The sequence below is a fragment of the Chionomys nivalis genome, chromosome 7 (assembly GCF_950005125.1).
Source record: "Chionomys nivalis chromosome 7, mChiNiv1.1, whole genome shotgun sequence".
NCBI classification, from domain to species: Eukaryota; Metazoa; Chordata; class Mammalia; order Rodentia; family Cricetidae; genus Chionomys; species Chionomys nivalis.
Window position 1 is genome coordinate 81,701,533 of NC_080092.1, and position 69,851 is coordinate 81,771,383.

Sequence of the window (69,851 nt, forward strand, 5' to 3'; positions counted from 1 at the left end):
CCACTGTACGGGAAAAGAGTTGGGACACCTGAATTTATGACCTCAGGCTCACAGCACAGCTGACACGTAGCGGATCGGGTTCCGAGAGGACCGAGGGTAATGGCAACAGGAGTGTAGAGACCAGCTTTACCGGGACACTGTCTCAGCTTTGGGGTATTCTAGCAACTACCATTCATAATGGGCCGGCCTCTTTGCATAGCCATTTCATTTAGTCTTTACCTAAGCTATTTAGACCGTATTATCCCAGTTTACAGAAGAGAAACCAGAATTCGTCATCTGATGGTGTAAGAGTCACTTGAGATGGCTTGACAAGGACAAGAAGTCACAAACTGGGACGATCATCGGGACTACACACGTCAATTTTGCTGAATTTCGGTCTGTTCCGTAGTTCCCACGAAGATTCTAATGCGCAGGCGCAGACTGTCCTGGCGCGCGTCTGCGAGGGACACCTTGCACAGGCCGCGGTCGCCCTCTGCTGACGCAGTGCGGAAGCGCGCGGAGCGTGAACGTTAAGGAGAAAGTCCTCTCGCCCGGTAGAGGGCGCCATGCAACGTCCGGCGTAACTCAGCGTGTGTGGCCCTTCTATGAGGACTTCCGGTCTGGTCTCGCTGATTCGTGCTGTAGCGCTCAACATTCTTCAAACCACAGTAAACAAGAGACGTGCGCCGACCCGGAAGTGGAAACTCTTGCTTCACATTCTGGCCGACCGGAAGGAGACAGAAGGGAAGTTGTAGCCATGGCTGTGGCCGTGGCTACTGCCGGGGTCCTGATGGGCTCGGAGCCCGGCCCCGCGGAAGAGCTCGCTAAACTCGAGTACCTGTCTTTGGTGTCGAAAGTTTGCACGGAGCTGGACAATCACTTGGGCATCAACGACAAGGATCTGGGTGAGCTGAAGGAGCTCCCTCTGGCCTTTGAGTTTGGGGTCGAGGGAGGCAAGAGAAAAGTGGTTGACGGCTGTGTGTTTGTCATCGGGACCTTGGGCTCCGGGAACCTGCGACAGTGGCCTCTGCCTGAGAGCCCTCCAGACCGAACTGTCAGAAACCGTTTCTCAGAGCTGCCAGTGAAGGCTGGGGCGACCATGGTTTTTCAGCTCTGGGTGGTTTGGTTATACGGCTTTAACAATAGCTGCAGCAGCCCCCGTGAAGATTTTAGTGGCGATTATGGCTGATATTTTCTAGAAGCTCACGAGATATTTTGGGTAGCTCTCCATCTGCATTATCTTGTTAGGTCATCGCTACCCTGAGGCAGTAGTCAGCGTTTGTGCCGTGAGCTGTGTTCTTGACTATTCTCATATTCTTGTCTGTCAAACACCTGTTATTGCTTTGGAGCAAACTATGACTAGGGAACCCAAACAGAAATTAAGAGAGGGTGTGTTTGTGAGTCAGGAGCATGTGGGGAGCAATTCCATTTGATAGGGGCAGGGTTGCTTCATTTCTTACAGGAGAAAATGGTTGCGGATGGACGAAGATTTAGACATGGGTGGTAGAAATATGAGTAAAAGGTGTCACCTGGTTTTTATTCTTAAATATTTTTTCCTTTATGTAGTTGGGTGTTTTGTCTGCACGTGTGTCTGTGCATCAAATGGGTGCCTGGGGCCTACAGAGGCCAGAAGAGTGTTTCAGATCCCCTGGGACTGGAATTACAGACAGCTGTGGGCCAGCTTGTGGGTACTGGGAATAGAACCTGTGAGCCTTCTCTCTAGACCCAAGTATTTTATTTTATTTCATTTTGTTTTGTTTTATGTGCATGAGTGTTTTGTCTGAATGTATGTCTGTGTGTCAACTGCATGCATGGAGCCCACAGAGGCTATGGATGTCTTGAAACTGGAGTTACAAATTGGTGTGAGCTGTTATGTGGATTCTGGAAATCAAACCAAGGTCCTTTGGAAGAGCACACCTCATTTTCATAAGGGCTCCATCTAACTGCTGGGCCATCCCCACAGCCCTGGTTTTCCTGTAATTTACTGTCTTTATTTTGATGTCTATCCCTGATGCAGTCCTTTGTCTTGGGACAGAAGAACCTTGAATGGGAACTCTCTGAACTCACATTCTGGCCTGGTAGCAAGCATGTTTTTGCTGTTTCTTCTCCCTAGCTTATTTTCAGCTACTAGCAGAGATCCCTTCTCTCACTGTTTCTCTGACCCCCATGCTTGACCTAAAATGTATGGATTTCATCCCCTCTCCTAGCAGCTGCCAGGAGCTTCAGCTTGCTTGTCCTGTTGTTTGCTTCCAAACACTAATAGATTTTTTTCTTGAGCTTCAAAAACTAAATAAAAGTAGTTTCTTGGGACTGGAGAAATGGCTCAGTGGCTAAGAGCAGGGGCCACTCTTCCAAAGGGCATGAGTTAGATTCTGACACCCATACCCATGTGGTGGCTCACAGCTGTTGTAACTCCAGTCACAGAGGATCAGCACCCTCTTTGGCTTCTACAGGCACCAGGCGTGATTGTGGTATACATGCAGGCAAAACACCCATCTTAGTTAGGGTTTCCATTGCTGTGAAGAGACACCATGACCACAGCAACTCTTTAAAAAACATTGAATTGGGTGGCTTGCAGTTCAGAGATTCAGTCCATTAATGTCATGGTGGGACATGGTGGTGTGCAGGCAGACATGGTGCTGGAGAGGGAACTGAGAGTTCTATGTCTTGTCCAGGCAAGAGGAAGTGAATTGAGACACTGGGTGTTATCTTGAGCTTATATGAGACCTCAAAGCCCACCTCCACAGTGATACATCCTCCAACAAGACCGCAACTCCAACAAGGCCGCACCTCCTAATAGTGTTTCCTATTTGGGGGCCATTTTCTTTCAAATTGCAACACCCATGCACATAAATTATTTTTTAAAAAATTGATTTTTTTTTTGCACTAAGTAGATTATAGGGTTTTTTGTTGTTGTTGTTGTTGTTGTTTTTTCGAGACAGGGTTTCTCTGTGGCTTTGGAGCCTGTCCTGGAACTAGCTCTGTAGTCCAGGCTGGTCTCGAACTCACAGAGATCCACCTGCCTCTGCTTCCCAAGTGCTGGGATTAAAGGCGTGCGCCACCATCGCCCGGCTAGATTATAGTTTTTTAAGGCTATTGGGTAACCTGGTTAGTTTTTTTTCGTTTTGTTTTGTTTTGTTTTTGTTTTTTGAGACAGGGTTTCTCTGTAGCTTTGGAGCCTGTCCTGAAACTAGCTCTTGTAGACCAGGCTGGCCTCGAACTCACAGAGATCCATCTGCCTCTGCCTCCAGAGTGCTGGGATTAAAGGCGTGCACCATCATTGCCCTACTAACCTGATTAGTTTTTAACATACTTGAAACAATCTCTAGATGGAGTCCCCATTTTTAATTCCTTTAAATTTTTCTCATTTACAGCTGAGTTCGTGATAAGTCTTGCCGAGAAAAATACCACCTTCGATACTTTTAAATCTTCTCTGGTCAAAAATGGAGCAGAATTCACAGTATGTATATCTGAAGACTCTGTTGTTTTTTTTTTCCTTTTTGTTTTGGTGTTGCTATTGAATTTAAATTTTGATAGGACTAAAGGATTTCAGGTAGGAAGGGGACAGTTTGTACATACCAGTTAAACAAGCCGTCAATGTGTAATGTGCCGTGCTGGCGAGGGAGCCGGGTTTCCAGTGTGGCTTTTCTAGGATGCGGTAGGATTTCCATCATGAAGTCTCTGCGGATGTTTATGCTCTTGTTCTGTGCTCAGGAAGTCAGGAACGAGAGGTGTCGGAGGCAGTTTTAAAAGATGGGAAATTAAATGGTCTCTGGGTGTGATCTAAGCCAATGGTTCTCAGCCTTCTGGCCACTGCGACCCTTTAATACAGCTCCTCATGTTGTGAGGACCCCAGCCATAAAATGATTTCTGTTGCTGCTTCAAAACTGTAATTGTGCTTCTGCTATGAATTGCAATGCCTGTGTTTTCTGATGGTCTTAGCTGACCCCTGTGAAAGTGCTGTTTGCCCGCAAAGGGGTTGTGACCCCTAGGTTGAGAACCACTGGTCTAAGTTATTACTCTGGCTTCATGCTATCCCAGGGTGGCCTTCCGTGCTGTCTTGCTGTAGTCAGCTCAGTTCAAGTGCACAAGCACCCTTGCCTGGAGCATATCCTTTGCCTTCCCCTGTGCACTTCACCACTGATCCAGAGGATGACGTCTCTGTCTTGTGCTTCTTTTCTTCAAAGGATTCTCTTATTAGCAACCTGTTGCGTCTCATCCAAACCATGCGGCCTCCGGCAAAGCCTTCTACTAGCAAAGGTGAGCAGGGTTCTCAGCTGAGCTGAGCCTCACAGGGTCTGGAAGGCGACTACCCTGTAAATTGCACTTTGCCCTCTGTTGCTAAGCAAGGGAATGGTCTAGTTAGATTCTGAGACATTCAAATGAGGACTGACATGCCCCTCCCCTCCGTGGTGGGCACAGAGCTTGTAGAGGCTTTCAGTTCCTGGATTCAGAGAATTAAATTGTTTCTAGTAATTTTGTGATTACTATGTAGCAAAATGCTATTTGTTTTTTAATTTGATAAAATTGAATGATGAAGTTATTTTATTAACCTGTAATACTATTAAGTATGTCTCTCTTTTTTTAATCTCTCTCTCTCTCTCTTTTTTTTTTTTAACATTTTCATGCTCCTTAATGAACTAAGATCCAGTTGTTAAACCCAAAACTGAAAAGGAAAAGCTGAAGGAACTCTTCCCTGTCCTTTGCCAGCCAGACAACCCTTCAGTGCGGGTACGGATGCTATTTGGGGAATGTCTGCCCTAGTGTGCGTTCTGTTCCTTTTCATCTCCTTAGCGACTGTATGAATTTTAACTTTGTCTGCTGTATGTTTTTCCGGGTAAGACCATGAAAGGGTCCAGAGAATGATAGTTAGGGGCCGTGAGCTTGGGGACTCGGGGAAGCAGTGGTGTCGGGGAGCAGTGGTGTGGGATATGAAAAGACTTAAGATTCTCACAAAGGTGCCCAGTGTAAAAATTAGAAAATTTTTTCTCTGTTGCATATTAAAAGATGTAATTTTTGAAATGTTTTCATTTGTAATATTTTTCTTTTAGGCTAGGTGTGCTGGTGAATCCCTTTAATTTTAGCATTTGGGAGGTAGACAAGGATCTCTCTGAGTCCAAGGCCAGCCTGGTTTATATATCAAGTTCCAGGAGAGCCAGGGCTACAGAGAGAGACTGTGTCCAAAAAAATAAAAATGAATAAATAAATTTTAGAATTTCCTGAGTACCTATTAATCTCAGAGATTTGAGGAGAAAAACCACCGACCCAAAGCATCACCAAATTAATTAAAGCAAGCTTTTTTATTGGTGTACCTGGACTGCCTCTCCCTAAGTCAAGATCTAAGAGGTCAGCATTGTTCGTGGAGAAGATAGGTTTTTGTAGTTTTTGGTAGGGGTTTCCAAATGGGGAGATTTGGCAGGCAGATAGGTGTGGTTACAGAAGCAGACCATAACAGAGTAGTCATAATAGTTACAACTACCTCCTGAAACAAAGGCACAGCTGCAAGGTGATCAGAACAGCTTTTTGAAACAAAGACATGATTGCCATCCCTGGAACAGGCAGTATAGAGCCATATGTAGTTATAAGTGGGACATAGCCCAGTCCTTAAGAAACAGAGATTTAATCATAAACAGGAATGGACCTAGCTTGTCTTTAATATAAGAAGGCTTTTAAGCCCAAGATGGAGGCAGGCTGGTTCATCATACCTGCTGTGTGCCACGTACTACTCTAAGTACCGAGTAAGCAACAGTAAAGAGAACAGATAAGATTTTCTGCCTTTTTGCAGATTATATGCTGTTTTGGGAGGGAGAGTAGGAAATTAGCATGTAAGTAGTGGGAAAGAGAGATGGGCAGTAAACAAGTGGGTGTCATTATACTTTAAAGGGGGCTGGCTCCATAACCCCAGGTACCAAGATCTGATGCTCAGGTTCCTCAGACAGAATGACATATAGCATCCTTGCATCCATCCTCTTACATGCTTTACATCATTTCTAGACCACCCAGTATAATGTAAGCAGTATGTAAGTATTGCCTAGGGAGTCAAGGAAACCTGTAAATACACAATTGGCTGAGTCCAGGATATTGTCAGCACAGAGGGCTGATAATCTGTGTCACAGTGGATAGTAGTAAGAACTGTGGAAAGTAATTAAACGGGGAGTGCAGAAAGAATGTTGCTTTTGAAAAGTTTTGATGTCTGGAGCTGGAGAGATGGCTCGGCGGGTAAAGGTGCTTGCCACCACGCTTGACAACCCAAGTTTGATCCCCGGACCCACGTCGTGTTGGATGGAGAGAAGTGACTTCCACACTGCAGGCTAGTGATTGACAGTGGGCAGATTGTTTCTTCTTCTTCTCATTCCTTTGCTGATCTCTGACCTTGAAGACCATGCTGGATGAGGAAGATGTGAAAGTCGCTGTGGATGTCTTGAAAGAGCTGGAAGCTTTAATGCCCAGTGCAGCAGGCCAAGAGAAACAAAGAGACACTGAGCACAGGTTTGTCCCTTGTATCCTCATCCTGTTCATTTGCATATTTAGTAGGCTATGACAGTTGAATTTCATGGACTTGTTAAGCAAACCCTGGGGCAAGTGTGTAGATTCTCAGCTGGCTATGCACTAGAGTGGGTTTTCATTGCTCCATGCTAAAAAGGTGTTCAGAAGTTAGAAACCGGAGCCGAAGGAGGCCAACGCTGTCTGTGATCTGAGTCCTGACTGACCTGTCGGGATGTGGTGGTCGTTGAAATGTCTGTCCAGGTCAGCAGTTAGAGGGTGCCCAGCTTACACACAGTGGTGCTGTGCTGGGTGCTCGGGGATGCAGAGGTGATAAATTGGGTTGATTTATTTTTCAGACAGGTTCATGTTGATTTATTAGGGACAGGACAAAGAAGAAGAAGAGGAGTCGGAGCCGAGACCGCGACAGAGACCGGGACAGAGACCGAGACAAGGACCGAGAGCGAGACAGAGACCGAGACAGAGAGCGAGATAGAGATAGAGACCATAAGCGGAGACACCGGTCCCGCTCTCGGTCACATTCCAGGACCCGGGAGAGGACTAAGGGGAAGTCTAGATACCGGTCCAGGAGCAGAAGTCAGAGTCCCTTCAAAGATCGGAAGGATCGGGAAAAGTATGGGGAGAGGAATATGGACAGATGGCGGGACAAGCATGTGGACCGTCCTCCCCCTGAAGAGCCTGCCATTGGGGACATTTACAATGGCAAAGTGACCAGCATCATGCAGTTTGGTTGCTTTGTGCAGCTGGAGGGCCTAAGGTAATGGTTGGTACTCTTTCATATCAGTGACGGCAAAATGTCTTTTACTGCTAAGAAGCTATGCACGGTTATACTTTAGCTATTCAGGTATACCAGCATTCTTAGAAAGTTTTCCTTTTAAAAAAAAATTGTATTTTATTTTTGAGATGGAGTCTGGCTATCCTGGCTGTCCTAGAATTCTCTGTATAGACCAAGGTGACCTCAGGCTCACAGAGATCCACTTATCTCTGCCTCCCAGTTGCTGGGATTAAAGGTCTGCGCCACAGTGCCCAGCCTTTCTGTTGACTTTGGGTTTGCTTTTGTTTGTTTTGTGGTGCTGTGCTTCACGTTTAAGGCCTTGAGTATATTAGACAAGTTCCCTGCCACATTCTTAGCCTTAGATTCTTTTTTGATTTTGAAATATCCCAGAGCCATTTATCCCTTCCTCTGCCGTCAGGAGATCTGCCCTTTACTGGTTGTGACAGTTGAGAATTGATCTCTCCCTTCCCCCTCAGTCAGTATCTTTTCTTTGGGAGGGTGGTAATGGCTTTTTTATGTGGATGCTGGGGATCCAGACTCGGGTCCTCGTGCCTGTGCTGCAAGCCCTTCACCAACTGGGCCATCTCCTTTATCTTTTTGAGACAAAGTCTCGTCATCATAGACAGTGGATGCAGCCTCAGGCTTACTGTGTATCCCAGGCTGAACTGTAACTCATGGTCTCCTGCCTCGCCTGCTAGTGCAAAGGTTTCAGGCCTGTGAAGACTTGTGCCGTTCCAGTAGGAGTAGATGAAGTGCTGATCTAAGTAATCCTTATCAGTTAAAAATCGGGAGTCAGATATCAGGGTAAGAACCTGAAAGATCAGAGAGTCAGAGGACCAGCTGCTTCCTACCTCTTATTCCTCGTCCAAAAAGGCCGAGATCCTCTCTCAGCCCCACTTTTCTACATCCTGTGTCTTCTGTCCTCTCTCTATAGTCCTCCAAACCTCTATGGTTAGCTAATGACTAGCTCCGCCCTCTGACTCTAAGCAAGCTTTATTTGTCAGAACACTATCAAAATAACACACAACAAGTTGAAGTTAGGGGACAGGTTTGTTTAGACATTCTTGCTTGATAACTGTTTTGCTATATGTAATCTTACAACTGACTGACTTTCTCTCAGGAAGCGGTGGGAAGGCCTCGTGCACATCTCTGAGCTCCGACGGGAAGGCCGGGTGGCCAATGTGGCTGATGTTGTGAGCAAAGGCCAGAGGGTGAAGGTCAAAGTATTGTCCTTCACTGGGACGAAGACCAGCCTGAGCATGAAGGTAGGTGATGTGTTCAGGCTGTTTCCACAGCTGCTGGCCTGGGGTGTGTCGGAAGACAGCGCATGAACAGCACCTTTGTTACTGGCTCTAGGATGTGGATCAAGAGACAGGAGAGGATCTAAACCCAAATCGACGTCGAAATCTTGTCGGGGAGACCAATGAAGAGACGTCAATGCGGAACCCTGACAGACCCACCCACCTCTCGCTCGTCAGTGCGCCTGAAGTAGAAGATGATTCACTGGAGCGCAAGCGGCTCACCCGGATCTCTGACCCAGAGAAGTGGGAAATCAAACAGGTTGGGGCTCAGAGGCACTCAGCATGTAGTATGGGGGTTAGGAGTGTGGGCCTAGACACGGCAGCCCGTGGTGGCTTCTGTCCACTTACTAGTTACGTGAGCTGAGTCATTGCACCTAGTGTGCCTTAGTGCCCCTGATCTGTCCATCAGGGCCAGTGGTGGTGGTGTAAAGTGAGCAGAGTTCAAACTTAGTGCTTTTCTGTGGTAATTGTTATTTTCCTCTTTCTGCAGTGAGCAGTAGAGTGAGGCTATGTCAAGCCCTGTGTAGCACCAGGGCTGCAAAGACAGTATTTCATGGTTCCTGTAGGGAACTCATTGTCCAGTACGGCAGAGAGAGTGTTAAATGAGTAACTGTAGGGCTATGTGCCAGATGACCAATGTGTGCTTGTGCCAATAAGAGGAGGCCTGGCAACCCTTCCTGGGGACAATACCCCTGGGCACCATGTCTTGCTGTTCCCTGGGGATGGATGTGTGCCTCATTCTTTTTCTTTTTAATATTTATTTATTATGTATACAATATTCTGTCTGTGTGTATGCCTGAAGGCCAGAAGAGGGCGCCAGACCTCTTTACAGATGGTTGTGAGCCACCATGTGGTTGCTGGGAATTGAACTCAGGACCTTTGGAAGAGCAGGCAATGCTCTTAACCACTGAGCCATCTCTCCAGCCCCCTGTGTGCCTCATTCTTGACTCTGACATGCTGTTCCAGGAGAAGCAGTTTGTTTCCCTGTGTGAAGTCTCTGAGCTAACACTGAGAAAGAGCCTTGCTCCTAGGCTCAGATCTTAGTTACAAGTCCTGCCTTCTGTCCTTCCCCAGATGATCGCTGCCAACGTGCTTTCCAAAGAAGAGTTTCCAGACTTCGATGAGGAGACCGGCATTCTCCCTAAGGTGGACGATGAGGAAGGTAATCTGCTGCTTGAATTGGCCGGGCGAGGGCTGGGGAGGCTGGCTGGCAAGCTGTGTCACTCTGTAGAGTGGGCTCTTTATAGTTTACCCGAGGCGGTGTTTGTCTGGTCCCTGCAGCTCGCCACTCACCTGGATAGAGAGAGGCGTATGTTTAGGTTATCGGTGGACCTGTTGGGTTCTTTTACTTTTTGGGGATCCAGTACCTTTTTTCTTCTTTCTTTTTTCTTTTTTTTGACATAGGTTTTCTCTGTGTAACAGCCCCAGATATCCTGGAATTTGATCCGTAGACCAGACTGGCCTCGAACTCACTGAAATCCAGCTGCCTCTGCCTCCCAAGTGCTGGGATTAAAGCTGTGCACCACTATTGCCCAGCCCAGTACCATTTAAAAAAATATTTTTAAAAGGTTTTAAAATTTTTATTATATGTTTATATAGTTTTTGAGGCAGAGTCTCTCCATTATGTAGCTCTCTGGCTATCCTAGAACTTGCTAGGTAGACCAGGCTGACCTTGAACTCACAAAGATCCACCTGCCACCTGCTGAGAATAAAAATTCAGTGCTTGAGGAGGACAGCAGGGGGCAGCAGAGGGTGAGAACTCAGATCCACTGAAACTGGAGTTTCAGTGTTGTGAGTGCCATTTGGGTGCTGGGAATTGAACTCAGGACCTCTAGAAGTGCAGCCAGTGCTCTTAATCTCTGAGCCATCTGTCCAGTCCATGGTTTTTTTTGTTTTTTTTTTTGTTGTTGTTGTTTGTGTTTTTGTTTCACTGTGTTACCCTGACTGTCCTGGAACTTGTGTGTGTTATTATTATTTTTATGTGCATTGGTGTTGGCCAGCATGCATGTCTGTGTGAGGGTGTCAAACCCTGGACTTATAGACAGTTATGTGCTGCCATGTGGGTGCTGGGAATTGAACCCAGGTCCTCTGGAAGAGCAGTCAGTTGGGATTTTTTTGTTTTTGTTGTTGTTGTTACTGTTGCTGCTGCTGTTTTTTAATGTTCATTGGTGTTTTGCCAGCATGTGTGTCTGTGTGAGGGTGTCAGATCTTGGGAGTTACAGGAAGTTGTGAACTGCCATGTATTTGCTGGGAATTGAACCAGGTTCTCTCGAAGAGCAGCCAGTGCTCTTAACTACTGAGCCGTCTCCCCAGCCTGGAATTGTTTTAATGAAAATGATTGATTATTTCTGTCTTGTTTGTGGCTAATTCCTTTTGTTGGACTTTTAGATGAAGATCTTGAAATTGAGCTGGTTGAGGAGGAGCCTCCATTCCTGAGAGGGCACACAAAGCAGAGCATGGATATGAGCCCCATCAAAATTGTTAAGGTGAGAAGTGTTAAGTAAAAATAATGAGAGAGAGGCAGCTCCGCTGGTACAAGAAATCCAGTTAGGTCAAATCAAACCAAATCAAAATGCCCATCGTTTTATTAAGAATGACGCTCTCGGGTGGCAGAGTGCATGGCAGGGAGATAGGACAGCAGGGAGCCCATGCAGACCCGAAAACCACGTGTTTCTCCTCTAGGAGCCCACTTAATACCCTGTGGGATTGGTCCTGAATGAGGCACACCTCTATCCCCAAGGAACAGCAAGACCTGGTGCTGAAGGCATGGGCTCAGGGGTATTGTCCCCAGGGAAGGGTCAGGACCTGACAGGCTGGGATTTGGAGTCCAGACCAATACAACTCCTGGGCCTGGTGGCCGGGGTCTACGTCCCCAACTTAACCAGAAGAATGGGACTTTTTCCTGGAAATATCCACTGCCTTGTTTTCTTGAAGTAATAGTATCAGCATAATCAGGAGTCAGGCCGGCTGACTGGTAACCAGGGTCTGTGTCTTGTAAATGGAGAGGGGCTCAGCTCTGCTGCTTTGCCTGTTTTGCCTTTGTCTGCATACATTATTGCTTTTTGAGAGAAAGCAGAGATAAAGAGAAGTACTTGCTCTGCCATTATTGCTTCATTTAGGATTTAGGGCTTGCTTCTCTGGGACCCTGGAGGGCAGAACTGCAAAAATGCAAACCAGAATCCTCAAAAATTTTGGTGTGGAAAAGATTATCTTTTGAAAGTCTGCCAGCCCAGCAAGCCCATATAATGCTCATAATGGTGGTTTGTTTGCTCTCTGCGGAAAGCTCTTCGTCTGCAGCCCTGGTTGGCCTGGAGCTCGCAGATCTGTCCCTGCCTCTACCCTCAGGTGTGAGCCACCACGCGCGGCTGTGACTCCGTCGCGGCCTTCCTGTGCTGTCCTCGCACGCGCACACAGCTGCACGTTGGTGGCGGGGAACCCCCTGGCCTCTGCGGGAGCATGTCAAGAACCCGATGGTGAATTCTAGCTGGAACACGCACACCGGCCTGACTTTAGTTCTCAGGGTTATAGAGAACTTTCTATTCTTTCCCCCCGACTCCCACTCTTGTGTTTACATGTGTGTACATTGTGAGAGTACAGGCATGTGGCTCTATCACAGATCATGTGTGGAAGTTAGATGACAACTTGAGGTGACAGTTCTCGCCTTCCACCTTGTTTGAGAAGGGGTCTCTTGTTCACCATTGCGCACACCAGGCTAGCTCTCTTGTCTCTACTTCCCATTTCATTGTAGAAATGCTAGGATTACAAAGATGTACGCTGCTATGCCTGGCTTTGTGTGGGCTTGGGGTCTGAACTTGGGTCCTCACACTTGTGGGGCCTGCGCTTTACTCCCTGAGACGTCTCTCTAGTTTTCCTTTATTTATTTTGTTTTGTTTTTGAGTCAAGGTCTCACTACATAACCCTGGCTAGCGTGGTATTCCTTATGTTGCCAAGGATGGCCTCAAACTCCCAGGAATTCTCCTTCTCAGCCTCTGGAGTTCTAGGATCACAGCTATCTCTACAATACCTTGCTCCTGCCTTTTCTTTTGTCCTTTATGCATTTAAAAGTATCGTTCACTCTCTAAGGGTTCTCATTTTCAAGCTAAAATTTCTTCCACTGATTTTTAATTTTATTTGTGTGTGTTACAGATGTATCCATTACTTTCATGTGGCCTGAGACGTAGATGTGAACTTTATTCCTTCTCACGTTTTAAGTGACAGTAGCGTAGTCATCTGCCCTTTTCAGTATTTTGAGGCAGAGTCTCAATTATGTTGCCTTGGCTGGTCTGAAACTCACTGTGTAAACCAGTCTGGCCTCGAACTCAGATCTCCCCACCTCTATCTCCCAAGTGCTGGGATTAAAGGTGAACAGCACTCCATCGAGCTAAGCATCCACCTTTTCCTAGATTCTCAGTGTGTGTTTCCTTTTCCTCTTTGTTTCAGAACCCAGATGGCTCACTCTCCCAAGCTGCCATGATGCAGAGTGCCCTGGCCAAGGAAAGGCGGGAACTGAAGCAGGCCCAGAGGGAAGCTGAGATGGATTCTATACCCATGGGACTCAACAAACACTGGGTTGATCCCCTGCCTGATGGTAAGCCTCTGGAGTGTGGACCTTTTATAAAAGTAAATCTGGCGCTTTGTGTATGTATAAAACAGTTGACACTACACTTTGTGTGTATAAAACAGTTGATACTACAGATGCAAAGTGGAAGTTTAGCCCCAGTTTCTCTTTTACAGTGGAGCCTGTTCACAGGTGATTATTTTTAGCCAGGTGACCGTACACGCCTTTAATCTTTGAGGCCAGCCTGGTCTACAGAGGAAGTTTCAGGACAGTCAGGGCTAAATAGAGAAACACTGTATGGGGGGTGAGGGGTGGAGTTCAAGGCCATCTTCAACTACTTTGGGATAGTCTGGGTTATATTAGATCCAATCTCAAAAACAACAACGAAGAACAGAAAGATAATACAGTCTTTTGTATATATATGTGTGTTTGAGTGTTTGTATGAATGCCATGTGCATGTGGGTATCCTTGGAGTCCAGAAGGGGCAACGGATCTCCTTACACACAGTTGTAAGCCATCTAATATAGGTGTCAAGAACTGAACCTGGGGTGAGTTCCATCTTTCCAGCCCCTGTTTTGTTTTTGGCTTTAAAATGTGTATGGGTGTTGTGCCTGAATTGTTATCTCTGTGTACCTTGTGTGTGCCTGGTGCCCATGAAGGTCAGAGGAGGGCTTTGGATCCCCTGAGACTAGAGTTATAGATGATTGTGAACCACCATATGGGTGCTAGGAATCCAACTTGGGCCTCCTGTGTAGCAGTCAGTACCTGTAACCACTGCTAGCTCTCTATTTTAAGATAGTTTCATTATGTAGTTCTGGCTGGCTTTAAACTTACTGTGTAGCTCAGGCTAGTCCTAAATTTGCAACAGTCCTCCTGCTTTAGCCTCCTTTGTACTGGAATTGCAAGTATGAGCTGCCGTGACTGGCTAGAACCTAGTGTTTTATAGGGTCTTATAGAATATGTGGAGGCAGGGGAGTAGTAGCCCATGTTAATACTTTGCAGTAGACAAGACTTGAAGAAGTCTGTGGATGGAATATTGTGTTGTTCTGGGTGGTGAGGGATGAGGTGGGGTTGGCAGACCAGGACTTTGTAGATGGTATTAGGTATCTAGGCCAATCCTAAGTGCATCATGGAATGTAAAAGTCTTCTAAACATGAGGATGGCATGAGGAGTCGGGTTTCTATAAGATCATCAGAGGGCTCTGCAGGAGGAGTTGGGTAGGGCAAGAGTAGATGCTTCAGATAGAGTAGCAGGCTTTTATGATAGCGAGAGGAGAAATGAAGACCTGAACATGATGCTGTCAGAGAAGAGGAGTAAATTTGAGAAGGGTAGCTGTGGAATATGGGGGATGGGGAAGTAGCTTCTAGTTCTAATGTAAGTGCTGGAGTGAGTGATGGCCCCTTTGGGATAAGAGACTGATGAGAATCAGGTTTGAATCAGGTTTGTGGGGGAAAGGGTGTGATGGACTATGTCTCAGGTAGCCAAAGGACACCTTAGTTGAGTATGAGAATGCTCAGAAGAGGGGTCTGTGTTGTAGAGAGAATTTGGGCGTCTTAGCTTAACTTAGACAACCATTTAGATGGGAGAATAGATGAATCAACACGAGGAGCTAGAAATCTTCTGTTGGTTTTTGTTTGTTTGTAGTTTTTTTAATAAAATAAAAAGAAAATCTTCCAGAGCTTGGGAGATGTAAACTGCTTGCCTTGTCAGTACTTAGACCTAGTTTGAGCCCTGGAGCCCGTGTTAATGATGCTGGGCATGGTGGTGTGTGCTTGTAATCTCCGCACTGGGGAGACAGGTGACTCGGACTTGCTGGCCAACCAGCAGAGTGCACTTAGCTAGTTCCAAACTAGTAAAAGACCCCGTCTCAAGAGAAAAAAAAGTCATGGCGCCTGAAGGACCCCTGATCTTGTCCTCTAGGTTCCACAGACATGGACACATATATGTACATATACGTACATATTGGTACACATGTGTACCCTACAGCGACACGATGTCTTGTACATGCACACACACACAGAACCCTTCATTCTCTTGGAACAAGCTCCCTTCCCCTTTTACCCTTTACTGTGAGACTCCTTTGACCTCTTTCAGAGCTCACTGATTTGCTTTGTAGATTAAAGTAAGGTGTGTGAGTGTCTGTGTGTGTGTGTGTTCGTGTACGTGCACGTGGACGCATGTGTATGTTTTGAGAGGGGGTCTTACTCTGTGTCCCTATCTCAAATTTACATATATATAAACATTTAAAGATTTATTTTTTATTATTTTAAGTTATGTGTCTGTGTGTGGGTTTGTACCCACAGAGCTAGAGGTGCTGGACCCCCTGGTGCTGGTTACAGGTGGTTGTGAGCCACCCAGCTTGGGTGCTCGAGTCCTCTGGAGAGCACACAGAGCCGACTCTCCTGTCCCTGAGACTGAAGTATATAATGTTTTGGGTATTTTTGCCACCAAGTTCATAACAGTTTTGCATTTCTGAGTGAGCCACCCAAATTATTTTTATTGCTCATTCTTTTGTTCCCAATTCAAGCTACAAATTTTGGGGTAATCTTGAAAACTTTAAAGCAGGTGAAAACCCCAAGACAGCACACACCGTATGAAGCTCCCAGAGTGCAGCCCAAGAGAGCAGAGGTGTCAAGGGAAGGCAAAAAGGGAAAGAGGTCTTTGGGAGGGTTAAGAATGTTGTAGTTAGGTGGTGATGGCCGCATAGCTTTGGGGTATATTAGAAGGCCCTGAGCTAACACTTGGAAAAATGGCATGTAACAGTAGCTTGAGGCCAACACTCAGTTTGTTTTCCTTTCCAGCGGAGGGCAGGCAGATCGCTGCCAACATGCGGGGGATTGGGATGATGCCCAATGACATTCCCGAGTGGAAGAAGCATGCCTTTGGGGGCAACAAAGCCTCCTACGGGAAGAAGACCCAGATGTCAATCCTTGAACAGAGGGAGAGCCTGCCCATCTACAAACTGAAGGAACAGCTGGTGCAGGTGGGACGGGGTGTAGTGTTTACTAAGTGAGCTGTGTGTTGGGGTGTTAGAGCTCAAATCCCATCAAGCACTGCTCTGCCTAGGCTATGACCCAGATTCCTCATTATTAATGTGTGTATGATGTAGGGGCCAGGGCACATACCTCAAGGCATGTGTCCGGGGATGAGAGGACATTTTGTGGGTTGGATTTCTCCTACCTTTACATGGGTTCAAACTCAAGCTGTGTCAACCTTAAGCCACCAAACCATCTCACAGGCTCCTTATTCTGTATCCCAGGCTAGCCTCGAACTGATGATGAATCCATCCTCTTACCTCAGCCTTCCCAGTACTGTGATTACAGGTGTGAACCACCACACCTGCCTTAAAAAAAGAGTTTTTTTGTTTTGTTTTGTTTTTTTTAAGATGGGGTTTCATGTATTTTCCATCTGGTCTCAAGCTTTCTGAGGATGACCTTGAACTACTAACATTCCTGCCTTAGTTCTGGAATTATGGGCATGGCCCTCCACATAGTACTAGGGATCAAGCTGGTAAACAGTCTGCTAACTGAGCTACACACCATCCCCTCAGCCTTTCCTTTTGGTTTTTTGGACATCATCTCATACCATATCCCAGGCTGACTTAAAACCTACTGTGTATCCTAGGTTGGCCTCAAACTCAGATAGATTCCTCCTTCCTGCTTGGTGTTTTGCCTGCCTGTATGTCTGTACACTATGTGCCTGCCTGTTGTCTGCAGAAGTCAGAGAGCACTGGAACTACTGAGGGGCCACGTGGCTGCTGAGAATCAAACTCAGGTTCTTTACAAGAACAGCCAGTGCTCTTGATGACTGAGCCATCTCTCTAGCCCCTTTGGCAAATTTTAACAAGTATATTTATATTGTGCTGCTTTCAGGCTGTGCATGACAATCAGATCCTCATTGTAATTGGAGAGACAGGATCTGGGAAGACGACACAGATCACCCAGTACCTGGCGGAGGCAGGCTACACTTCAAGGGGCAAGATTGGGTGTACCCAGCCCAGAAGAGTAGCAGCCATGTCCGTGGCCAAAAGAGTATCGGAGGAGTTTGGTTGCTGTCTTGGTCAAGAGGTGAGTGATTGGAGAAGCTGCTGTGTGAATTCCAAAAGAAAAACAGAAAGGCCCAGATACCTTATCTATAAAATGAGAATGTTTTTACCTTTTTAGGTTTCTCCCAAAGGAGAGAGCTTTTCATCGTCATCAAGATATTCAGGGTCAAGTCCAGGGCAGGGCAGACTTTACTAGAGGAAACCACCGAGGTCTTGGCTAGTTCCTCTCTACTAGGAGTATGAGACCTGTCTGATGATTTCACAGAGGGACCCCATAGCTTAGGTTTCTTCTTCTGTCCTGCTGTAGGTGGGCTACACTATTCGATTTGAGGATTGCACCAGCCCAGAAACGGTCATCAAGTACATGACAGACGGCATGCTGCTGAGAGAGTGCCTGATTGACCCCGACCTCACTCAGTATGCCATCATCATGCTGGACGAGGCCCACGAGAGGACCATTCACACAGATGTCCTCTTTGGATTGTTGAAAAAGGTAGGCAGGTAAACCCCGGTTTCTGGGACTAGGATTTGAGTGCCCTCTGACGGTTCACATAGTCTTTTTTAGTAAACCACCTTACATTTTCCTTTAGACAGTTCAAAAACGACAAGACATGAAGCTGATTGTCACCTCAGCCACCTTGGATGCGGTGAAGTTTTCTCAATACTTCTATGAAGCGCCCATCTTCACCATCCCTGGCCGAACCTATCCCGTGGAAATACTGTACACAAAGGAGCCCGAGACAGACTATTTGGATGCCAGTCTGATCACTGTCATGCAGATCCATTTAACAGAGCCACCAGGTGAGGGGAGTGGAAAAGCTTTTGTCTTGGCCAAAAATCCTGCTGTGAGTGTATTTTTGACTAGTTTAAATAGTGTTCTCCTTGTAAGTCTCAGGCATGTGTATTTGGAATGGTAGTGGAAACGTTAAAGAAGTGACATTAGGTTTAAATGAGACAGGGTTTCTCCTTACAGCCCTCTTGGTTTATTTGGCGTCCATAGTGTGAATGTGTATTTCTGTCTGTATGTAGCGATGCTGTGAGTGATGCTGTAGCCTTTCACTCAAGCAGAATGTGGTGGTTTGTACCTATGGTTCCAGCTACCAAGAGGCTAAAGCTAAAGCAGGAGGATTGCTTGAGCTAGAAGTCGAGGGCCAGCCTGGACAGCTTGACTCATCTCTGTTTCTTACAGGCTTGTAATCCCAGCTAACTAGCTAGGACGTCTCAAGTTCAAGGCATGCCTGGACAGCTGAGTGAGACCTTGTCTCAAACTTTTAAAAAGTGAAAAGAGGGTTGGGGATGTGGCTCCATGGCAGACATGCACAAGAGAAACCAAAAGAAACAACAAAACACTCCCCTACCCCCCAGAGACAGAGTAAGTGATGCTTCATTCTCTTCATAGGTGATATCTTGGTTTTCTTGACTGGTCAGGAAGAAATCGATACTGCTTGTGAGATCCTGTATGAAAGAATGAAATCCCTGGGACCTGACGTTCCCGAGCTGATCATCCTCCCAGTGTACTCTGCCCTTCCCAGTGAGATGCAGACCCGGATCTTTGATCCAGCTCCTCCTGGCAGCAGAAAGGTAATGTGGGTTGAAAGTGAGGTTGTTCCACATACCCTGAAATCATGTGGGGTGTGCAGTCTCCCTGGTGATGGAATTACACGCACATGCCACCATGCCTAATCTTTTTTTTTTTAATCCTTTTTTATATTGTTTTATTGACCTGTATATTCTCTCCACTCCCCTCTCTTCCTCCCCCACTTCCTATGCCCTCTCCCATGATCCCCACGCTCCCACTTTACTCAGGAGGTCTTGTCTTTTTCTACTTCCCATGTAGATTAGAGCCTAGCCTTTTTATATGGGTTCTGGGTATTAAACTCAGGTCTTCAGACTTTTGCGACAAGTACTTTACCCACTAAGCTATCCCTCTTCTTAATTTATGATTTTTAAATTAAAACAATTGATTTCACAGCTGGACATGGTGGCATGTGCACACCATGACACGTGTTCAGGTCAGAGGGCAGTTTGCAGGAGTCGATTCTATCCTTCTACCATCATTCAGGTCATCAGACTTGGCAGCAAGTGTCTACCCACTGAGCCATCCTGCTAGAGCCTGCATCAGTTTTATTTTGTATATTGTTCATTAGTTGATAGACATTAGATTATTTCTAATTTGTAGTATACCATGAGTGCTTCTGCTGTAAACATTTGTTTATCAGTTTATTGGGATGTGTGTTTCTCTGAGTGTAGTCCTAGCGATGGAAATAGATGGGCGGACACACATGGTGTCAGGAGGTGGAGGGGTGAAGAGTGACTTGCATAGCTGGGTGGAACGTGGTTTCATTGGTGTTTTGACTTCATGTATACTGTGTGAGGGTGTCAGAAGCCCTGGAACTTGAGTTATAGACAGATGTGAGCTGTCATGTGAGTGTTGGGAATTGAACCCAGGTCCTCTGGGAGGGCAGCCAGTGCTCTTAATCACTGAGCCATCTCTCCGGCCCCAAGGCTGGATGGTTTCTAAGCAGGGCCTTTGTGGCTGTGTGGCAGGTAAATGCCTTCCAGGGCCAATAAGATACTGGTATGATTGTGAGACATTTTGGTGCCTCCTAGCAATGATTTTTCTAAGCAATTGTGTTTTATGAGCTGAACCTCTGGGTGGAAAACCAGTGGCAGAGCCAAGCTGAGAGTCGTAATCTTCTAGATCACAGATACTGCTGTACACACCCCATGAAATTCCTCTGTCGCCTCATGTTCATTTTATGATGAGAAGAAAAGATGCAATCCTCCTGTGTTCCACATATATGAACAGCCCACTCATAGTCCAGATGTCTCTGTGGGAGAAGAAGCTCATTTTGCTGTGGCACATGTGATGCCAGGAAGTCTGTGCTTTCCCAGGGAGCTGGAATATTAAAGTTATAGTAATCATCGCTCTAGACAATGAGATACACAGCTATTTATACCAAGTGAGGTTGGCTCTGAGCAGCCTTGGCTCTTTGCTGCTTTACAAACTTCTGAGGCACCACCCACTTCCAAAGGAACTGTTCACATGAAGGCCCCTTCCCCTCTGACACTGGAGGCCTGAGCCGGGATTACATGTCAGGTGATAGCAGACAGAGGTAGTGGCAGGTCCCTGGGAATCTGTGGGGCCTGTTTCAGCCTCAACTCACTCTGCCTCTGTCTTTCTCATTTGTAGGTCGTGATTGCCACCAACATCGCAGAGACGTCGCTGACCATTGACGGCATCTACTATGTAGTTGACCCTGGGTTTGTGAAGCAGAAAGTTTACAATTCTAAAACAGGAATCGACCAGCTTGTGGTGACACCTATTTCTCAGGTTGGCTGCATCTATGTTAGCTTTCTCCAAAATCCTGGTGAGGGTATTTCTGGGATTTGTTATGGTTCTGAGTGGTCTTAACCACTGAGCTATCTCTCTAGCCCCCAAACACACACACACACACACACACACACACACAATATCACATAAATTTTTTTGAGACAAGGTCTCAAAAATTATAAATAAATATAATTTAATAAATATATATTATATACTAAACATATGCTAAATATCTAATATATGTCTATATTATATATAAAATATATAATATATAAATAAAGTACGTATTTGTAGCCTTGACTGGCCTGGAACTTGTTATGTAGATCAGACTGGCCTTGAACTCATAGAGATCTGCCTGCCTCTGTTTTCCCACCCTTACCCCAGTGCTGGGATTAAAGGTTTATGCCACCACACCCCGCAAGCACATATTTTTTTCTTTTTTTCAGATTTATTTACTTATTATGTATACAGTGTTCTGTCAGCATGTATGCCCACAAGCCAGAAGAAGGTATCAGATCTTATTGTAGGTAATTGTAAGCCACCATGTGGTTACTGGGAACTAAACTCAGGACTTATGTTCTTAACCTCTGAGCCATCTCTCCATCCCTGCAAACATATTTTTAAATGCTTAGCAGCAGATAGCTGAGATAGTAGTAACTGATGAGATAATTATCCATTTCTTCAATAATTATGAGATAATCTCTTGCCTAAAGTATATTTTAAAATGAATTACCTGGTCATCTTTTTAAGGGAAATTTGGTGACAGCTTATATAAAATTTTAAAGTTTAACCTGTTCTGTTTCTAGGAACATATTAGAAAGTTAGACGTGATTGAGTACATATTCAAAGAACAAAAATGATTGTTGACGGAAGAATGGCTTCTAGATCAGCCAGAAGGGGAAGAATTTAATCTGATATAGTATAACCATGCCGTAGAGTATTATGTGGGATTAACTGCTGGTGTGTATTTATATTTAATATTGTGAATGTGTAACTGTGGCAAATTGAAGGAAGTGAGCTACAAAATATGATGAATGAAACAATCCAATTTTTGTTTAAAAAATACATGATGTACATTTCTGGGCTGAGCATACGGCTGTGCCCCAGGAAGCTGGTAGGCAGGATGTTAGCTAAGACTTTTTTGTGGGTGCCGCTAGGCTACTGATGGTTCTCTTGGTGGGTAATGGGAACTTTTTTGCTTTAGACACTTAAATATTGTGTTCATCTTTCATAGCAGCCCTGCATTAGCATTTATAGTTTGTAAAAACCACAAAGCTATTTCCATCCTGTAGTTCGGTAATAATAATAACAACTAATATTCACAGGGTGCTTACCAAGTACCAGGCACTGTCCTGGGCATTTAACATGCACTAACTCAGGGTATTGAGTGCTAGGAGACAGTATTGTCATTTCACAGTAAGGTGGTTAGGGTGCAGTGGGAGGAAAGGACTTACCTGTTCCTACATAGCTGCTAGAGGCAGGGTTAGATCTAGAAAGCTTGGGGGACAGTACATGTGCTCTGTATAGCTTCTTAGTGTGTCTCTGTCCGGATGACCAAATAATTGACTACATGTGTCTTTCCTGATTTGGAGAGGCGTCATGGGATGCTGTGCAGTCCCGGCAGTGTGAGTGTTGCCTAGATTCGGATGACTCATTGTGCTTTCGTGTTTTTTGGGTTTTTTTTTTTTTTTTTTTTCAAGATAGCATTTCTTTGTACTGGGATTAAAGGCATGTACCACCACGCTCAACCTTTTTTTTTTTAAAGGGCTTGATTTTTTTCACTGTTAACTGTTACACATTCTACATTGGATATTTACTAAAGTCTTAAAATAAAAGACATATAGTCCTGGAGAGATGGCTCAGCAGTTAAGAGTGCTTACTCTTCTTATGGAGGACTTGGGTTCTGTTCCCAGCTCCTGTGAGGTGGTTTACAATCTCCTGTAACTCCAGTTCTAGGAGATGGCAGTGCCTTCTTACAGCCTCTGAGGGCTCCCGTGTGTATGTAGTACACATAAATTCATACATGTATCTCATATCCACATAAAAATAGTAAGTAAATCTAAAGAAATATACTGGGTGGTGATGGGATGCCTTTAATCCTAACACTCAGGAGACAGAGACAGGCAAAGCTCTGTGAGGTCAAGGCTAACTTGGCCTACAGAGGGAGTTCCAGGACAGCCAGTGCTACACACAAAGAAACACTGTCTCAAAAACAAAAATAACCAGGAAGGAAAGGAGGGAGGGAGGGAGAAGGAAAGAAGGAAGAAAGGAAGGAAGGAGAAACCATGCATAAGCTACCAGTAGACTAAGCCACTGACAAGTTGTTGAGTTGTTTTTCTCCAGCCATTTCATCCTAATAATTTTTACATACGCATCAAGCCCTTCATAAGCTGGACATGGTGGTTCATGCCTATAATCCCAATACTTGGAAGGCCAAGGCAGGAGACTCTCTGAGTTCCAGGACAGCCAGGGCTAGATAGACCCCTAAGTGTGATGTCACGCACACACATTTAACACTGTTAATCCCAGTACTCTTTATTTCAGGCAGCTGTGTAATGAGACTCTGTCTCAAGAAGCCAAATAGAATATAAAGCCAACAATTAATAAAATTAGTGTCGTATTAATTGTAACTTGCACTTTTCATCTGATGGTTGTCATTTTTGTTATCAAACATTGCAAAGCCTATTTTAAAATGGCTGCAAAGTCATCGGTGTGATCTACATAATTTATTTAGTTTGCTTCCAATTTTGATCATAATTGTGGGGCTGGTGTTTTATTGTTTGTTCTGCTCTCTGTATTTCTTCTGTTCACCTGCCTTGTTTGTGCTTCCCTGGAACAAACTTCTAGAAGTACTGAGAATTGGTAAGAGCATCTCTAGTGCTGGAAATGGTCCTAAACTGGTAACTCTGAGAAACCCACCCCAGTGCAGTGGTGGTAGACCTTTCTTTCTGAGCTTTTTTCTTTCCCTAACCCTCATGCTTAAAATTTAGATGAAATTATCTTTGTTAAACCCTGACTCTGCTTCATAAAAAGCAAACAGAAAGCATTTGCCAGTCCCCTCCCTGACAGATTTTCTGGCTAGAGCTGCTCAGCAATGATTTACAGCTGGTACTCTGTATGCTCACCCTGTAGGCTCAGGCAAAGCAGAGAGCTGGCAGAGCTGGGAGAACTGGCCCAGGGAAGTGTTACAGGCTGTACACAGAACGTGCCTACCGAGATGAAATGCTGACCACCAATGTGCCAGAAATCCAGAGAACCAACCTGGCCAGCACAGTGCTGTCCCTCAAGGTAAGAACTGCCTATCGCACAGCCCCCTTACTCAGGTCACTTCACAGAACCATTCCTTTGAATGAAGTACAGTGTTGTATGGTGTCTGTGATAACAGCTTCCCTGTGCAAGTCTGGGCTGAAATTGTAGTCTCTTGTGAGTGCATGGTTTGTTTTTTACTGTAATAACCAGCAGGATATTTGGCTCTACTAAGTTTTAGTTATGTAATCAGTGCCAAACTACAGACAAACATGTTTAACCCCAACCACTTCAGCTTTCAGATTCAAATTTATTTGTTCCTTGCATTTTGCTTGCATATGTGTGTGTGTGTGTGCGTGTGTGTGTGTGTGTACATGCGCTCCCACATGTGTTTGAGACAAGGTCTGACTATATATTGGCCTGGAACTTGTTATATAAACTAGGTTTGACCTTGAAGTCAAAAAGATCCACTTACCACTACCTCCAAGTGCTTTAATTCCCCAAGGGATTAAAGGCATGTTCCACTACATTCGGTGAATTCTGCTTTTAAATTTTGTTTTTTAATGTTCATTGTCATTATTTTTAATTATGTGCATATGTATGCACTTTTGTGTGCGTGTGGATATGTGATTTCAAGTGCAGATACTCTCAGAAGGGAGGCCAGAGGCGTCAGAATCCCTCTGGAGGTGATGGCTATGAACCTGACATGGGGGTCGGGAATCAAACTCAGGTCCTCTGGAAGAACAGCAGAATTGCTGAGTCATCTCTCCAGCCTTGGATTCTGGTTAAAAAGGGGAGAAGGTGTACTGGTTCTGAAACTGTAAGGGGGAGGTTGTCCAGGTCCCAGCTGTCGTGCAGGACTTGCTTTCAGTCAGAATTCTGTTCTTCCTCTAGCACTCCCCAGCGAGCTCTTCCGTCTCTCTTGGCAGGAGGAGTCACATGAGTCATTTCCCAGCTCATGGCGTGTCCCGTGACGCCAGTGCTGCCCTGAGCCTTGGCACTTCACCAGTGCAGAGTGCTCTCTTGTCTTTTGTTATTCATTTAGTGTAAGACCAAAACAGGGTTTCAGAGGAAAGCCCGCTGTGGTCCCTCCATGGCCCAGACTTCTGATTTGGCCGTGTGACTTTGGACACGTTTATCTGCCCAGCCCCCTGTTCTGTGATTTTCTCGTAAAAAGGCATCTGTTAATAGTGTTGGTTGGAGAGCAAGGTGGAAGGATGCAGGCGAAGGCACTTGGCACAGTGATTGCTGACATAACTCTTCACAGCTATTGTTCACACAGTAAGCAGTTATTGGATGCCTGCTGTGCTTAGGATTGCAGACCCTTTATGAGGAAGAAGGGGAAGCACATCACCCTTCACAGACGAACAGAGCATCGTTCAGTCACTTCACCAAATTCGCTGTTCTGTGCCATACATTTGTTCTCATACACAGAACTCTTGAGCAGTAGCCGTGTGGCATTGTCTTTATGCCCCAGCCACTACTATGGCATGAAGCACTCCACAGATGTGCAGAAGACAGGACAGCAAAGCTATGCTCTTTTATTACTGTAAAATATGTATAATTAAAATGTACAAATTGCTTTAAGCTTTTTTTTTTTTTTTTTTGGTCTTTCTGTCTGTCTTCCTCTTTCTCCTCTTCTTCTTTGTTGTTTTCTGAGAATGGACTTCATTGTGTAATCCTGCATGTCCTGGGACTCACTTGTAGACCAGGCTAGCCTCGGACTCTCATAAAGATCTGCCTACTTCAGCCTTGAGCATTGGCGTTAAAGATGGCTTGTTCTGTTTTTTTGTATGTTTGTTTTTGTTTTTCAAGACAGGGTTTCTCTGTGGCTTTGGAGCTATCCTGGAACTAGCTCTTGTAGACCGGGCTGGCCTCAAACTTACTGAGATCCGCCTGTCTCTGCCTCCCGAGTGCTGGGATTAAAGGCCACCACCGTCTGGCTTATTCTGTGTTTTAAACCTACAGCTGTAGCATAGTAAGCTCTCACTCCCCACTGAGTCACATCACTAGCCATTGTAACTTCTGCTGTTTTTGTTTTTATTTTGAGTCAGAGTCTTTCTGTGTAGCTCAGACTGGCCCCAAACTTGCGATCCTCTTGCTACTACTTCCGGAGTGCCAGGATTATAGGTGTGCGCCGTCGTGCTTGGCCATTGCAGGCTTAGTGTTGTCTCCACGTTAGGTCCGGCCTTTAACAGCCATCACACTGATCTGCTCTCAGTGTCCACATTATCCTTTTAGCCAGCTTCCCTTTCCCCATTCCCTAGTCTTTGGTAGTAATATGCTACATTCTGAGAGAGAGGTAGAGAGAGAGAGCATGAGTGTCTGCATTTACCTAGTCTTTCTGACTTCACTTAGCATAATTCTTTTGAAGTGTGGACAGGCTGTTGTGTGTGCTGCGATTTCATGCCTGTCTTAGGATAATGTTCCATGGGTCCTCTGGAAGAAGCCAGTGCTCTTAACTGCTAGGTGGTCTCTCTGACCCCTCAATGTGTGTGTGTGTGTGTTTAAGATTTATTTATTTATTATGTATACAGTGTTGTGGCTATATATATGCCTGCATGCCAAAAGAGGGCACTAGATCTTATTATGATGGTTTTGAACCACCATGCGGGTGCTGGGAATTGAACTCAGGACCTATGGAAGAGCCTCCAGTGCTCTTAACCAATGAACCATCTCTCCAGCCCCTCAATATGTGTTTAAGTTTTATTTTTTATAATGTTTCTATATGTGTGTATGTGTACAGAAGCCAGACTGGTGGATCCCCTGGAGCTGGAGTTTATAGGTGGTTGTGAGCCTCCTGATATTGGTGCTGGGAACCGAACTCAGGTTCTGTGGAAGAGTAATGTGTGCTCTCAACCACTTGACCATCTCTCCAGCCTCCTTTTGATATTTTTAAGTATGAACCTAGGGATATACAAGTTGGGTCATATGGTAACTATGTTTAACTTTTTATTTTTAAAACATTATTGATAACTTGTTAGCCTTGGTTGGCCTGAAACTTATAAAGAATGGCCTGCCTCTGCCTCCTGAGGGCTATAATTAGAAAAAGCACCTGCCAGGCTGTGTTTTACTTTTTAAACCACCACCAAACTACTTCCATAGTGGATTTTCATATTCCTATAAGAAATATACGAGATGTCCTGTTTTGGTTTTTTTCCTATCCTGTTACACCCTAGTGTTTTGTTGTAGTTTTTACTTGCATTGCCCCGAGAGAGCTTGAGTGTCTTCTTTGGTGAAATATCTATTTAAATGAATCTTCAACTTGGCTTAGCACCCCACATTTCTGTACTCTTTCCTTTTATCGGTGACCATGAGTGGAGATGAGTGGGTGGTAAGTGCATGTGGAGGTCAGAGGGCAACTTTTGGGAGTTGGTACTCCCCTTCCACAGGAGGGGTAGGTCTAGGGATCAAACTCAGATTGTCGGGTTTGCCCAGGAAGCAGTTTTATAGTTTTATGTGATAGATCATATAACTGCACTTTTTTCTTTCTGTCTGTCTGTCTTTCTTTCTTCTTCTTTTTTTTTTTTTTTTTTTTTTTTTTTTTTTTTTTTTTTGGTTTTTCGAGACAGGGTTTCTCTGTGGTTTTGGAGCCTGTCCTGGAACTAGCTCTTGTAGACCAGGCTGGTCTCGAACTCACAGAGATCCGCCTGCCTCTGCCTCCCAAGTGCTGGGATTAAAGGCGTGCGCCTCCACCACCGCCCGGCTTTTCCTCTTCCTCCTCCTCCTCCTCCTCCTTCTTCTTCTTTTCTTTTCTTCTTCTTCTTCTTCTTCTTCCCCTTTTTGTCGGGGGGGGGGGGTGTGGACTGGGGGAGACTAGGTGTTACTATATAGTCTTTTTTTTTTTTTTTTTTTTTTTTTTTTTTTTTTTTTTTTTTGGCTTTTCGAGACAGGGTTTCTCTGTGGTTTTGGAGCCTGTCCTGGAACTAGCTCTGTAGACCAGGCTGGTCTCGAACTCACAGAGATCCGCCTGCCTCTGCCTCCCAAGTGCTGGGATTAAAGGCGTGCGCCACCACCGCCCGGCTACTATATAGTCTTGAATGACCTGGAACACTATGTAGGACTGTTCTTGAACTCACAGAGACACACCTGCCCCTGCCCCCTCCTCGTGGTGGGATTAAAGGTGTGCGCCACTGCACCCAGTTTCAGCCTCTTTTAAACACTGAGTTAAAGTTTGTCCTTTTGTTGTAACTCTGTGTGTTTGTTTATTTGGGAAAAATGTTTTTGTTTTGTTAGGTATAGCATGTGTATTTGCATGTGTGTTTGCACGTGAGCAGGTGCTTTAGAAGGCCAGGGCACCAGATTGCCTGGGGTTAGAGTTACATGGTTGTGAGCTGCCCGATGTTGGGTTGGGACCTGAACTCCAGAAGAACAGCAAAGTGCCCTTACCTCTGAGCAGTCTCTCCAGCACAGAGGAATGTTTTCTCAAGTTTCCTGAGGGGTCTAGGCATTTGACCCAGTTGGTAGAGTGTTGGTGCACCATTCACGAAGCCTTCGGTTCCTTCCCAGCACTGCATAAACCAGGTGTAGTTGTACATGCCTGTAATTCCAGCACTTGGGAAATAGAGGCAGGAAGAGAGTTTGCTGAGAACATACATGGTTGTTAATAGTCTGAACTTTGTGTGGGAAGAGTCTGGAGGTTACTGCCGCTCTGCCTGGCTTCCTAATTGCATTGGAGAAACAGTGGAGCTTTAACAGGGGACCATCTCCGTTTTAACTGGTGAGGCTCATCTTCCTGTTACTTTATTTTCTAGGCCATGGGCATTAATGACCTGCTGTCTTTTGACTTCATGGATGCCCCACCAATGGAAACTCTGATCACGGCCATGGAGCAGCTGTATACACTGGGGGCCCTGGATGATGAGGGCCTGCTCACTCGCCTGGGCCGCAGGGTAAGGGGCAGGAGAACTTCTGGTGCTTTGGGGAGGGCACCCTGGCTGATCTTCCCCCTTTGGTTTAGCAAAAGCAAATGTTGAGGACTTGAAAAGCTTTGAATAGGGTTAAATGCTCTTTAGAAGGTGGGGTGGGGGAATGGATAGCGGGAGCTAGGCTGTCCTTGAACTCCGATCCTCTCACCTTTGTCTCCACACAACAGACACCACAGCTGACCCTAAATGCCTTTTATTTCTTTCAGGAAATGAGTGGAGTTTATTTCTACTCAAGGTTGTTTATTATTATTATTATTATTATTATTATTATTATTATTATTATTATGTAGTTCCTGGAGGTGGTCATGGATGCCAAGTTTGTGGAGTTGGTTTTCTCTTTCCACCTTTGTGTGGGTTCTAGGGATTGAACTCAGGTCACAGGCTTATGTGGCAACTACCTTTACCTACTAAGCCATCTTACCACTTTGGGGTTTTGCTTTTTTATTTTATTTTAGTGTAGACAGACTTTTCTTTTGGGCCATCAGCTCACAAAAAAAATGACTTGGAGACTTCCTATTAATTATAAAAGTTTGGCCTTAACTTAGGCTAGTTTCTAACCATAACTTAAATTAACCCAGTTTTATTAATGTACTCTCTCCCTTGTGGCTTTATTGCCTCATCTCTGTACTGTCCATCCTGATTCCTCAATGTCTAGTTGACAACGCTACCTTTCTTCTTCCCAGCACCCTCTGTGCCTGGAAACCCTGCCTAGCTATTGGCCATTCAGCTTTTTAGTAAACCAGTCAGAGTCACCATCTTCACAAGTGTGCAAAAAGATTATTCCACAACATTTTGGTTTAGTTGTTTTTTTAGAGGGTGGGGGCAGGGTGCAGGGTTTCTCTGTGTAACATTCCTGACTGTCCTAGAACTCAGAGGTCCACCTACCTCTGCCTCCCAAGTGTACCACCACTGCCTGGTAGGTTTTGCTTTTTACTTGAATTTTATATTATTACTTTAAAATGTTTCTTCTTAATAGAAAAGATTGCTCGCAATTAGTCGTACTCAGGATATATTATTGAATCTAATCTTGATTATATTTATGATTACTACTATTGTTATTTTAAGACAGGTTGTTCTGTATGTAGTCCAGGCTAGGCAGGAACTAACTTCCTGTGTAGTCTCAAAAACAAATAAAGGGTATCTGCACCATTCCCATTTACATCAACAGTAGTTATGCTCTTAGGATCTGAGAGCTTATTTAGCAAAGTAAATTGGGGCATCTGTAATCTCTTTTCCACTGACTAGGGCCTTCCGTGGCTAGTCAGTCCATGTGCATTGTCTACAGGGAAGCAGTTGTAGTTTCTTCTTCTTCCTGTAGATGGCGGAGTTTCCTCTGGAGCCAATGCTCTGCAAGATGCTCATCATGTCTGTGCATCTGGGCTGTAGCGAAGAGATGCTGACTATTGTGTCCATGCTGTCTGTGCAAAATGTCTTCTACCGACCCAAGGTAAGGTGCTCAACCCCACGTCCTGACAGGTGTAGTGACATCAGCCTGTGCTGTGGTGTGGGAGATGCTGTGACAAGCTGGCACATGCGTTTCTGTGCCAGCTGCTCACTTAGTACTTGGTAGGTAAGGAATGACTTTCTTGACTTTCTGTCCCACTGCTTGGCAGGATAAACAGGCCCTTGCAGATCAGAAGAAGGCCAAATTCCATCAGACAGAAGGGGACCATCTCACCCTGCTGGCCGTATATAACTCCTGGAAGAACAACAAATTCTCCAACCCATGGTGCTATGAGAACTTTATCCAGGCTCGTTCCCTACGCCGGGCCCAGGACATTCGCAAGCAGATGTTAGGCATAATGGACAGGTCAGTCAGGAATGGGGACATTAGTTTTGGGTTGTCATGTCTCCCTGGGTCTTATGACTGCTCACCTCCAAATGTATTTGCACAGTTGCAGGTACCTGTGTGCTTGTTTCTAACAGAGCATTTTCCTGCAGTGTTCATCTTGTAGGCTGTCTCCTCAAGCAGACATATGGCTAAGAACTGCTTCAGAAACTTCCTGAGAGGAAGATAATTTAATTAGTTAAGAATGCTTTCTTTAAAGTCAGGCAGTGGTGGTGCACGCCTTTAATCCCAGCACTTGGGAAGCAGAGGCAGGTGGATCTCTGAGTTAGAGGCTAGCCTGGTCTACAGAGATAGTTCCAGGACAGCAGAGCTACACAGAGAAACCCTATCTTGAAGGGATAAAGAAGAATGCTTTACTTACAAGCCTCTGGATTATTAGTCTGGGGTTGAATTCTTGCCTGAGCCAAACTTCTGGCTTTTAGTCCCTTCATATTGCCCACCATACTCTTTCTGTATTGTTCTGTGAGGAAGCCCTAGTCCTGGTGACGACTGTGAGGACCCTCAGGTGGAGCATTGAGCAGCTCGCGCACTGAGCAGGCTCATGTCTTGTCTGCTCTTACTGTCCTGACAGGCACAAGCTGGATGTGGTCTCCTGTGGCAAGTCCACAGTCCGAGTGCAGAAGGCCATCTGCAGCGGCTTCTTCCGGAATGCTGCCAAGAAGGACCCTCAGGAGGGCTACCGGACGCTGATTGACCAGCAGGTGGTCTACATCCATCCTTCCAGTGCGCTCTTCAATAGACAGCCAGAATGGTAGGTGACTTGTCCTGGGCAGAGGACTCCTAAGTCTCTACCTCCCCCACTTCGCATTTTGACTTTGCTTGTATTTCTAGAGTAGCATTAAGCCCAAAGCAGGGACACTACCAAGTTCTCCTGTTGTCTTTAATGTGTGTATTTATGTGTGTGGAGGCAGAGGAGAGCCTCAGGAGTCATCCTGGGGAACATAGTCTTTCTCCTTTTAAGATAATCTTGTTGCCTGGAGATTACCAATGAGACAAGATTGGCTGGTGAACACAGGGACCCTTTGTCTCCGCCTCCTTAGCACTGAGTTTGCAAGTGTACATCACCATGCCCAGCACTATGTAGGTGCTGAGGATTGAACTTAGATCCTTGTTCTTGCAAGGCAAGCATTTTACATTCTAAGTTGAGTTTCTAGCCCATAAACAGCCCCTTTAAGAGAAGTAAAATTATAGGCATGAAAGCAGGGAGTGATCTTAGAAATCTGATGAGATGGTTTTAAAAAGGGTTTTGGGGGTTTTGGTTGTTTTTTTTTCAAGGCAGGGTCTCACTACATAACTCTGGTTGGTCTGGAATTCACTATGTAGACCAGGCTGGCCTCGAACTCACAATGATCCACCTGCTTCTGCCTCCAAAATCTTGGGATTGAAGACTTGTGCCACTACGCCCACCATGGTCTTTAAAAGTGTAAGCCGGGCATGGTGGCTCATGCTTGTAATCCTGCCTCTCATGAAGGAATCAGGAGGATTGCCTTGAGTTTGAGACTAGTCTTGGCTACATATGGAGACCCAGTCTCAAACAGAAACAGGGCTGGTGAGATGACTCAGCAGGTATGAGTGCTTGCTGTGCAAGCTAGATGGCCTGAGTTTGATCCCCAGAACCCACAGAAATTTAGACGGAGGAAGAAAACTGACCCCACAGAATAGCCCTCTAATCTCCACATGCAGGCTCATGCTCACGCACTTACGGGTATGTGCCACCATACCTGGCGCTACCTACTGCACTTTGTCCTCTTGGCACTCCCTGTCCCTTGGTGGTGATCTGTGGAGCCCCTCTCCAGAACCTTAGAGTTTTATGGAAATTACCTAAGAAACCAGTTTTATTTTACAGATCAAGACACTGAAACCTAGAGAAGGGACAGAGCTGTTCCATTGTCACTTGATTAGTTCGTGCTGAGACCAGACTAGAACTGTCTTCCTGTGAGCAGTCTTGTGTTGGAGGAGTTTAGGTGTGAAGTAATGGGGTGTGGCTTTCATAAACAGACCAGAGTCTTCTGAAGGGTTAGGCAGGAGAAATGATAGAACAAATGTCAGCTCAGCTGTGGTCCCCAGGGGACCAGACTGGCTGTGGGGTGAAGCCTAATCCAAGGCTTGAGTCCTGTCTCTCTCCCACAGGGTGGTATACCATGAACTGGTGCTGACCACCAAGGAATACATGCGTGAGGTCACCACTATCGACCCCCGGTGGCTTGTGGAGTTTGCTCCAGCTTTCTTCAAGGTCTCCGACCCGACCAAGCTAAGCAAGCAGAAGAAACAGCAGCGCCTGGAGCCTCTGTATAATCGCTACGAGGAGCCGAATGCCTGGAGAATCTCCCGAGCTTTCCGGCGGCGCTGAAGGGCAGCTGACCACTCACCCACCTCTCCTGCAGCATGTGGCTTCCTCTGGCTGTGTTGTGCTATTTTAAACTGAGCATTTCCCAAACCTAACTGTCTTCATAGTGTAAGACAGAAGCAGATTTAAGCAGGGCTTTGGCCAGAGCCTTTAATCCCAGCACTTGGGAGGCAGAGGCAGGCAGATCTCTGTGAGTTTGAGGCCACCCTGGTCTGCAGAGTGGGTTCTCGGACAACCAGGACTACATTTTAGAGAAACCCTGTCTTGAAAAATCACACACAAATCGGACAAGTTGTGCATCCTGGGATGGGCGGGGAGAGTGAGTGTTGGTGATGCATTACCCACAGCAAGACCCTAATACCTCAGCTGTGTTTGTTGAAGGAATGAACCGTGACACTCCTGGACCATGTTGACCCCACTCCCTACCCCTCCCCAGCCTCTGTACTTGCATTTTTACCTCCTAGAAATATTTATTTTCTTAAGGAAACAATGGGTTTTTATGACTTTTTCTTGTGGGAGGGGCAGCTGAAATGTCCGTTCAGGCCTCTCTGAGCCCAGACATGATGCACTGGAGGCCGAACACCACTGGAGCTAGCTCAGCCTTGGCAGCACATGGCCCCAGATTAACCAAGTCTGTGCCAGAGTACTTCGGTCTGGTACCTGAGGGTTAGGGATGTGGCATCTGAACACAAAGCTCTCCTCGATCTTCTGTCCCTTCCCTGTCACACTGTCATTGAGCAGTGTGTTCTGTTTCCTTTAAAACCTAGCAAGTAACGAACGACCTTATGACAGTGTTTGTGGTTTCTTTCTGTTTTTTTTCCTCCTGAAGTCTTCAGTGAACTGAGCAAAGCCCCCTTTCCATCACTGCCTGCAGAAAGCAAGCGTAGTGCTCTCAGCTGGTGTATGCTCACAAGAAGCGACACTTTCATTCCTCTGAGTGGTTTTTTCCGGTACCCCCTTCAGACTAACTAAAGGGGTTCTGTGCTGAAGGGAGACCATCATGTCCTGCTGAGCCAGGCTGGAACTTGCTGAGGAGCCCTGGGGGGATAGTGGGCTCGTCCTGGGCCATGGCATTCCTCCTGCAGCCCCGCCCATGTTAGTAACTTCCAAATGTAAGTATATTAATTGCCTTGTGGTCAGCCAGACACCAAAAGACCACAGCCTTCTTGAGTATGACAGTGTGTGGTAACTGGTGGCAGAGAAGTCACTCTGATGCTATGTTTGAGAATCCAAGGAACATAGAATTGAGGGGCAGAGTGTGTGTCCTCAGATGTCACCCTGCGAGGACCTATGTGAAACAGAAGTAGGAAGCCATCCTCCAGCTCCTGGTCTTTTTAATAGAAGACTTGACAGTTGGCAAGTGTGCATGTCATCCTTGCACGGGGCTGTGCCAACATCCATATTGTTGCTCTCTGCCCACTCTGCTTTCCCTTCTCCCCTCTTCACTGGAGATGGAATGCATGTCCTTCATGTTGAGCCCCCTCCCCAGAAAGGGTGGTTCATAGGTCAGGACCACAGGGCTGATACAGATGCATCTCTAGATACTCCTTCACTTTGTTCCCTTGAGAGCTGGGGTCACTTCTCACTGTGACGGTACCCATCAGAATAGCCTCTTCAACTACAGGCCAAGACTACTTTGAGGGGAAGAAGTCTCCTGTTGAGATCTGGAGGGTGAGCTGGCCTGTTAACACTGGGCAGTGGCTCCATACCCTCTTTCTCCCAATGTGTGTGTTTGAAACTGGGTCTTACTTTATAACCCAAGCTACCTTTGGATTCGGCATGGTCCTTCTGCCTCAGCCCAAGTGCTGGGTTTACAGGTGGACATCACCAGGTCAGTTTTGTCTCTTTAGGGGGAAAAAAAATTGCTTAAAGTATTTTATGTGTATGGGTATCTTGCCTGCATCAGGCATGTCTGTACCACTTGTATGCCATCCCTGTCCCTGCAGAAGCCAGAAAGGGCTATCAGATGCCCTGGGATTGGAGTTACAAATGGTTGTGAGCAGTCATGTGGGTACTGGGAATGAAACCCAGGTCCTCTGGAAGAACCCTCAGTACTTTCAACAGCCAAGCCATCTCTCCAGGCTCCTGCCTCTCGTTCATTCTCAAGCCAGTATTTCCTAAGATGATGTGGGTCTTGTGCACAGAACTGGAATCTTGGCCACCCTGTGCAAGCGTGCGAAGGTGAAAGGACAACCATGGGGAGTTCATTCTCTCGCTCCACCATGTGGGTGCTGGAGATAGCTCTCGGGTACTGCTAGGCTTGGCAGGAAGCACCCTACCCACTGAGTCATCCCCACCTCCCGAACTGCTTTTCTGAAAGTCTCTTGCTCTGAATTGAGTCAGTCAGTACACTTTCAGTGTTTCTAGGAAAAGGTGGTGCCTTGAATTTGTGGGTAGCAGTTGGCTTTCCATTGAACGAGTTTTTTTTAACTGAGCCAAGTTCTGGAAAGCTGGCTCTGGATACAGATTTTGTCCCTCCCTGCCTGTCACAGCTCCTCAGTCATGCCCTGTTAGGTTTCTGCCACCCCAGGACTGGTCTTAAGAGCATGCTTGCCATTGCCACCCCTAAAGAGCCTCCCCAGAAGCTGCTGTCACCTCCTCGGGTACCTTTCTCCTTTTCCACTCCCTAAATGCTTGTCCCTGACCTTGGTAAAAACAGCAACCAGCTCACAGGAAGAAAGATAAGCAGTTGGGGTAAACATGGTCTCCTGATCGTGGGAGCAACTGTGATCATAAAGCCAGAGACTAGTGCCTCCCTGAGGACGTTCCTAGGGACAGGCCAGCCATACCATCTGGGTTAGAGTACCCTCTTTTATTTTTGGAACCTCATGTGATCCTGGGCTGGGGAAGAGCAGTTTCACAAAATCCATTTTCTAGAGGAAAACCAATGGCCAGAGGGGAATTGCTTTTCTCCAGATCTACCAGGGAAGGCCTGAGCTAGAACCCAGGAACAGGTGTTATCACATGTCATCCTGTAAGGTCTTGGGACAGACTTGGAACTCTGGTCATTTGCTTCATGGCCATAGCTCTTCCAACCTTAGGTCCCCGCCTTACAGATGCAAAGAGCAGACAGAAAGAGCTAATGGGAGAAGCAGAGATGTTTATTAAGGTCTGGCAGATGAGGTGAAAGTGGAACTAACTAGGCATGGGTAGACCTAGGGCAGGGAGTCAGAGGGCCCCTTGGAGGAGAACCTCTTTCATCCCTGCCTCCACCCAACACCACCCCAGCTGCCTCCCACTTGCTCCTGCCTCCCAGGGCACAGCACCAAGAACACAGGATCCCAGCTCAGGGCAGAGCCCAGAGCCCAGGTTTCCATCTCCCACGGCGGGAGAAGTGGGGTGTTCAGGGAACCCCCTTGGCCCTGCTGCCATAATAAAGTTAGGAAGCCCCTTGTTTGTCCCCAGAACAGCACAAATGGGGGTTCTCTGTGGTCAGGGTGGGGAACCGCCTCCAAGTAAGATCTAGGCAGAGGCGAACCACAGTGAACTTCCGGAGTTGCTGCCTTTAGACTTGTCCTGCCTCCACTGTCCTTCCTGCAGACTCTGGAGTTATGACCCCAGAGACTTCTGTGAGTATCAGCATGAGGGCTTCCCCAACATCAAATCTGTTGATATGTACACTGGGCAGCCCGACTCCCGGCAAGGGGAAGCCACTGGTGCCTAGTAAGAATATCCACCTTTGTGGCTGTAGTGCTGGGCAGAGCCAGCCAGTTCTGGGAGGTAGGCAGGGCTCTCATCCAAGTGGGACAAAGGGACTGTGTCCTCCTCACTGACTGGCCGGTCAAACTCTGCCTTCAGAGCTGGACGCTGATTATCTGGGAAGGCCAGAGAGAACAGGGCCTCGGGCTCACACACAAACTTGTACACATAGCGCTCGCCAGCCACCTGTGGAGAAAGGGCTGTCAGGCCAGACACACATACCCTGCCTCGGTAGGGGATTTGGAGGATCCTGCCCTTCTCATGGGTCCCCAAACATCAGGACCCCATGGCTTCCTTCACTGGTCCTTGGAGCCCACTCCCTTCTGAAACTGTTCACACATCTCTATCTCGGCATGCTTAGGGACCGCTCAGTACTGTTTAGGGACTTTACAGGGGAACCTTGGGATTTACATTTTCTGTTCCTGCCAACCTGCTGAGAAACATGTTTGTTTTCTCTCCCTCTCTCTCCTGCTCCCCCTCTCTCCCCATGACCCTCCCTCAGCCCCTCCTCACGACCATGCTAAGACCTCAACCTGACCTTCTGCATGATGCCTTTCTCATAATAGTATCGCAGTGAGCGGCTCAGCTTGTCGTAGTTCATGGCTGGCCGGTTCTTCTGGATGCCCCAGAGCCTGGCAACCTGGGGACAAAAGACAAAGTATTTGGGTGGGGATGCCATCTCTGAGGGAAGATGGGGGGTGGGGTGGGAGCGGAAAGAGCATTTGAGATTCTTGTGCAGAGATGATCTAGACTTGTTACCATACAACTGACTCAGGCTTGGCAAGAACCAGGTCAGGCAGATGAAGCATGACAGCGACAGCAAGTGCCACCGTTTCTCCTCTCAAGGCTCCTAAGATGCTGCAGAGGAGGGGTGGGAACACCCAAGACCCACCTCTTCAGGTTCAATTAGTTTAAACTCCATCCCCCGGCCTGTCCAAGCAATGAAATGAGCATTCGTTGGGTCATCCAGCAGGGCCACCAGAAACTGCCACAGTTGCAAGGCACCCCGGCGCTGGTAGGGTGGCCCCTCCCGGAAAGCTCCAACCCCTTCCTGCTTGATGTCTCCTAGGAAAGTAGACGTAGGTGTGAGGTACACGTCTCCTAACCAACCTCCTTCCCTACCCCATGGGGCGTCTCCAAACTCTTCCCAGAGTGTCCCAACTGTTCCTGACCCAGTGTGATGGCGTGGAGAAGACCCCAGCCCCGCTATGTAGTTGCTTCTCTGACCTTCAAATTTTTCAGGGACAATGCAGACATCGTCTGGGAATGGTCGAAGAGATTTCTCATAGCCATAACCTTGTGGAGGAAATTGGGGATTGGCTCAGATCTGAGGGTTCACTGATTGGAGACCCCATAGAATTGACAGCAAGGATCCCTCTCCCCACTAGGAGGCCTTAGCCAGGAAAGGAAGAGCTGCCTTACCCATCACTCCATCACTTGGAGAGGGCCCAGAGAAGCCCTCCGGGTGGAGGTACATTGATGTGCACCCAGGGACATCTGGGGGAGGGAGGAAAGGGCGATGCGGTTAAGTGGCTGAGGAAGCCGAGGAGCAGGGAAGATGAAGCCCTGCACACATTCAAGAAGTTCACGCCGCCGCTAGCCTGCGGTCCAGCGACTGTCCTTTTCCCACCACCAAATCCCAGGGGAAGTTCACCCAGGGGGAGCTGGAAGCCGGAGGCCCTCAGTTTGAGGGCTGGGGCCGAGGGCATGGGGGCAGCAGCTGGGGCTTGGCAGCCTGTTCCACAGGGCCCAAGATTCCAGGGAGCAGCTGTTTCCTGTGAGTTCAGGGGAAGGAGGGGGTGAGAGATGCACCTCCGGGGGTTGGGAAGTGTTCGCCTAAGACTTCCTCGGAATGGGCACACGTCCGGCCAGCAGGTCAGGTTCCAAGGCCAGTACCTCCTCTTCCTCTCTCTCTCTCTCTCTCTCTCTCTCTCTCTCTCTCTCTCTCTCTCTCTCTCTCTCTCTCTCTCTCTCTCCTCTCCCTCTCCCTCTCCCTCTCCCTCTCCCTCCCTCTCCCTCTCCCTTTCTCTCTCTAAGTGTGTGTGTGTGTTCGCGCGCGCGCGCGCCCGCGGGCATGTGAACAAATGAGAAGTGGGGGGGCAGGGGTGGAGGTGGGAGATGCATACATCTCGGGAAGAGGCAGTGGGCACTGCGCTGTTTTGTTTTGCTTTGTTTTTTCGGGTCTAAGCGCATTCTACTGTGCGCCACGGCATAGAACTGAAACCTCCCAGGTCCACTTAGGGAAGGCGACTACGTGAAGCCACGCTTCAAGTTCCAACCCTTTCCCGCCCCTCCACTCCCACCTATGACTGAGCCGCTGACACCCGACACCTCCGGGGGAGGAGGCAGGAGGGAGGGTTCATTCATGCCTCCATTTTGTGAATGGAATTCCTGACTCCATTCAGGAAAGCGGAGGGAGGAGGGGCAGGAGTTCAAGGGCAAGTAACACGATCCCCCCCCCCCCCCCCTCCGGTCTCCAGCCTTTGAAGGTCGGCAACTCAGACCAGTCCCTCTTCCAGCCACTTCTCCAGACTCGGGGTTACAGCCAGGGGTTGAAGAAGGGAAGCAACTATCGCGTTCTTCCTGGAGCGGTAGGGGTTTGTGGTTCAGCCCCTGACCCAGAAATACTCTGGGCGCCAGGAAAAGAAAAATTCTACAATTCTCAGACAGCTCTGCAGCAACTGTCCTCTCTCTCTCCCTGCTCCCTCTGTCTGTCACCCCCCTTCTCTCCCCTCCTTTCCCTTCCTTTCCCATCTATTTATTTTGAGACAAGGTCTCACTCTGTTGCCCAGGCTGGTGTGAAATTCATTATGTAGCTCAGGCTAGTCTGAAACTCGTAGCCATCCACCTGCCCTCGCCTCCTGAATGCTGGCATTAATAGGAATGAACAACCACAGCTCTCTCTCTTTTTTTTTTTTAAATAGACGCTAGTCCAGGCTAGCCTTGATGTTGGTGATCTTCCTGCCTTCACTTCCCAAGGGCTTGGTTTGCATGAATGCACATGCACACACTCCCTTCATATTTTTAAACCACTGTGGAGACAAGGACTAATGATAAATCTGTTTTGTATCCTCCAACTGCATATTCGTGTTTCAGGCACAGCACTCTGGTCTTAGTGGGTTAGTTAACCCCCCCCCCCAACTGCAAACAGAAGTAAATGCCCAACTTTTCTTATTGTCAAAAGCTATATGGGCAAAGGTCTATATATCCTATCATTTTATCTGACTGTTGGCTGGCTAGAAAGGGATCATTCTTTTTTTTTTTTTTTTTTTTTTTGATTTTTCTAGACAGGGTTTCTCCGTAGCTTTTTGGTTCCTGTCCTGGAACTAGCTCTTGTAGACCAGGCTGGCCTCGAACTCCCAAAGATCGGCCTCCCTCTGCCTCCCGAGTGCTGGGATTAAAGGCGTGCGCCACCACCGCCCGGCGGGATCATTCTTTTTTTTTTTTTTTTTTGGTTTTTTGAGACAGGGTTTCTCTGTGGTTTTGGAGCCTGTCCTGGAACTAGCTCTTGTAGACCAGGCTGGTCTTGAACTCACAAAGATCCGCCTGCCTCTGCCTCCCAAGATTAAAGGCGTGCGCCACCACCGCCCGGCGGGATCATTCTTTAGAATATGTAAAAAATATGAATATGTGCACGGGTTGGATTATGAACTACTGATGTATGGACTATGAGAAGGCACAAACCTTCTAGGGACCTTTGCTTTAACTGCTCACAGGAGTACCTGCCCACCCCACCTGGCGATCCTAGAGACGCTTCCAGTCCCCCCAAGAGTCTCTTACCTGAATCATAGGCGAAGTCTGTGCGCTCCTGTTTGATCACCACCCCCGCCCCTGGGTACCTGTGCCCAGTGACCCCACCCTGGCTCGCAGCCGGCTGGCCAGCCTGTTCATACAGGGGGTCGTGATATTCCTGCTTGAAGCTCTGCTGGGGGTAGGGCGGGCAGGGCTCCGACAGCTGGTGCTGGTAGGGGGCTGGGAGAGGTTCCCGGCCTCCTCCCTGAGGAGATGTGAAGGAGTGGCACATGTCCAGAGGCTGCTGGAAGACGGAGCTGGACGTGACAGACAGAGAAGGAAGAAAAGAGAATCTTCCATTAGGTCCCCTTGAGCCTGCCACTTGCTGACATGGCTCTAGAGGGATAATGAGGTAGCGGTTCCCTGGTTCTCCTCTTCTCCTAGTCAGTCAGATCTCCACAGAGAACTAGGGAATAGAGCCCAGACTGCCTGGCGAGCCCTGGGTCCCTCGGTACTGTGTATTTCCTCCTTACCTGTGCTCTCCAAGGTACCCGTGGCCAGGGTGGGACTGCGAAGTGTTGGAGGATCTCAGGAGGCTCTGCGGCTGTTCTGCCCTGGGAAAGGGCTGCAGGGGCGACTGTCCAGGGGCACCGGGGGCGGGGGATTTGATGGCGATTTGTCTGGGGGAGTCATAGGCACTGGAGTTGAGGAGGAGATGGGGATGAAGGGACAGAGAAGCTAGGCAACCATCTTTTACCCTTCATCCCCCAGGAAGTGATCACTACAACTGTAGCAGCAGAGGGGCTGGCTGAAATTTTATTTAGATATTTATTTAGTTTTAATTTTGTTCTGCTTTTCAAGACAGGGTTTCTCTAATCTTGGCTGTTCTGGAACTCACTATGTAGGCTGGCCTGAAACTCAGAGGTCTACCTGCCTCTACCTCCTTGAGTGCTGGGATTAAAGGCATGCACCACCACCGCCCACCGATTTTATTTGCTTGCTTATTTATTTAATTATTTATTTATTTATCTTGAGGCAGGGTTTCTCTGTGTGTCTCTGACTGTCCTAGAATTTGCTCTGTAGACCAGGCCAACCTCTGCCTTCCTAGTGCTAGGAAAGGTTTTGGTTTTAGTTTGGTTTGTTTAAGATAGGGTCTCATGTAGCCCACCCAGGGTGGCGTCAAACTCTCCATGTGTAGCCAACAATGACCTCCAACTTGACTCTCCTGTTTCTCCCCAACAACTGCTGAGATTGTGCGCACATCGTCATCCGCCAGGTTTATGTGGTGCTGACATTCAAATCAGGACTTCATGCACACTAGGCGGGCATTCTACCAACTTAGCGACCCTCCCTGTCCCCATGCAAATTCTTTTTTCAGCTTGCTTTGTAGCTCAGCTTGACCTGGCCTTCTCTATGGAGCTAAGGCTGAGCTCAAACTCACAATCCTCCATCTCAAGTACATGCCATCATTCATTTTTTTTTTTTAATCCTCAAACTGAGCCTCTTGACTTGACAACAATCTCTAAAGCCGAGAGCTCCTGGTTTGGGTAGGACATGGCCTCCAGGTAGAGATTCACTGTGCTCAGGCCTCAGCATGCCTGTAGCCATCTGTCCATGTGCGGTTCCTCCTGCTAATACTCAGAGGAATCCTTACTAGGGCTACCTACAGAGTAGGAAACCCCTCTGTTGTCCAACCATCTCTCTCTACTGCTGTCTCAACTCAGGGCTGTTACTGCTCCCCCACCACCCCAGTCCTCAACTGAAGCCTTGACCTCCTGACACCTTGCCCCAGACCTCACCACCCCCTCCTGGGCCAGCGCTCACCTGGAGTAAAGGCACTGCTCTCCATGGTGGTAGGGGAGTGAGGGCTTCCTGCTGCAGGACAGGGCCGGTTCTGTGCGGGGACTCTGGGGCTCCTTCTTGATCCTGGTGGTGGGGCTGTGGAAGGCTACTGTGGGGCAGGACAGCAGGACAGAGCAAAGTCAGAGTGTCACTTCAAGGCCGACAGGGCTTCTGACACCCTGGCTTTCTGAGGCCTGGCTAGGTCCGGTGTCCTCCCTTCCTGCTCTCATTCCCTGAACACTGAAGTTGGACGCTTTCGGAACATCCTGGCTGATGTCTGGTATTAACCCAGGAGGACCATCTAAGAGTTCAGCACTCTCACACCCCCAGTCAAGGAAACACCTTCATAAAAGTGAGCATATTAAGCCGGGAGGTGGTGGTGCAGGTCTTTAATCCCAGCACTTGGGAGGCAGAGACAGGCAGATCTCTGTGAGTTCAAGTCCAGCCTGGTCTACTGAGTGAGTTCCAGGACAGGCTCCAAAGCTACAGAGAAACCCTGTCTTGAAAAACAAAACAAAAACAAACAAACAAACAACAAAATAAAGAGTGAGCATATCAGACCCAGGGCCTTAGGCTTTCCTGAGTGCCCTGGAAAATTCCAAGTGAGGGACGTGTTTTCTTGCTTGGGGCTAGAAAGATTCTTTGGTTTTCTGAGGGAGTTTGGCTGTTAGCCCACTTGCCTGTCAGCTGAGTAATATACACATGCTCCCAATTATCTATGAGGAGCAGGAGCGCTGGCCTGTTCTGGGCCCCTGCTGGGCCCTCAAAGTCCAGCCACCACTGTGGCTGAGCCCTGGTGGGAGTAATGTCGTCCTGGCTTCCTGCAGTGGCATCAGATGCCCTGGAAGCCGCAGTTCTGATGGCTGCTGTTTACCATTCTTGTGCCTGCTGTATTTCATGGGTGATGACATCCGAGAGCAGTACCTGATATCCCAACATCCTTTCTCATTCTTTTCTCCTTTTTTGGTTTTTGTTTTTTTTTTTTTTTCTCAAGACAGGGTTTCTCTGGTACCCCTGACTGTCCTCCAATTCGCACTGTAGACTAAGCTGGCCTCGAACTCATAGAGATCCACCTGCCTCTGCCTCCCAGGTGCTGGGATTAAAGGCACCACACCAGGCTTTCTTTTTCATTTGAGGTAAGGCCTCACTACATATCCAGACTGGTTTCAAACTCACTATCCTCCAGATTACAGGGGTGGGCCACGGTACCTGGCAAAGCATCATTTCTCAGCAGTGACACTAGGGTCAGGTTTGGGGGCATGTCAAGAGCACTGTAGATTATTTTTGCAGTGCCACTGACCACCCCATTTTTAACCCAACCCCAAACTCTCTAGAGACATTGACAAATCTTTCCTGAGGCGACATCACCAGGGCTAAAGAGATTAACAGAACAACAGAGCTGGGTTCTGCTGAGCTGTCTCAAGTCCTTTGCTTTGGCTGGAAAGAGAAAGCATCTGCTCCGAGTCACACGGCTGCAACTCCAGGGGGGAACCAAGGACTTCACTGCCCAGTCACTGCATTGAACTTGGAGTCCATATGCCAGGATGGGGAGCCCTGGCCTTCACCCTGTCTCTAGGTGAGAGCAAATTGCTCTCCTCTGGGTGACTCTGGGTCGGTCCCCATGACTCACTTCCTGTCCTTCCCTGGTCCCCATCCCCCACCCCTGTACCCAGCGCTCACTACTCACAGGTTTCTGAGTGGAAATCAGGAACAAACTGCTCATCGTCGTCTGGCACCTGAGCTGCAGAGAGAAGCCAGAGGTGAATCTGGGCTGCGACCCTACAAAGTGGAGCTCAAGGAAGTCACCCTTGCTGCCACCCCGAAGATGCACTCCAGCCCTGAAGCAGTCACACTTTCCTTAAACTAGGGTGACTCCACCCTAAAACCTGTACCCCCCTTCCCAGCTCCAGTTGCATGAACACTGGGGGGAGTTACAGGGGGCGGGGAGGAAACCGAAGGGACTAGGGGGATGCCTAGATGTTTTGTTCCTGGTTCCTCCATTTTTCTGAAGTGCAAATGGACCTGCCCTTCAGAGTTTACAAGACTTTGTCAGGGCTCCCAGCAGACTGCCCTCAGGGGTGGGCAGGAGTCACAAACTGTGGGATCCTGTGGACCTGGAATCAGAGGAGGAAATTCTGAATTTGGAAGGGGCCCTGGAGTCTGCGCTTCAAATAATTTCCCAGGTTCTTTGGAGACACACAAGAGTTCTAGAGCCTAGGAAAGGGAATGGAGGAGAGATAGCAGCTGCAGAGATGGGAAAAGGAGTAAAAATAGGACAGGAGGAAGTCGGAGACACCGTCTCTTCATTGATGTGTCGCCAAGGGAGAGGAGATCTGGGGAGCATTCTCCAGCGGCGAGCATCTCTGTCCCAAAGGGTACCTCGATGAACTCCATGGCTTTTGTTTATTTTTGCCTCTCTATCAAAAGGCGGGTGGGGGGGGGATTACAGCAGAAAGAAGAACGGACACAAAGAAGAACTTCCCGATTGTCTAGGATAATGGTGGGTCTGAAGCAGGACAATGGAACTCGTGACCAAGGAGACTGGACTGTCACTCCCTGGAGACTGCTCTCACACTGGACAATGTTGAAATTGCAAGATAAAAGACTGAGACTTCATAGTGGCCGGTGAGGCGTGTAAGTCGAGGAGTAGGGAGCACTCTACACCCAATCCCGTGTGAGCACACAGGTGCAGATCTTGGCCGCAGGACCCTGTGTGTCCCCCGCTCACCAACTTCAGACCCTGCAGCCCGCACAGCCAGCAGGGTGATCTTTGTACAATAGAAACCAAATCCCTTTGCTCTCTTGCTTAAAATGTGAAATTTGAACTCTTGCCCTTGGCCTCCTCTATCTCTCTGGCCGGCCTCTCCTTGCTGTTGGTATGCCCTAGCACCTGGGTCTCCTTTGGCTCTGTGTCCTGCTGAGCTGGGTTCTTTCTCCACTGATCCTCTACTCTGTTCTGGATTTCACTACGTATCCCAGGCTGACCTAAAGCTCAGCATCTTCCTGACCCTGCCTAGAATGCTGGGGTTATAGATGAGCCCCAGCCAGGATTATTAGAGACCTTCTCTGACCATCCAAAACAAAACTGTCCCTTTTGGCTTTCTGTCTCAGCTGGCATCCGCCCCCCCAACCATCTTATTAATGCATATTCATGTATTAATGTTCATCTCTTCACCAGGAAGTTAAGGGCTTTGTCGTCTTCAGATGTCTATGATGTAGCACCCAGAACAAGGTCCTACTCAGATCAGATGCTGAATGAAGGTTATATTTATGAATAAGCAGCCGATGAGACTTGTCCTCAGGCTGGGAGGAGCTAGCAGCACAGACTCGGAAAGTAGGCAGCTCTTAAGCCAGGCAGATCTCCCCTTACCCTGCAGCTCCTCCTGCCCACATACCAGCTACCACCAGCTTTGGCACACCACCGGAACAGCTCATCTTACAAGGATGCTCAAGCTGTGATCAAATACTTGCTTCAACTGTCAGACGTTCCAAGTGGTTAGAGCTATAGGTTGATTTTTATTTATTTACTTATTGCAATGGTGGGGGTTGAATCAAGGCCCTTTTGAACCTCTACCCCCACCCCCTTTTTGAGACAAGGTCTTACTAGGTAGCTCAGGCTGGCCTTAAATTTAAATTCACCATCCTCCTGCCTCAGCTTCTAGGGGTTGTGACTACAGGCCTATGCAGTACCATGTCTGGTTTAGATGATTATTTTGTTAGAGACTCGGGTGAAGGAGTTTAAGAACCAGAAGTCTCCAGTAATTAAGAACTTACTTAGATCAGCGTACTATAATTCTAAAGTGACCAAATACATCAATGGGATGCTAAATCCCTCAGCAAATACCCAGCTTTTTGGAAGCCCAACTACAATTCCACAGAAACTGTCTGCCAGTCAGCCTGAGTGAAGAATTACCCGGCTTTGTTATCCTCATTGGCTCCTGGTTCCCAGTCCTCAAACCCGGGAAGTCATTCTGTAAGACAGAGGTGGACCAGGCATCCACATTTGCAATAAATGTCCCTGGTGACCGGCTCATTTGGAAAGCACTAGTCAAAGGAAAGGACACCTTCATCTCTGCTGTTTTCTGGCCCCTTCAAGGATGACAGACACCCTGGAGCAAGCAGGCTGAGCGATATGTCCCCCCCCCCCCACACACACACTTAGGCAAGGAGGGTCCCGAGGGCAAGGAAAGGGTGCAGAACTTGGCAGGGGGTATCTGACGTACCCTGGAGTTCCTCTTGGGGCCTCATTAACTACCGGTTTCCAGTGAGGTAATGGGCTGGGGGCATCTCCTGCTGACGCCACTGGGATAGAGAGCCCTGTGGGTCATTTATCTGACCTTTCCTCCTGCCTCAAGCTTGACAGTCTATCCAGAACCCCAGAAGAGACCTCTCTTCCACAACATAGACTATACTCAAAGAGGTGATGCTATCCTCTTCCCAGAATGGGGAGTGAGCCCTACTTCCTGCTCAGCTCTCCCAATATTGGCCATCTCCCAAAGGGGTACAACAGGGCCCTCAGTCACCCAGAGACTATCAACTGGGATAGAAATAGGAATGGAAACAGAGCCTTGCGTTCCTGGAGAGCAGAAGAAATTTTAATTACCATGTTTGGTCCTGAACATGCACCATTCTATTTGTTGACTCGGCTGTGTTTTGGCTGCTGAGCTAGTGTGCCGGAGTCTGCCCCTAGCTCCCATGGCACTAGGAAGGGGACCACTAGGTGGGGAGAGAGAATATATTCAGGGACTGTTCCCCCAACAGGGAGCCAGGGAGACCCAAGGATGGGCTCTAGGAGAAATGGGAACCTCCACCAGCTATTCAGGGAAGCCTATCACAAGCTAGCTAGCTCCTGCATATCCCACAAAGGGATGCCATCCTCTGGGCGTGGGGGCAGTCCCTCATAAGAGTGAATGCTAGCTTCTCCAGAGCTTCTGTGTCACTCTTGGCCGTGTGTGTGTGTGTGTGTGTGTGTGTACACGTGTGTGTGTCACCCGTGCCCTGCCCCCACCCTAGGAGCCTCTATCTTGGAAGGAACCAGTTTTCTATCTGTGGAGGGGACATGCCACTTCAGGAGCCTGGAAGGGGAGGAAATAGAAAGATGGAGGAGGCACTGAACTAGGAAAGAAAGACTAGGGAGAGAGCTGAGGACTAACTCCCTCCAACCCCCCAGCAGACTTCCCACCCCAGACACCAGGGTGCATGCATATACTTTCACCCAAATTCCTTGCACTTCACTCTGAGAAAATATGTGGGTGAAAGCATCCTCCATGCTTTGCTTCCACGCATGGGGTCTCTTTTTGGTCTCTATAGATAAGGAGGCCAAAGAGCCAGGGGAGGATCACCCTTGGAGGAGTGTCTGGTTGCAGTAATTCTTATAGAAGGATGAGCCCAGATCCATCCCTTAAAATTCTGATTAAAGCTATAAACCATTCTCATCCTAGAAAAATCCAGATTATCGCCATATATGATGCAACCCCAGCAATTTTACACGCATAATAGCAATGTCAAGGACCCCAAATCTATCCGTAAGTCTTCTGGGAATTCACAGACTGCCCCCCCAAACTTCATACAAAGGGCATACATAGCTTAGTCAGTGTTTCTAACGACCAAAGAGACCACAGAGTCATTGTCCCTAATGGTTCTTGAAGGCTCCTGACAGTCCCACAAAGGGACCCTCCATCAGATCCACAAATCTTTTACATAACCAACCACATCTTGGCGCAGTCTGCCTAAGCCTGGGTTTCTCCGTGGCAGCCTGATCCTTTTCCCGGCATCGCAATAAATCACAGGCACCCAGAAACCAGATGACCCTCCTCGGCTCCCTTAATACTTCTACCCAGAAAAATCCTGACCCCAAAGGTGGGTATGCTGCCTCAGGAGAGTCTCATCACACTCACCCCAAAAGCCCAGCCAGCAGCCGAGATTCCGGAAGCCATGTTCACTTTTCTCTCTATCCCTGCTTGGGTCCAGCCTGGTCATCACCACCCCCAAATCTTCACCGCCCCACCCACACTATAAGAATTCTCCAAATTGAGACTTTAGGAAGAAACCAAGCTGAGACAGGGGAGGTTGGGTTCTGGGCCCCATACCTCCTGATGTCCCCCACCACTGGCAAGTTTCCAAAGACATCCCTCCCTATCACCCCTGTGGACTGTGGGGGGCACTGACCTGGTGGGAAGAGGCAGGAGAGGAGATGGGGGTGATGTTGGGATGGTGCAGGGGGACAAGACCCCGGCAGCTGCATCTGTCTCCGTAGAGAGAGTGAGGAGCAAGTGGCCTCAGCATCTCCCCCTCAAGCCTGGCCATCCATCGCCAGCTGGGAACCTGAGCTGCTCCCTCAGGAGGAAGGAGAGGGAACCAAGGAAATCCCAGCCCCCCCCCACCTTGCATTCCCCACCCCCACCTCCACACCCACTGGATTTAAATGTACAGGGACTCCCAAGGCAGCGGTATGTAACACACACATGCACGCGTGCGCACATGCAAGTGCACACCCACTTGCTGTCACACTAGCACACACAGACACCCACATAGACTGTCACTAGACCCACCACCAAGGGGAGGAGCTTCCAAGGTTGGGTGAAGAGAGCATTTTCCATCCCTTGTCATCCAAACAGACCAAGTACTGCCAAAATGCCACCCCAAGCTAACTCACAGTCTGAGCGCTGACCACTGTGGGAACCCTCAGCTGATGGGCAGGGAAGGGAACCCAGAGAGCCAGACCAAAATCAGAAATCAGGGGTAAGAAAGGAGGTCTTTAAGAGTTCATGGAAACCCTGAGTTCTTCACCTCCAGAACATGGGGTGGGGATAAGACCACCCAACGAAGCTCTTCATGTAACTAGGAGCTGGGTATTCAGGTGAGGGAGATACATTTGATACCTCAGAACCACCCACCTTCCCATTCCACAGTTTTGGAAGATGAATTCCATGCTAAACAGTCATTCTGCGATAATAATAATAATAATAATTATTATTATTAATAATAATAAAAATAAATGTTTGAGGTGGTGGCCAAGACATTCTTCTCACCTAAGCGTTCTTATAGATAATCCTGGAAGAGGTGGATATGAGTTTGTAAATTCCGAAAGAAAGGTACCCAGAGTGGAGAATGGGGAAGCCCACAGGAAGAGAAAAGACCTCAAGAAATAGCTCACTTCTGGTTTCTTGGTTTTCAGAGTATTGATATAAAGGGGGTGTTAGCTAAGATGGGTGGGCATATTAACCCTTCCTGAATCTCGGGACTGTAAGTCACCATGCCTCTTTCTCCTGGCAGCACTGCCATCGACACCCTCGGGTTAAATAACCTCACCAAAACACACCAACTAGGACCCAGCTAGGACATATTGCCCCACCCTGCCCGAGCTGGGCCACTGACACTGACCAAGCCTGGCCACGGCACAGCCAACCCACCAACATACAGGAAGGGGAGCATTTGCCTGGGGGTGGAGGTATTCAGGAGGATAGAGGGAGGGCCAGTTGCCACTGGAATTATAATCAAGGCTATTTGGGGAGGCAGCCCTGAGTCTTCTTTGCCAAAGTGCCAAGAAAAGAATTATTGAAACTTTTGTTGTTATTTTGGCTTGGGCAGTAAATTGGTCCTTGGAGTTAGGAAGAAGCGAAAGGAAGGCAGTAAAAACCAATGTTCCAGCAACTTCAGAAGATAGGTAACAAATTACCCCTTAATTCGCCTGTTCCTCTCCGCTCTCTTTCAACAACTCAACACACCAACACTACACCTAGGTATGGAGCCTCCTGCCAAACAAACTTTGCAAATGAAATTTTCAACCAGGATAAAATGGGCCTGGGGCCAAGTTCCATTCAAATAAGCAAATACCCCACACAATAGTCTGATTCATCCCCAGGCCTAGTTATACAAGCCTGGTTCAGGGTGAGAAAATAAATATCGATATAAGTGTCCATACTAGGCACTGGGAAGAGTGAAGTGGTTAGGGACTGGGGGAGGGGAGCTTAAGGACCCCCTGAGACAGAGAAGACCCCCACGACCCACTTCTGATTTTAGGGAGACAACAAAACTACTCACCTTCAGCGAGCCACGTCTCTTGGAAGTGACTGAGATCCTGGAAGAGATCTGACGGGTGAATATTGGAATTGGTGATGAGGTGGAGAGGATATGGGGAGAGATCTGGCAAGCCCGGGTTACAGCCGCCCCACTGGGGATAAGGGACGGAGAAGAATGATCAAAGTCCTCTAGGTGGTTTGACTTTTAGAGTAACGTGGGGTGGGAAGGTCCAGGAGAGGACTTTGGGATGTGTGTGGATTGAGGAGAGGGGTCGCAGTTAGTCTGGTTCTTTACCTTCGGAGTCGGAAGGCGGTAGGGAGCCCGGGTCCATGAGCTTCCCCTGCGGGACCATCAGCGCTTCGCCCAAGCTCCCATTTCCGGGAGATTTCTGCTGGAAGGAAGGGGGAGAATGCCCCCGAATCACCCTACGAAGTCTAACTTGGGGGTGGGGTCCCGGGGCGGCTCGGGGCTAGGCCGCCCTGGACCCCACTGAGACCCCCCGGGAGGGGACTGTGGGGCAGTAGGGGCGGGGTGCGGGGCGGGGGCGGGCGTGGAGGCCGGCGCGGCGCTCACGCTGCAGAAGGTGTAGGGCACTCGCTGGTCCAAGTATCCGCCTTTCATCCTCCGCTCCATCCGGCCGCTCCCTCCGGCCACACGGCCGGGCCCCCGCGCGGAGGCAGAGACCTGGGAGGGGGGAGGCAGTTCGTACACGGTCTCCGGAGCGCTGCGGGGGGAGGGGGCGATCGCGAGGCTTCGGGTCGGACAGTGAAACTTCTCCGACTCGCTGGGACCTGCGCGGCCGAGCGCCGCCACCGCCACTCCCCTCCCGCCAAAGGAGGTCCCACCTGCTCCCGCGAGCTGGGGTCGGCGTGTCTGCTTTCTGCAGCCCTGCTCAGCCCGGGCTGGGTTACATAAGACGTGTGTGTGCGCGCGTGTGAGTGTGCGTGTGTGTATGTGTGTGTGCGCGCGCGCAAGGCGCACACCATTCGCACGCCCATAACTCAGGCACCCCCTCCAGCCCCGAATCCCGACGCCTCCCACTCCCGCCCCGGAATGTGCGGAAGCGGGCGCCGAACAGAGAGTGTGGTGTGTGGGAGATGAAGCGGGGAATCGCAGACACTCTCCCTTCCTTCCCCTTCCGCAGCTTCACCTGAGGCTCGCGCGTCTGTGCAGGGGCCGCGGGGGATGCTCAGCATGCCCGGGGGATGACACAACTAAGGTGGAGGGGCTAGGCCGGAGCGAGGCGGCCTGAGCCCCGGGTCCCCAGAGCCCCGGCTTGTTTTCCGGGCGCAGCAGACAGTTGTGAGCCCAGGGGAGCAGCTGATTGGTGCATTTCCTTTGCCTGGGCCTCAGTTCTCGCTCCCCCACCCCCTCCTACCCCCAGTTTCCCTTTGTTTCATTGACTTTTGTGAATGAAACCCCAGGGCCGGGCACGCCCGCCAATCCGCAGACTCGCTTTGCCTGGCTCGAGGGCGGAGTTTCCCATCCACGGAGGCCAATCAGAATGTAGGGGCTGTCTCTCCGCTTCATTCACTTCTTGGACTTCCATTCATAAAAAAATAAACTCCTTTCGGCCTCAGTTCATTCATAAAGAACTGAGGGAAAAAAAGGGAAGCTGAGGATCGGGCAGCTTCTCGATCGGTTCCGGCGTGGGCTTTGAGTCTGAGGAGCCCTGAGCTCCTCCCGCTGGCGTTAGCACACGCCTCTGTGCATTTGTGCCTACGCGGGAGTGTGAACACGTCTGTGTGCCCTGGGGGGAAGGGGAGGCAAACGAACTTGTGTGCCCAGAGGAACCGTAATAACCAGCATTTATGAAGCTCTCTGCCTCCACGTGCTCATTTCCTTCTCATAACCTGGTGCTGCGGAGCTATTGTTTCCGTTTTATTTTACAAGTGAAAATGGAAGAAAGCTAAGAAAGGGATGTTGTCCCTCACCTGAGGTAACTCGGCTAGCCAATTGCTGGGCATTAGCGTCTCAAATCCATCGCGGTCTTCTCTGCAGCCCTGTGAGACCATGCGCTTCAAGTGAATTAAGCTCTGTGAAAACAGTGGATGCCCACTTGGTGCTCAGTGAATGTAAAATGGCGTAAATACAGTTTTCTCCTCCAGATCCCGTGTTCTGTAGAGCTGCTTTTCTGTGACCCGCTTGACCATTCATTCATTCACTGCCGTGAAAACAAGAGGCTCAAGGACAGGTGACATCCGTCTCACTGCCATCTTGTTTTTTATCTGAAGGCAAGCATGACTTGACCAAAGGCAAGGATGGGTTTCAGTTTTGCTCAATAAGTTGATCACGGTGTTTGTAATTTCACTCCATCAGTCAGTAAGTATCTGCTGTGTCAGAACCAGTGCTTGGTGGCGAGCAAGCAACTGAGAGAAAGACCACCTCCCCTGAGGTCTGGCTTGCTCTGCCTGCCACCACAAGGACCCACAGGCCCTTGGGGCAGCTTTCAAAATCCATCTCATCCAGCACCCTACTTTACAGGTGAGGCAGTGAGGGTTCTGGGTAGGACTTGATACATGTAATCTCTTCCAGACTGTCAGAAGGAGTCTGAGCTGGGACAAGAACACTGGCTACCTGGCACCAGAATAGGGCTCATTCTGCAGCTTAAACACCCACCCCCATTATCTGCCAAACTGTTCTTTAAACCTCAAACCTGCTGCCCTCTCCTCCAGGGAGCCTTTCTTTCATGAGAGCTCGGGTCAGCCCCTATCCTTGGTGAGGTACCTTTCCTTCTGTTTCCGGTTCCAGAAATCCCCATGTATGCACAGGGACAGGGGAGGATCTATCTGTAAGACCTCCTTGAGGCTCACTCATTCTCAGGAGCACAAAATGCCTGTCAGGTAAATAGCTATAATAAAAAAGCAAAGTAATGGGGTTTTGTAGGCACCCTGCCCAAGGAAGAAGAGACAAGCCCAAGCAAATCCCAGCTTGGGGCGGAGTGTTGAGTTCCTAGGCCAGGAGAAGTGGGGGAGGAAGACAGGCAGTTCTAGGAAGAGAGCTCTGATGTGGTCTTTACGAAGGTTCAGTTGGGTCCCTGAGTGAGCACTGGGTGCTCCAGTCAGGGCCTGTCCAGGGCTGCCTGTCTGGTTCTGAGTCCCTTCATTTCTCTGGATGACCCTGGCTACTCAATGTCCTCCCTCTTATCCTCACCCTCCCCAGGCCTGGCAAAGACCAAAGGAGTCTTCCTCCCTGTCTCTGGCTCAGCCTGCAGACCCAGTGAGAGAACAAACCGCAGCTATAGCTGCCACACTTGCCTCGGCCTCTGAGCACTCAGGTTAAGCGCAATGACATGTCCAAAGGGAACACTGGAACCTCCTCTTCAGTGGGGCCAGAGGTAGTTTCGGAAGAAGAGAGAGACGGGGTGTGTGTGTGTGTGTGTGCGCGCGTGTGCGCACAAAGTGGGGCTCTCATTGTGGGTTAAGTGACGGAGCCAGCCTTGTGTGCATGCTCTTCGCCAGTTCCTGCCACCTGCTGTCTTCACCTCATTGTACAAGAGGTGACAATGGAGGCCTTCCAAGTGGGCACACTAACCCCAAGGTTCCCCACGCACAGACAGAGGATACCCCAAAGACTGACTTTAAGGAAGCACACGAGGCCGCTTGGAGGACATTACCAAGTCTGACCTACACTGCCCCCACTCAGATGCAGGATGCCCGCAGCTCCTCTGTGATACAATATGCTTCCTGATTCCTCCAATATACCTCCATGAGAGGCTGGGAAGGTAAATACTCTTCCTCCAGCAGATCAGGGGACTGGACTCTAACCTATTTCCTAAGAGTTTACGCAGACTTTAGAGGTGTACATTTTCATACAAAGGCAGTCCGTAGTTTGCTGCGGGAGTTGCGGAGACCGGAGACCCAGAGCACAGGTGTGGGAAGGAAGAAAGCTGTTTAAGGCACCTGAGTGCAAGCACATGCTAACTCTGGAGCTATCAGAGAGGTGGACCTTCCCCACATAGCTTTTATAACGCTTTTCTTAAGTATTTATTTATTTATCTATTTATCTATTTATGGTTTTTCGAGACAGGGTTTCTTTGTATAACAGCCCTAGCTGTTTTGGAACTTGCTCTGTGGACCAGGCTGGCCTACAATTCACAGAGATCCACCTGCCTCTGCCTCCCGAGTGCTGGCATTAAAGGCGCACACACCATACCACCCAGTTTATTTACTTAATTTTACTTTTATTTGTGTGTGTGTGTAGGTATGTGTGGGTGCCTACAAAGGCCAGAGGCATTGGATCTCCTGAAGCTAACAGGCAGTTTTGAGTCATCTGGTGTAGTGCTAGGGACAGAACTGAGGTCCTCTGGGAGAGCAGCAAGTTCTCTAAACTGATGAGCCATCTCTCCAGTCCGTGTTTTGTTGTGGCTGGCTGGTTGACTGATTTCCTTCCCTCCCCCTCCCCCCTCTTCTTTTCCTCCTTTCCCCCTTTTGAGACAGAGTCTCAAATGACTCATCCCAAAGCAGAACTCCCTGTGTAGCTAGGATGGTCTTAAACTGTTGATCCTCCTGCCTCTGTCTACTTATGACTTTCGAAACAGGGTCAGATTCTAGGTCTCCCAGACTGATCTTAAATTTGTGATCCTCTGTCTTGCCTTCCTGGGGTGCTGGCATTACAGGTGAGCAAGAGTACATTTGGCCCACATAGGCATTGGGAAAATGAATGGCGGGGGCTGGTTTGGGTCCTTGATGTTGTGTTAGCTGGAACCATTCTGTGGGTAACCCGTCCAGACTGACTGCAGGGGCAGAAATGTCTTTAGGCTTGGCTTCTGCAGGACCTCGGAAAGCAGAGTTCCAGGCATGTGAAGGAAGAACTCAGAGGATAATGCAAGGGGACTACAGTAGTCTTAAGGCCCATGGATGAAACTGAGATCCCTTTGGCGTCTGCCAGGCTGAGACTTTCTCCCGGGAGAATGAACCAGAGAGCAGAACCTGGAGTGGGGGCTGTGTTAGAACCTTCCCATGAGCTGGTGATGGATCAGAGTCACGGAAACAAAGCAACCAAACCAAACCAACAAACCGTGTCACTCTTGGACTTCCTTTTGTCCTTTTCTTACTGGCCCAATTTCTCTTTGCCTCCTTCCAACTGCAGGAGCGCCAGACCCTCCTCCATGCCATAAACGGAAAGTGTGCCTCAGGAAACTAATTGCCCGAATCAGTCTGTGTCTGCTCATCTCGCTGCAGAGAGAGTCTACGGCTTTTATCAGGGTCACCACAGAGTGGATCTGTAATCGCCCCATCCCCGCTCTTCAGATTGGAAGCATGGCCCTTGTGTCTTTTATCCCTGTATCTTCACATTACCAAACGCTGAGCGAGGATGCCCTGCTACGGCAGAGCCTGCTTAGAGGAGGGTGGAAAAGCTGCTTCCCCTCTTCCAGTTCACCTTCCACTAGCCTGAGTGTCCCCCATCTCCCGCCCCCTGTGTCATGTCACTCAGACAGACCCCAAGCTCAGGGTGGATCATTCCAATCCTTTTACTCCATCTGAGTGCGGAGATCACAGGTGTGCACTCCACCCCGCAGAACCCTCTTGAGACTCCACTGAACAAGGGCTCTCCAGACAGCAGAAGAGATCATGGGCCCAGAGGAGGGGGATGAGAACAATCTTGCCCAATGTGCTGGGCTCCCTGGTGGAGGCCAGCAGTCCCAGAACAAAAGTACTGGACGGAGATGAGACTGTCCCGTGGGTGATGTGGGGCTTAGTGTCCACAAGAGCCTCCATGAAACCAGGAGGAGCCCAATGACTCCCGAGGAGTTTCCTCTGCAGTCAGTGGTCGGATGTGGATCCCTGAGATGCTCCGGTCTGTACAGAACAACGGCAGCATTCCCAGATGTAGAGTGAAGAGCACAGGACATCTGTGGGACTGAGTCAGTCCCAGGGAGGGTCTGACCTAAGGGCCCTGCAGGAATGCAGGCTCAGAGTTTGGGGATCGATAACTCCTACTTGTAAATCTAGCAAGTACCTGGGTGAGATGGCTTGGTAGGTAGATGTGTCTGCTGCTAAGCCTGGTGACGTGAGCTTGATTCTTAAGACCCACATGGCTGAAAGAGAACCAGCTCCTCCAAGAAGTCCTTTGATCTCCACATGTGGGCATCCATGAGCGCACACACAGACACACACAGACACACACACACAGACACACACACACACAGACACACACATACACAGACACACACACACACACACAGAGAGAGAGAGAGAGAGAGAGAGAGAGAGAGAGAAAGAAAAGGAACAATATTTTTAATTTTTCTCCCTTTTTCCTTTCTGTATATATACAGTGTGTTTGTGTGTGTACGTGCATGTGTGTGTGTGTGTGCTTGTTCAAATACGTGTAGGCACACATATATGGGTGCCTGTGCATACTTGTGTCTGCAGATGTGAAGGTCTAAAGTTGAGACAAGTATCTTCCTCGCTCACTCTCCATCTCATGTGCTGAAGCAGAGTCTCTGGCTGAACTTGGAGCTTGCCAGCTTGGCTAGTGGAGCCAGCTTGTCCAGGGGATTCCCTGCCTGCCCTCACCTCCTTCACACGGGGATTATGGGCTGCCATGCCCACCTGGCACGTCCGCGAGGAGTGTGGCTCCGAATCCTGTTCCCCATGCCTGCGCAGCACACTCTTCACTCCCTGAGTCATCCACAAAACCCCACATTTTAACATTTTAACATTGTTCATTGCACTTTTATTTATCTGGAGGTGCCTGCATGCTGTGACACGCTTGTGGAGGACAGGGGACAATCCACAGGCCCTCCTTTCTTCCACCACGTGGGTGAGGATCAAACGCAGGTGGGCAGGCTGGGCCAGCAAGTGCCTCCACCAGCTGCACAATCCCACTGGTTCTATTTGATACTTTTGAACAAAGCGAATATGCCCGCTGCCCTCCTTTTCTTTGAAACACTGTGTCAAAAGGAAAGCCTGAGCCAGAGCTGGAGGCCGGAGGCCAGTGGTGGCCAGAGGAAAGCAGTTTCTATTTTTAGAAGGTGCTGGTGACTCCAGCTTTCCACATTCGCTGTCTGCAGCAGCTCAGGACTCCCTTGAACACGCAAAGCTCTGTTTATTTTTGGCTGTCCTGTCTCCCCCTGTCCATTTAGATTTCCACCTTTCTGTTTCTAGAACAGCCGCTCACACAGGAGCCCTCCCAGAAGACTGCAGGACAGACGGCTTTTGTTTTCAGTTATTTTCTCTTTTGGTGGGAGAGAGACAAACGGGCAGATGCTAGCCGTCTAAGGATCAGGATGGAATTGGAGCCAGTTGGCCAGAGAGCAGGATGATCCCCTTTTTAATTAAGTGTGGACTTGAATTATTAGGGGCCAAGGCTCCTGCTGGGCGGGGCTCTGCTGAGGGAAGGCAGTTTCTCTCTTCGCAGATTAAGCATCTTTTATTCCACTTAGTCTCTCCTCAGTTCCTTGAGAGTGTCTATATTTGTTCTTGTCAGAAATAATGGACAACTCTAACACTCAGCAGCTAAGGCAGGGCTAGGGAATGCCAGGTTGGCGAAACCTGGGGACCGTTCCTGGAAATTATTTTTGGAGGGAATAGTGGGGTGTGTGTCCTTTTTTTTTTTTTTTTTTTTTTTTTTTTTGGTTAATGAAAAAAATATTTGAGGGGCTAGAGAGATGGCTCGGTGGTTAAGAGCACTGGCTGCTCTCCCAGAGGGCCGGGATTCAATTTTCCGCACCCACATGGCAGCTCACAACTGTCTGTAACTCCAGTTCCAGGGAATCTGACACCTTCATACCAAATGCACATAAACATAAAATAAAGTTAAATAAATATAAAAAAGTCTCTGAGACAGTCTCACGTAGCCCAAGCTAGCCTTAATTTAAACCCACAATGCAGTCGAGGATGACCTTGAGTTTCTGCTCCTCCTGCCTCTTTGTCACCAGACTGCCAGCCTTGCCAAGCTGAACTGCCACACTGTTTTGTTCTCAGTCCCAGATACAGAGCCCAGACTACCCCAGCACCTTGTCCACCGGGCTGTGTCTCCAGCCCCGGGTTTTACTTCCTAAGGTTCCTCCCACCCCCGCAACAGAAACTCTTTCTTTGTCACCTGTGGCCCTCAACAGTCCCAAAGTCACTAGTCAAGGAGCTGGCTGCAGCTGCCCGTTGATTTCTCCCGTGGATTTCCGCGTGTTCCACCGGCCACGGGAGTCTAGAACCGTCAGGTAGTTTCTAGCAATGGCTGTTGGTTTACAGTTTGGGGCAGCACTAATCTCCCAGCCACTTTCTGGGGACCTGGGTGGGGAAGAACATCAGGAGGACATGCACTGAGAGGACACGATGCCTAGCAAGGTGGAGAGCAGGCAGGCACGACTTAGATTTGACATTCCAAGACAAGGGGTTTGTATGTGAACTTTAAACTCCACGCTTTCCTAAGGTTTTCCAAATGTGCCATCTTGTTTGATTTCCTGTGAGCCCTGCAAAGTGAGTATCTGGAGCTGCAGATTGTAGTTGAGCACTCTGAGGTCCAGAGAGCAATTAGCCTTGTGCCACCTTCATGGGAGAGGGGACTAAACTCTGCTTTCCATATCCCCAGGGTTTGTGTCTCCTCCACTAGCTCAAAGGTTAGCAACTCTAAGCTGGTAGCGAGGGGGCAGACTGTTTCTTATTGTTATTTGTTTTGTGTTATCTTTGAGACAGGGTCTCATGTAGCCCAAGCTGGCCTATTGAAGAATGACCCTGAACTTTAAATTTAAACTTAATGCATACCCTTGTCTGTACGTCTTTGCTTCATGTACATGCAGTGCCCGAGGCTAGAAAAGGACACTGGATCCTCTAGAACTGGAATTAGAGATGTCGTGATCCATGCGTGGGTGCTGGGAATTGAACCCCTGGACCTCTGGAAGAGCAGTGAGTGCCCCTAGCTGCTAAGCCATCTCTCCAGCACTCATGAATCTGATCCTCCTGTCCCTGCCTCCTGAGGGCTGCTATTAAATGCCTGTGACACCACACCTGGTCTATATGGACTGGGGATCGAACCTCGGGCCTCATGCATGCTAGGGAAACCTACGGATGGAGTTACAATCCCAGTCTGGCAATAGAAAATTTTTTGAATGATCTATTTATTTTTATTTTACATACATTGGTATCTTGCCTTCATGGATGTCTGAGTGAGGGTATTGGGTCCCCCAGAACTGAAGTTACAGACTGTTGTAAGCTGCCAAGTGGGTGCTGGGAGTTGAACCCAAGTCCTTTGGAAGAGCAGCCAGTGTTGTTAACCACTGAGCCATCTCTCCAGCTCCAGCAATAGCAAACATTAAACAAAAACAAACAGCAACTCCCCCACTACCACCACAGTTTTGTTGTTTAATTTTCTAAATTATTTTTAGAGACAGGGTCTCATTATGTTGCCCTGTTTGACCTGATTCCCAGTCTTCAGATGCCTTGACCCTGCCTAACCCTTACCTGCTTGATATTTCCAGTTTCTTTTTCCCTCCTGCAAGTCAGTCTCACTTTTCTGTAAGGAATAACATGTTAAGGTCATGCTAATTGTGTGTCTTCTTAGGGGTGTGCTCCGATATGTCCTTAAATTGTTCAGCAGACATGAATGTCTCCCACAAATGGAAAGCTGATGGGGAGGGGGGAGCATTTTGCTCTCTAAAAAAAAACCCTGAGAATGTAAAGTATATTTAATTAAAATGATAAATCTGATTTTCAGTTCGGTCTTCACTACTGCTAAAAATGCATCTGTTTTATACACATTTGCAGAAGCTGCAGCCATCAAACCAAAAGAGCCAGAGCTGCTTTTCAGGTTTGTCTGTCTGTCTGTCTGAACTTTTCATTTTCTTAACAAAGGAACTGAGAGGCTCAAGCTGGGGACCCTGAAGTCTCCACAGTGAGTGAGTGACCCCCGCTGTTTGTTCTCTCCCCTGCTTCAGGTACTGGTGCAACCCAGCCTGGGAGCCTTCTCAGTCTTCTTTTGAAAGGCTGTTCCTTTCTTGGGGGTGTGTAAGTCCTTAGTTAGAATGCATAGTCCCGCTGTACTCCATCCTCAGCAGCACTCACCCTGGACACAGTGGTACATACCTATGATCCCAGGATTCAGAGGGTGAAGGTAGGGAGGATCAGAAGTTCAAGGCTAGCCTCAGACACACAACTTCCAGGCCAGCCCGGGACGAATGAAATCAGTCTCTCTCTCTCTTTTTAAGTGGTTCCCCTCTACCATGCATGCTATTGAGTTCCTATTTCAGATTGTACTTGAAGTTGCACATGCAAACCAGTGAAACTTCCAGTGGGAACCAAACTTAAGAGTCATACAATGGGTGTTCTTCCCTTGGGCCTTCCCCTACTCTTGGGAGTTCTTTTCCACCTTTCCTTAATAAATCTACATTTATTCTGCCCCCCCCTTTTAAGGTCATACAACCTTTTTCAGTGAAATTTTATTTATTTTTGTAGTCTGGGAATGAAACCCAGAGCCTCAAATGTGCAAGGCAAGAACTTCACTGTAGAGTCACCACCTTCAGATCCAGTGGAATTGTGTGTGTGTGTTTTTTTTTTATTTAATTGTTTTTATTATTAGTGTTTGCTTGCAGGTGAACTTGTGAAGGTCAGAGAACAATTTTTCTCCTTTTACATGGGTTCTGGGGGACTGAATTGTGGTTATTACCAGCTTTCTAAGTAAACGCCTCTACCAGCTGGGCTCTCATTGGTCCTCCTCTGAATCTTTACGATCCTTCTCACCACTCCCATTCTTGAGGCTTTGCTGTGCTTTCCTGGAGGCAGCTATGCTGCTTGGTTTCTTGCGGCTCCATCCTAAGGTGGTCTGCACTCGTACACGGGCTGCTATGGACCTTCTGATCAGACAGGAGCTTCTTCTTTATTGACGCACATGGTTGTGGACTGTGAGCCCTTTGGTATGAATGGATTAAGAACCCAGGAACTGGACGCAGAGACAAATGGGACCAGAGGACAATCCCTGGTGTCATTCCTCAGGCACCACCTACATTTCTTTCTTCTCTTGTTTTTGAGCCACGATCTCTCACTGGCCTGGAACTTGCAAAATAGACCAAGTAGGTCAGGGCAGTGAGCTTCGAGACCGCCCTGCCATGCATCCCCACACATGGTTTTTTACATGGCTTCTGGGGATCAAACTCTTCACTGACTGAGCTATTTCCTCAACCTTCTGACTTCCTCCCTTTCCCCCTTCCTACCTTCCTTGACCTTTTCTCCTTCTTTCTTTTAGATTTTTAGGGACAGGGTCTCATGGAGCCTAGGCTGGCTGTCTTAGACACTTGGTCTTCTCAGACCCACAATGAAGGCAACTCTGATAAAGGAAGCATTTAATTGGGGACGTGCTCATAGTTTTAGAGGTTTTGTCCATTTTCATCCTGGTGAAAGCATGACAGTATGTAGGAAGTAGGAAGATGCTGGAGACGTAGCTGAGAGCTACATCCTGATCCATATAGGGAGAGAGAGAGATTGGAGTGAGGCGGGGGGGGGGGCAGGGGGTGGTGGGCAGGTTATCCCTGCCTGAGAAAACAGTAGCAGGGCCAAAGACAGAAGGCTGGGATGTAGGAAGTTCCATTTGGAAAAGGAAACACTCCAGGGTGGTGTGGAAGGAGTGAAGGAAGCAGGGGAGACAGGACTTTGAAAACCTTTGGGATTCCTGCCTGAGAAATTTCTCTGAGGTATCTTTTCTTTGTGACCTCTTGTGTTATCTTGTGTTTGTGGCCTCTCAAGTCAATGTACTGGCTGTCCTTAGAGCAGAAAGAGATCCCAGGCTAGCTTACCCAACTCTGCACACACCAGTGGCTTTGGACTTTGTCCCAGAACTCAGGCAGCAGGATTTCCTTGAGTGCAGCCTGAGCTAGATCCTCTCTGGAGATTCCAGGTCTGGTTTGAGATTGTCCCATGGATCCTCAAACACTGGTGCTTGTAGAAGGACTTTTTCTTCCCATCTGTCAGTTTACAAATAACCAACATGGAGACTTAATATTAATTATAAATGGTCTGCCAATAGCTCAGACTTATAACTAACTCTTATAACTTACACTAACCCATTCCTATTAATCTATGTATTGTCAAGTGGCTTGTGGTTTTACTTGTCCTTCAGCATGACTTACTTCCTATGTCTCCTGGCAACTCCTCTAACTCTGCCCTTCTTCTTCCCAGAATTCTCCTAGGCTGGCTCTCCCACCCAATCTCTTCTGCCCAGCTAAAGGCCAGTCAGCTCTTTATTAACCAACAAGGGTAATACATTTTTATAGTGTCACAGATTGTTCCACTGCGGGTGCTAAGGGAGAGAAGGAGGAAGGAGCCTGAGCTCTTCACAGATGGCTATCTGTGAGTTCTCCTCACTAGCCTTGCCTGGACCTCTAGGATTCAGTGAAGCAAGCTTCTGTCAGGCGCTCCATTTGGAGGTTTAGCAGCTCATGACCCAAAAGGACGAGTCTCAGAGTTAGGGAGGTGGGCCAAGTGGGTAAAATACTTACTGAATAAGCACGAAGACCGGAGTTCTGATCCCCAGCACCCAGGTAAAAACTCAGACATGGTAGGGAGCACTCGGAAGCCCACTGTTGGGAGAAGGATCACTGATGCTCGCCAGCTCAACAGTCTCGCCAGTTGGTGAATTTCAGGCTTAGGGAGAAACTCTGTCTCAAAAAATAAGGTGCGAAGCGATAGAGGCAGACAGACCGTAGACCTCTGGACTCCACACACACACATGCATGTGCACACACACACCCTGAGCACACTCAAAAAAAAAAAAAAAAAAAAAAAAAGGATGAGCCTCAGGTCTCTAGCCTGGGTCCTTGGCACCTACATCAGTGCCTGCATAATAAATACTTGTGGATGGAGGACTGAGTGAGTGGGAGCCGGAGAGAAGATCGTCCACAGGGATGTCAAGCAGGCCTCTACCTGCCGAGTGCTTCCTGTTTAGTCAGGGAGGTGGGTGGGCCTGGCACAATTATGTTTACTAATAACATTTTTCCTAACTCAAGTTTGAGGTACCAGAGGCCACCTGGGGGGATGGGCGTGCCAATGCGAGGGTGGTGGAAGCCACGCCCACTCAGGAAAGAGGTGAGGCTACTTCAGGCCCAAGGGGCCTTTGAGCTCCTGGAGCTCCTAAGGTGGATTTCCTGGAGGTCTCACAGTTCTTCTTGCTGGGTTTCTGCCACTCTCTGCCAAGGAGGGACACTTTGAGCCGTGATCTGGTGCAGATGTGTCATTGATAGGAGTGTGTTCCCAGTAGTCTCCTTGGGAATGGGGGTGAGGGTGGGGAACTTGGCAACTTACCGTCCTGTGGGGCTCCCTCCGGGAGTTGCGCAATTTATTTTCTCAGCTTAGACAGAAGAGTGTCAGAGTGACTGGCTGCAAAAATGGGCTGCACTTTCTCTCTTTTTCTTCTTCTATTTTTTTTTGAGACAGAATCTCATGTAGCTCATCACGCCTAGCTTCCGTGGTGCTGGGGATCAAACCCAGGGCTTCATGTACGCTAGGCAACCACTGGCCAGTTGAGTTACATCTCCTATCAACTTTATTTATTTGTTAAAAAAAATAATAATGTTATTATTATTATTTGTTTGGTTGGTTTTTGAGACAGGATTTATTGGTGTAGCCCTGGCTGTCCTGGAACTCACTCTGTAGACTATGCTGGTCTCAAACTCACAGAGATTCACCCACCTCTCCCTTCCCAGTGCTGTGATTAAAAGCATGAGCCTGGTAAAATTTTATTATTTTTATGTGTATGAGTGTTTTGGCTGCTGCATGCATGTATATGTTCCATGTACATGTCTGGTGCAGGCAGAGGCCAGAAGAAAGCATTAGGTCCCCTGGATCTGGAATTCCAGATGGTTGTGAGCCACCATGTGGATGTTGGGACTCGAACCTGGGTCCTCTGGAAGAGCATCCAATGCTCCTAACCTCTGAGTCCCCTCAACAGCCCCTTATTTATGGAGCAACTGCTAGATGGCAGGGAATTTTAGGAAGCGGGAACGACAGCCAGTCACAACAGCGATATTTTCTTTCAGCCCTCACGGTGTCCCAGACTAAACACTTAACACATGTTACTCATTTAGTCACACATCACATGCTCAGAGAGGCTATGACATGTTCCCGAGTTGGTGAGTCCCACGAGGGGACAGCTGAGAAAGCTCATCCAGCATCCCCGCTGACCAGAGCTGGGAGAGGTGTGACAGGTGACTCTACTTTGGGACTCAGGGACAGGTTTTTTTAATCAGGCTGTGTAGGTTGAGAGAAATGACGATTCCAGACTGGAAAATCAGCAGCCGCAGTCGCAAAGGTGCAGGAGGCAGAAAGGAAGTCCAAGGTGATGAGTCTGAGGGGGGGAGGGGGCTGAGGGCAGGGGCGAGGAGTGTGAGCACCTCGAAGAGTAAGGCCTGCAGACTCTGGGAGTCACTGGGTGGGTGGGGCAGTTCTGGTGGGGGTCAGACCCCTCCCTGGGCGGGCCGGAGCAGTAGGAGGGCCCTGGAAACTTTAAGAATAGCTCGTCCAGAGTTCGAGACCAGCCTGGTCTACAAGAGCTGGTTCCAGGACAGGCTCCAAAACCACAGAGAAACCCTGTCTCGAAAAACCAAAAAAAAAAAAAAAAAAAAAAAAAAAAAGAATAGCTCGTCCAAAGCTGGCCAGCGGTGGCGCACGCCTTTAATCCCAGCACTCGGGAGGCAGAGGCAGGCGGATTTCTGTGAGTTCGAGACCAGCCTGGTCTACAGAGCTAGTTCCAGGACAAGCTCCAAAGCCACAGAGAAACCCTGTCTCGAAAAACCAAAAAAAAAAAAAAAAGAAAAAGAAAAAAACAAAAAAGAATAGCTCCTCTAAGATCCTGTCCTCAGGTCTGTATCTTTCCCCTCTTGCCACAGAGATTTGATGTAATCACTCAACCCAGACAGATGGCCAAGGCATGATTGTGTTGCTGATGAAAACACAGGCTCTGGAGGCTAGATTTTGGCTATGTCACCAAGAAGCTACGATAGCCTAAGTTAGCTTCCCTCCCTCCTTCCCTCCCTCCCTTCTTCCTTCTCTCCTTCCTCCTTTTTTAGCTTTGTGTGTATGTGCACGTATGCATGCATGAGTGTGTATGGCTTCGTGAGTGTGTGCAGGCTCGGGTTCACGCGTGTGTACACAGGCATGAAGAGCAGAGGACATCCTCACATCTCATTCTTCAGGCACTGCCGATTTGCAGTTTTGAGACATAGTTTCTCACTGGCCTGGATGTGGTCAAGTAGGCTAGGCCAGCCCAAGAGCCCCAGCCGCTGTTGCCGGTCTCCATCTCTCCAGCACCGAGATGGTAAATGTGTGCCGCCATGCCGGGCTCTTTTACGTGTGTCCTAACTACAGGACCCAGAGTTCCGTCCTTATGTAGCAAACACTTTATTGACTGAGTCCCAGGCTGTTTTTTTTGGTTATTTATTTATTTTATTTATTTTTTTCCCTGTATGTCAAGACAGGGTTTCTCTGTCTTTTCTGGAGACTCACTTTATAGACCAGGCTGGCCTCAAACTCACAGCTCTTGGGAGATGGCTCTCCCACTGTGGAATCAGGGATTGTGTTCAATTCCTCTACCCACTGAGCTATCTCACTGGCTTGACTTAACCCTTTCTTTGTCTCAGTTTGCTCACCTGTAAAATGGCATTAACAGTGTGGGTGAGAAGATAAAACAAGATGATTTAGAGTGGTCGACGCTGTCAGCAATGGGGCCATAGATTCTTTTAGATTCTTTATTATGATCATTTATTTTTAATTTTTTAAAATATTTATTTATTTATTTATTTATTATGTATGCAATATTCTGCCTCCATGTATGCCTGAAGGCCAGAAGAGGGCACCAGACCTCTTTACAGATGGTTGTGAGCCACCATGTGGTTGCTGGGAATTAAACTCAGGACCTTTGGAAGAGCAGGCAATGCTCTTAACCGCTGAGCCATCTCTCCAGCCCCCTTATTTTTAATTTTTTGAGAGGAGCTTTCTCTATGTAGCGCTAACTGTCCTGGAACTTGTAGACCAGGCTGGCCTTGAACTCAGAGATCTCTCTACCTCTGTCTCCCTAGTGCTGGGATTAAAGTCTTGCCCCACCACCAATTGCTGCATAGACTCTACTTGCTGTTATCAGATGTTGCCATGGGACTGGTCTCCCCACAATCTGATCTAACTCCCTGTTGCTGTATTGGACCCCAGCTTCCCTGATAGCCTCTCAAGATGGGAAGCTGGGTGTTGCAAGCACCCGACCTCACCTCAACAGCCGCTCTGATCTCAGCACCTTCCTCTCCCCTCCCCTGTGATTATGATAACCCCCCTGGAGCTAGTGGGCAGGCTCAGCTGGGCCTCCTGCCTCTTTGAAGTCCCAAGCCAAATTCCCAGTCCCACATACTGACTTCTGAGAAAGCTGCTTCCTATCAAATCCTGCCGCCAAAAAGACGCCCCTCTTAGGTATTCCTGCCAACTCCGTTTTATAATCTCCGTGCTGGGGAGGGAGGACGGTGCAGGCACTTTGTCTGCAGGAAGGAAGCAATTAAATTATTAGCACTTTGAGAAATTAAACGACATAACTTATGGTGGAATAAGTTTAGCAAAAAGAAAAAAAACCCCTTGTAATGTGAGAAAACAATTAAAAAGAATTATATAAGGTTGGGCTCGCTCCTTTATGGCAATAGAGTTAGCAGTTCATTGATTATCGCCTTGTGATAATGCAGCAGGATGGTGCGGGCTGCTGTGGTGGCAGCGATGTTCAGGAAGCTAAGCGCTTGGCTGGGTCCTGCGCGAGGGCATGGAGGAGGAGCTGAAAGGCTTTCTTGGAGGGGTGACGGGGAGGGGGAGTGAGGTCAGCCGAGGAGCACCAGAACAGCCCCTCCTGTGCTCCCTGACTTTTCTGCTTCGATAGACAGACTCACGGAGTTTGTTCCTCTCATCCTGCCCACTTCCTGTGCCCCAGCATCTTCTGCTGCTATAGCTACCCGACTCCATCAGGAGGCAAGGAACCTTCCCTGGGATGGTGGACCAGTGAACCAGGCGGGTGCTCTGAGATACAGCCTGCAGCACAGGAAGCTGGCAGATTGGATGCGTGCAGAGCCTCATCCAGAAGTCCTCAAATCTGATGCCCCAGTAGCTGAGAACTACAGCTGCCTACAACAACATAGACGACTCTCCTAGTAAAGATTTATAAAAAGAGGCAAGACGAGAAGTGGGAACTGGTTAGGATGTGGTGTAGATAAAGTTAGAACAAATTCAAATTGGGCATGGTGGCAAAAAAAGCAAAAAACAAACAAACAAAAAAACCCACAACAAAAGGCCAAATTTAACCGATGGGTGGTGATAGCCCCCCTTTTTTTGTGTGCAGGTGGAGCACACAATATATTATTAGATATTTATAGATGTGCCCTGGGATTTGTTTCAGGGTCTCCTGAGGATACCCACAATCCTCTGGGTAGCATGCAGTGAAGTTTTGGTGCAGAATTGGGACAGGACTCAGACGCATCTCTAGTTTGAGCCACCTCCAGTTTGCTTGCAGTGTCTAATACATTGTAAACTGTTATTTAGGAGAGAACAAACACGTCTGCATAGTTGGTGCACACACATTTTTAAAAAGTGTAATATCTCCATCCTGTGGTTGGTTGGATTTGTGGAGGTGGAAACCATGGTTACAGAGGGCGGGCTGGACACATGTAAAAGTCACCGAGCTTTAAAGGAAAGGTCAGGGGTTGGGGGATGGCTCAGTAGTTAGTAATACTTGCTGCTCTTTTGGAGGACCTGAGTTTGATGCCCAGAATCCACAGCAAGGGCTCACAAGTACTTGTAATGCCAGCTGCAGGGGATTTGACACCCTCTTCTGGCATTTGTGGGCACCCTAATGTGCGCGCACACACACACATATTTAGAAATTAAAAAAATATAGCTCAGTGGTGGTGGCGCACGCCTTTAATCCAGGCACTAGGGAGGCAGAGGCAGGTGGATCTCTGTGAGTTCAAGGCCAGCCTGGTCTACAGAGTGAGTTCAAGGACAGCCAGGGCTACACAGAGAAACCCTATCTTGAAAAACCAAAAAATAAATAAATAATAAAAATTAAAAAGATTTTAAGATTGTATTTTACATGCATGAGTGTTTTGCCTATTTGTTATCCGTGTACCCATGTTTGTTTTGTTCAGTGCCCATGGAGGTCAGAATATGGTGTTGGAGCATCTGGAATCGTAGTTATGGACGGTTGTGAACCACCCTGAGGGTCCTCGGAACGAACCCAGGTCCTTTGCAAGAGCAACAAGTGCTCTGAATTGCTGAGCCATCCCTCTCGCTCTAAATTAAAAATTAAAAATAAATAAATGGAAAATTGTACACTACACACTATCGGTATGCACATTGTGCCCCACAGGGAGAGTAAAAAGCAAAAATGTGAAGGGAAAAACTGGGAATCAGGAGATGAATGGCACGATTCTGCTGTGGGGTATTTGTGCACTGTGGGAAGACGTGTTGCTGTGATTGGTGGAACAAAAAGCTGAAAGGCCAATAGTTAGGCAGGAGGCATAGGCAGAATTTTCGGGCAGAGTGAGAACTCAAAATAAATAAATAAATAAAATTAAATAAAAAACAAAAAGGAGCCGGGCAGTGGTGGCTCACGCCTTTAATCCCAGCACTCAAAAAACAGAGGCAGGCGGATCTCTATGAGTTCGAGGCCAACCTGGTCTACAAGAGCTAGTTCCAAGACAGGCTCCAAAAGCTACAGAGAAACCCTGTCTTGAAAAACCAGAATAAATAAATAAAAAGGAAAAGTCTCTAGCCAAACTCAAAAAAAGCAAAACGAACAATATAAAAATATGAATTAACTTAAATCATAAAAGCTAGTTAAAAACAAGCCTAGGCTTTCATAATTGACAACAAGTCTCCATGTAGTTATTTATAAGCTGGAAGTTCCAACAAAAACATTGCTACATGATACTATTTATGTAAATAAAGACTCTACTTGTGAATGAAATGACTACTCACCTTGCGAGAGCGCAGATAAGATTGGACAGAAACAGAATTGGAAGATAAAGGGGATCAGTGTGTGCTCGTGTGAATAAATGGAACCAAGATGGGGTTTTTGTATGGACCAGATGAGGTAGCAGAGGGTAATCCAAACCCCTTTCTCCCTAGGTAGAAAGTTTTAGAAAATGATTTCCTAGGGCTGAGCATGTAGCTCTGTTGGCAGAGCACTCTTTTTTTTTTTTTTTTTTTTTTTTTTGGTTTTTCGAGACAGGGTTTCTCTGTGGTTTTGGAGCCTGTCCTGGAACTAGCTCTTGTAGACCAGGCTGGTCTCGAACTCACAGAGATCCGCCTGCCTCTGCCTCCCAAGTGCTGGGATTAAAGGCGTGCGCCACCACCGCCCGGCGGCAGAGCACTCTTGTAGGGTATACAAAACCCTGGGTTTGAGCTGCAGGATGGCATACACCTGGCATGGTGGCACATACATGTAATTCCAGTCCCGGGGAGACGGAGACAAGAAGACCAGAAAGTCAGCGCCATCTGCAGTGATATAAAGAGAAGCCAGTCTGGGTTACATGAGCCCTCGTAAAAACAAAACAACAGAAAGACAAAACCACTTATTAATTATACCAGGGGACTGGGTGTGGCGTGGAGAGGAGAGCTGAGTATTCTGGTCTGAGGATAAGTAGAGATTCCGTGGCTGATGCCTGCTGGGTGGGGGCACCATTCTCTGGCGTGTCCATGTTGCCCTGTCCACTGCCTTAGAGTCTCATGTAGGGAAACAGGTC

General features: G+C 48.1%; 2 protein-coding genes across 4 annotated transcripts; one reads left to right on the plus strand and one right to left on the minus strand.

Moving 5' to 3' along the window:
* Positions 1–704: 704 nt before the first annotated feature.
* On the plus strand, positions 705–33,652 carry Dhx8 (DEAH-box helicase 8). Its single transcript, XM_057775107.1, has 23 exons — positions 705–884; positions 3,354–3,439; positions 4,167–4,239; positions 4,625–4,710; positions 6,359–6,468; positions 6,845–7,240; positions 8,379–8,523; positions 8,615–8,818; positions 9,634–9,721; positions 10,948–11,045; positions 13,000–13,147; positions 15,919–16,100; positions 16,990–17,184; positions 17,470–17,655; positions 17,753–17,963; positions 18,562–18,743; positions 20,356–20,496; positions 23,629–23,784; positions 28,497–28,634; positions 29,989–30,117; positions 30,284–30,480; positions 31,091–31,270; positions 32,650–33,652. The coding sequence occupies exons 1-23, from the start codon at positions 737–739 to the stop codon at positions 32,867–32,869; spliced, it is 3,699 nt and encodes a 1,232-aa protein (XP_057631090.1). The 5' UTR covers positions 705–736; the 3' UTR covers positions 32,870–33,652.
* A 2,443-nt stretch (positions 33,653–36,095) lies between these two features.
* Positions 36,096–51,440, minus strand: Etv4 (ETS variant transcription factor 4). 3 transcript variants are annotated; one of them, XM_057774729.1, is made up of 13 exons: positions 51,312–51,440; positions 50,735–50,845; positions 50,456–50,549; positions 50,183–50,230; positions 43,827–43,880; positions 42,122–42,248; positions 40,831–40,995; positions 40,346–40,614; positions 37,988–38,062; positions 37,793–37,861; positions 37,458–37,630; positions 37,104–37,205; positions 36,096–36,751 (listed from the first exon to the last, which is right to left on the minus strand). In XM_057774729.1, exons 2-13 carry the CDS (start codon positions 50,792–50,794, stop codon positions 36,527–36,529), a joined length of 1,461 nt encoding a protein of 486 aa, XP_057630712.1. In that variant the 5' UTR covers positions 50,795–50,845; positions 51,312–51,440; the 3' UTR covers positions 36,096–36,526. The 3 variants fall into 3 exon arrangements, with proteins under 3 accessions (XP_057630712.1, XP_057630711.1, XP_057630713.1); XM_057774728.1 differs by lacking the exon at positions 51,312–51,440 and adding an exon at positions 51,007–51,050; XM_057774730.1 differs by lacking the exon at positions 51,312–51,440 and having other exon boundaries at positions 40,831–40,977; positions 50,735–50,961.
* Positions 51,441–69,851: the final 18,411 nt, after the last annotated feature.

Excerpts from the sequence above, each read along its gene's own strand:
- Dhx8 (XM_057775107.1), top strand. The coding sequence starts at position 737 with ATGGCTGTGGCCGTGGCTACTGCCGGGGTCCTGATGGGCTCGGAGCCC. Across the intron at positions 16,101-16,989 it reads TGAAGGAACAGCTGGTGCAG|GCTGTGCATGACAATCAGAT; the intron begins GTGGGACGGGGT and ends TGCTGCTTTCAG. Across the intron at positions 31,271-32,649 it reads TTCAATAGACAGCCAGAATG|GGTGGTATACCATGAACTGG; the intron begins GTAGGTGACTTG and ends TCTCTCCCACAG.
- Etv4 (XM_057774729.1), bottom strand. The coding sequence starts at position 50,794 with ATGGAGCGGAGGATGAAAGGCGGATACTTGGACCAGCGAGTGCCCTAC. Across the intron at positions 42,249-43,826 it reads TGATTTCCACTCAGAAACCT|TAGCCTTCCACAGCCCCACC; the intron begins GTGAGTAGTGAG and ends CCTGCCCCACAG. Across the intron at positions 37,862-37,987 it reads TCCAAGTGATGGAGTGATGG|GTTATGGCTATGAGAAATCT; the intron begins GTAAGGCAGCTC and ends TTCCTCCACAAG.